The sequence below is a fragment of the Gymnogyps californianus genome, chromosome 4, assembly GCF_018139145.2.
Source record: "Gymnogyps californianus isolate 813 chromosome 4, ASM1813914v2, whole genome shotgun sequence".
Taxonomy (NCBI): domain Eukaryota; kingdom Metazoa; phylum Chordata; class Aves; order Accipitriformes; family Cathartidae; genus Gymnogyps; species Gymnogyps californianus.
Genome location: NC_059474.1, coordinates 47,299,672 through 47,371,760, shown reverse-complemented (window position 1 = coordinate 47,371,760; position 72,089 = coordinate 47,299,672). Strand labels below are relative to the sequence as shown.

The following is a 72,089-nucleotide window of genomic DNA, read 5'->3' as shown; positions in this document are numbered from 1 at the left end:
AAAAAAAAAAAAAAGGAAGGTCCTTGATGTTTGACTCCAGATCTAAAATGCATACAGGCTGAGAAGTATTCTGGGGAAGAAAAATGACATATAAATGTAAAATGTGACTGTTCTTTTTACTAGTGAGATCATCAGGGCTACAGGTAGATCCATTATTAGTGAAAATAAATAATGTAACCCTGTTGCTAACATTTCAGGCCTCCACTTAAAATGTAAGTCTCTAACAGTGAAAAAGAAAAAAAAAAGCTTGTTGTTGGTGCAGGCTGGCATGAAATTGTTCCTTTTCACTTCTAAAAGCATTTGCATCTCAGTGCACACTAACTCTATTTTCTTTTCCAATGCCCTCTAGTGCTAATTGAAGATTTTGTTACTAACTGAATATGCAGGAAATGCCTACCAGGAACCCAGAGCTTTTGAAATGAATGAAGTTTCTTGCTAACTCGTTACTTAGTGCCAGCATTTAGGCTTCATTAGTAAGCACACGTCTTCCTCAAGTTAGCTGAAATTGATACCACTTAGATTTAAAGATGACTCAGAAAGAGTGGGTGTAATTCCCCACGTTCAGATTAAAAATGTATTGATGAAGCAAAATTGTGTGCGGTAGATATAAATCTGTAGAAAAGATTTTGCAAAGACATGAAAATGAATATCAACACCTAAGTTTTTTGCTGGCTTGTTGCTCTTATCTTTTCTGGCAATCTAATTTGCAAAATAGGCTTATTATGCCTAATTTTTTAAAAAATTACATCTAAAGAAATCACCTATAATAGCTGAGTAACATTGCTGTCACACTAGGAAAGAGTGGAATAAAGTATCTAACTTATGCAACGTTTGTAGATTGGCAGTACAGTATTGCTTTAAGTTGCTACTCAAACTAATAACTCCTAAAAAGCAAATGAATTCATTCTCGTATTAGACTAAAACCACATGCATTTCACTATCATCAAGAATAAACTCATCAGATGATACACTTTAAAGCCAAATGTACAACCTAGTTAGAAACCTAGCAAGATGTGGAACTGATTTTCCTTTTTAAGTTAAAAAAATAAGAATTTCTTATTAAAAATGCCTCTTTGGGTTTGCAGTTTCAAAATGTCTCTGAAATACAGACAGTGCCTCAAAAGCAGAAAATGCATGTGTGAGGAAAATTATGCAAAACAAATCTAGGGAAATATATGGATGGAGGATAAGAGAGTCACTGCTGGGGTGGGGAAAAATTCTGGGTGGCTTATTCAATAAGCATGCAGGTGCACTAAGGCATGGAGAGCTTTTTTCAATATTGCTTGTGGAAGTTGTGGCAGCAGACTGAAGAATGAAGTGAGATTAAGTAGCACTTTGCATTTTATGTAATACTTCGAGGTTTTCAAACTACATGGGGATATTGATGAATAAAGCCTCACAACCACATTCTCCTAAGTACTGTTATCCCAGTTTTATTGGGGAGGGAAACAAAAATGTGAAAAATGAAATGCCTTGAGTCACTGAGTCTATGGCAGAGTTGGAAACAATTTAGGTCTTTTACCTCACTGTTATGTGAGCAAATAATAGGAGTGATGTGTTTCCATGTGTTAACAGCTAGAAATTAAGTTGACTTCAGTATTTAAATTAATCTCTAAAAGTTGTTGTTTAAAAAGGCTGAACAGAAATAGATTTCTCTTAGCTCTTGCTATGGTTTCCCTACATTAATGTCTGAAAACTTCTCCGTTGCTAATGCAAATAACACTCCTGCGAAACTGATATTAGTTACTGTTCCCATTCTGTACCTGGGGAAGTAAACCAGGGAGGGTTATGTTCCTATTTAATCACCGCTGGTTTTCAGAAACTGCCCAGTGAAACCTGAAGCCTGCCAGTACTCGGGTTTCTGCTGGTACAGCGGTGTGCTGCTGGATGCGCACACAGCGCTGCTCAAGTTGCAGTAGTACTCAGTCGTTCAGAGTCTCTGCCTGAGCAACGCGCTGTCACGATTCATCAAGATAGTTGTCCTCTGAAAGTGTTAAAGGGCAGGCAGAGCTCTGTATAATCAATATGTTCCTGGATTGTTAAACCATTCTGTTTTGTCATTCCGATTGGTATAGATATGAATTATGCATATGACAAGTTAGATCACTTGAATAGTCTTCACTTCTCCTTAGTCTTCTTTTCACTAACCACCAGACTCTGCTGTGTCCGAATTGTGTTGTCATTTTCGCTCAAGAAAATGCATTCTGGCTGCAGAGTTTCATCCCTCATTACCAAAAGCAAAAGACTACAGCATCAATGGTCTCTGTCTTACTGCTGAAAGTTATATACATTGGTGGGAAATTGGGGTGATAATGTGTGCTGGTTTTGGCCCCTTCTGTCAGTTGGGGTCAGCTGTCCCGGCTGTGTCCCCTCCCAACTTCTTGTGCACCCCCAGCCTACTCGCTGGTGGGGTGGGGTGAGAAGCGGAAAAGGCCTTGACTCTGTGCAAGCACTGCTCAGCAATAACTAAAACATCCCTGTGTTATCAACACTGTTTCCAGCACAAATCCAAAACATAGCCCCATACTAGCTACTATGAGGAAAATTAACTCTATCCCAGCTAAAACCAGCACACAATGTGATAACATAGATTTTAAAAGGCCATTTGAAACTTCTGTGCCCAAGCATTTAAATAAGTCTTCTGATGCCTGGACCAACAGACTGTACCCGTTTCCTCTGAATTTCTTACATTCTGTTACTTCTATGTGACTTCAGCCTGCTGTCATGGAACAGTAAATTGATTTTGCTCTTCTAAAGAAATAGTCTTAAATAGTGGCAGTCATCTTATCAAGCTTTTTACATAAAGGCTTTTCAGACTTTATTAATTTAAATTCACATTAGAGGCCTTCAGGGCATGTTCAGTAGTCATTTTTTTCAATTGCTTTTGCATTGTGTTTATTTCCCCTAAAAAATCCCTCAAGGCAGGGATGTGTTCCTGACACATTTCAGACTTCAACTCTTGGGCTTTTGCCTGTCTTCCTATATATATCCTGTTAGTTTTACTGTTGCCTGTCACCTTGTGCATAAGCCACATTGAACATAGCGAAGCCCCAAGTAAATCCTTGGCTCTGGGCTTTTGAGGGATGATGAGACAGGTTGTGATGTGCAGGAATGAGGAAAGATGCTGGTTTCATCTGGTTTGCTCTTTTGTGGAGAGGCCAGAGCAGCTTTTGGAAGTGCTTCTCTATGTGGAGTGGCATCTCTTCAGTTTAACCTGCTATTTATTTGAACCAAATACTCTTCGTTTAGTTAGGACCAGATTTCTTGTACACAGAGCTGCATCTAAATAATATTGTTAGAGGTGAAAATGAAGAAAGAGACACTGGTGTCATCTGGTGAAAGGTAGTAACCAATCTTATAATGAGAAAAAATGTAATTTGTACTGTATTGAAATTGCTTCAAACATCTGAACAGGCTGTGCTCAGACTTTTTTCCCTGTCACAAATCATCTTTAGGCAAATAATAAGCATGGATGTTCTAGTAGAACACTTGACTATTAAAAACTCTAATTGAAAATGGAGCCATAATGGAAACATTTCTGTTTGAAGTTTTTTTGTTTGAAGTCACCTAATATGGGTGAAGATGACAGGGCATTAAATATATGTTCTTCATTTTCAGACAGCTTGTGAACAGAAGTGATATACCTGGTCTTTTTGGCATGAATCCATTGCATTGGTTAGTAAAATGTTTTAGCGTGGCAGCCTAGTAATTTGATTAAACAGCACTGATTTCACTATACAGCCATAATATAGCCGCTTTTAAAAATTTCCTTGTCATTTTTTTCCCATTTGATATTGATGTTATTGTGAACATATACTATGTCTTCCTGGAAACTCTCATGTAGTGCTGAAAAGTAAAGCACAGACGTAATCTCCATGACTGATACATATTATTTATAAAGTCTGGTTTAGTGTATTCTGAAGTAGAGGATCAAGCTATTTCTCTGCCTCTATATCCATTGTTTATGGGCTACTGACCTTCAAAATACCATGGCTTATAAGACAACACAGTGGTTTATGTAACTTGATAGACAGACAAATAGATGGGTTTCTATTAATAGGCTGATTGCTGTGACTGAAAAATGTAGTTATGCAAATGAACAGTCTTTTCCTCTCTGCTGAATTAATTATTAAGGAAGAAGAACAGAGACTGAGACATGAATTTTCAGCAGAGGTATAACTCAATGTTTCCTGATCCTCAGTGGGACTCTGCCTGTCCTCCTGCAGCTGTGTCCATCCTGGCCGGTGGCCGCGAGCTGCTGAGGCCAGCCAGTGCCCGGCTCTGGAAGTCAGGGAAGTTTCACTCCTGCTCCTTATTTCCAAGACAGAGGCATGGTGTCCTGGAAAGCCTCCTGCAGAATTTTTCTTTGAAACCAAGCACCACAAATTCTATCCACTGCACATTTTGGTCAGCCGAATGGAGGTGAGGACCTGCCTGAAAGCAGCAGGGAAGACTTCAGGCTTTTCATCCTTCCGGATTGACTGAGACAGCATTGGAAGGTGATGAGGAAAAATAATCTGGCAGCCCTGGTTAGTTTGGGGTTAAATGAATCAAAGTCAAGCCCGGCTTGCTGGGCTGCTGCTAGGCAACAAGTAACTTTCTGCATTCAGAAGTTCCCCACTAATTGATTCTTGACACCATTCCCTGTTGGTTTGTATAAATAGAGAGCTGTTGCTGGGGGGAGGAGAGGCAAGCTGGGGTGCGAGGGAGCACCGGGCGCTGGCATGGCCCCGTCAGGTGGGTCGGACGTGCAGAGGGTCACTTCCCGTCAAGGAAGGGGTTCAGTCGCTGTAGGGGATGGCAACCACTTAGGATTCATATTTGATAAAGCAATATCGATATTAAGGAGCAAAGAAATCTACATGAGCCACATGAAATATTGCAGTATGTCGGCCCTTTAATACGTGCCCACTGAACACGTCTTTTGCATCCCCTTGTTCCTTGCTTATATGTAAGTGACCAACAAAAGAATAGGAACCAGCCTTCCTTACATGGCTAATATTTGGCAGGCTGGCATAGCGAGTGTAGCGTCAACAGGATAGCCTCCACGTGGAAGCCTAGAAGCACACAGAGGGGAGAGCTGGAGCAGGGATTTATAGGGGTTGGATATACTGGGAGAGTCAGGCTAATGGAAAGAAAGGGGAAGCTTGCCCGAAGGAGAAAAGCAAGCCCAGCAAGTGTCTGAGTGTCAAAATCCTCTTTTATTGATGGCTCACTTCTGGAGTCTTTATTATATTGGCTCTATGCCTAACCCTGATAGGATTTTACCCTCACCACCAACTGCAAGACTCAGGCATTTTAAAGACTGCTTCATGAATTAAACTATTGTTCCTTATAAATAAACTCTAATCCTTTTTTTTTCTCATACATTATTTATTTCTTAGCTCTTTCTTCTGCTGCAGAGAAATGAAAGGCAGGGAAGGAGGAGTACAGAAAGGAAGAGAATGAAAATGGGATGTTTCAAAGATGATGGGAAGAACATGATTGTTTTTTGACAATGGTAAAAATTCCCTTTCGTGACACGGAGGTAATTGGCGGATGTTACATGTCTATATCCAGCATGCACATGCTAAAACTTGCATGATATTCTTACTTTGCTTCCTTTTTGGCATGATAGAAAAACATGCACTATTATGCTCTTTCTTTATATTTCCATATTTTCTTGCAGACGTTGGGGGGTATTTCTTTCTTCTTCGACATCCTCTCTGAAGTGCTGTGTTGCAATAATGCTGATATTGTGCTGCTCAGGTGATATGTTTCCCTAAGCAGCTGGGAGGGTGGGGGGTGAAAGGAAATAGTTTTTCAGAAATATATCGGTTCTGAAGCATACTGAGTGATAATGGAGAACACTTTGGGTTTTGTCATTCATTTCACTTGGCCAATACCTTCAAACAGGGTTTCATTATTATATTGAGGGAGTTGTATTTAATTGCTAATAACCATATTCATCCCCTTGCTAGATGAGATGGAACTATTGCCAGTGAGAATTATACCATATTTTTGATAGTTTCATTTACAAATCAGTAGCTATTCCATGCATATTTACATGTTGGAAAGACTGCATTAATATAATTTGGCATGATTTTCAAATACGCTGCTACTGCGTTTTTTTATATCTAATTACTTCTCACTACCTTTCTCTTTTCCTTAACAGTGACAAAATCTATTTAAAGAGCAAATAATCATTTTCTTTTTTATTACAATTGCAGATTGTCTGTGTAAGGTACAAGACGGAAGAAACAGGAGACCTGACTAACATACATTCATTTATAAGTAAGTGTATCCTGGTACACTTACCCTTTTTAAAATAGAAAAGCATTCTGCAAGTATTTAGACAAATTTAAATCCTGACCTCTGCTGTTTGCAATTCCTTGAGGAACAGCAAAAGTGAAAGGCACTATTCAAGAGAGCAGTACAGAGCCGAGAGAAAAATCAAACTGACGTATTTGATCCTTTTTCTTTTTAAATTGCATCTAGTTCTCTCTTGATGCAAAATATTTGTGCTGCCATTTCATACAGGCTTCCAAGAAAAGCTGAATAAAGTCTTCCAAAAACACTTCCTTTTTCAGATTTAGACCCATTTTATCTCTAAAGTTATATAACAATATATATTGCATATAATCTAATTTACACTACCTAGTTATTCAGAAATGCCTACCAGTTGGATCAGTACTCTTAAACTAACCTTTTGCACATATCAGCACTGCTAAATTGGCCCTGAGCTCTTCATAATTTCTGAATATTTAGGATTCACTGTATAATACATGCTTATCTGGATAGTAATGCAGCATTACTTTTTGCAGAGACAGAACACATGACAAAAAGGCACGGGAAACCTGAGAAGCCCTTCAGGGAGATACAAAGATTCATCTCTAGTGTAATGACAGGGACTCCTTAGAGAGTTCACACGTGAGACCAATTAGTCACAGTGTGCGCATTCCGATTGCAATATTTTTCTGTCTCATCTCTCTACCACCCTTTGCCACTTTTTGCAGTATCTTTTCAGTGTTTAGAATCAAATTTGCAAACCACAACATGGAGATGAATTAAACATTAGGTAAAATAAGTTAAAGCCTACACAGGAGATGAACATGAATATCCCGATCACACCTAAAGAGCCAAAGCACATCTACACATACTTTAAAAAAGGATTTTAATCTCGGACAATCTTTGGCAAGATTAACTGAAGAGGAGACAGCCACTGTTGCCAGTGATGTCTTGCCTCTGTTTACCTTGCTTTAGGGAAGAAAGTACAAGTTAATTGCTATATCAATTTTCTCTAATCATTCTGTATTGTTAAATATTGTTTCTGTTAAAGGAATAATTATTCATTTTATTGTTATTATTAACACATTGGTGCACTGCAATAAAAAGTTAAATGATGACTTAAATGTGCCAGAGAAGTTTTTAGCTCTCCTTTTATATTGAATCTTAAATAGAAAGTAATTGCAATGATGACTTTGAGTAACCTCAGCTTAATGAAGGAATTGTGATTGTCTGCATTTGGAATTCTTACAAGGCTATCATGTAATAGATAGTAATATCTACTAGGTTCTAACATCACCGTATAAGCATTATTTGTGACTGCTTGCTGGCAAAGCAGTTACTCCATTTGCCAAGGCAAGTTGCAGTGAAAATTCTGGCAGCAAAGTGGAGCCTCCAGAAATATGTATGTGAAATAAATATAATTTCAGTCTTTTAGACATTATCAACAAGAAAAGGTGAATAGAGTCTCAAACTGTTACTTTTATTAATCTCTTTACACTGTCACTTGTTCTTTTGGATTTTGGCACTAGAGTAAAGAAGGTAAGGTGCTAAGGTAAATAACCTCCCTCTGCTTTAGACCAAGATGGTCTAAGCTAATCATTTTTTTTCAGTACTACAACTTCTTATTTCATTGCTGTTGGAGAAGCTTTATTTAATACATAAGACTAAAATCTACATATTTGTGATCCCTCACCAGTTTGCTGAAGAAGAGCAGGGGCTTCACTTTCACATTCAGCTTTACACTGGTGCTATCGGTCTCAGTAACAAGCATTAGTGATAGTGTCCTCAGAGACATCCTCAGGCAGCTTCACCTCAGGTCTCATCATGCTACCCATGAAGGATAGGTTTCCTTGTGCCCTGGCGCTGCCTACAGAAGTGACCAGGAAACAGTCAGGACAGGTATATCTGGCCCAGCCATTCCCAAAAGAGCCCCCACGAGGGTCTGACGTCTGCTGACCGGATAGGGAATATGGACTCAGGGTGAGGGGAGCGCCCAAGATGTGAAGTCAGACCTGTCTTCTTGCTCCTTTTGGCTTGCGCCGAGGGGCCTGGCACTACACTAGGTGCTCCCTGCCTTGCATGGCTGCAGAAATCACTTACATCAACCACGCCAACCCTGCGGGCAGCCAGGCTTGCCCCCATCTCCTTCTGATGCCGATTTCCCTCATGCTGTCAAGCTCACGGTTAACATCATCTGTCTATGAGACCCTTGCCAGAGAGGACATCATCCTGCCCAGAAGCCTCACAGCTACACAGATGAAACTGAGTACGGTAAAGAAGGACTAGATAAATATTTCATGCTTGCTGCAATGTGATTTTTGAGCAAACACAGTTTCATAAAAGCAAGAGAAGGATGAGTCAGCGACTGATTTTATAATCAGTTTTGGAGTTTTTTGAAGAACTGTCTGTTATTGGCATAAGAGTGTGATCATTCCAGAGTCTCATATCCAGTGTAGTAAGGAGATATTTAAGGCAGAATCCCTCGATGTTTTAGAAATCTCAGGGACAGACAGGAGGACTCCCACAACACCATGACAACCACTAAAGATTCATGGAAACTAAGTGCACATGGAGTAAAGAAAAAGAATACAATAACATATTGCCAAACCAATGCCTACAGTTCGCCAGGCCCCAGCAATGGGAATGACACAGAGCACATTGTGCAAGCCTAACCAAACGCCTCATGGACAGCAAGTTGAGATCGCACATCGTGTGCACCCTTTCTCAACTCTGTTACAATTTTCCTTGTCTGCTAAATAAGAAAGTAGAACATAAACCCTTAAAGGAGTAATGCTGGTGGTCACTATAGAAAGTGCACTAAGACAAGCAGAGAGTCTTAGAATAGATGGCGCTGTGCAACAGCAAAGGTACTCAAGGTAGGAAACCAGGCACAAGTAAGTGGAAGGAGGAAAGTAAGCAGATAGAGGAGTTTGCTTCTTGAAAGTTTAAAAATGGAGTTTCATTCTAAACAGGATGTTGATGGGCTAGTTTGGGGTGGGAGAGTTGTTTTTTAAAGTGTGAACTTCTGTATTCGCAACAGAATTTCCAGGTTATTAAGAAGTAATTATTGGTTGTGTTTACTGTCACTGTGTAATTGTAAAAGGTCACCAACCGAAATGTGTGGGAGATGAAATATCTTCGATGACAATATCCCTTGCTAAAGAAAAAATTGCCTTTGCCTTGCCCACTAATCATCTGCCAAAAAGTAGTTTGCATTGGAAATGTTCCATTTTTATGCTAATGCTACTTGACAGTAACTGAGATTTCAGCACTGGGACCTGTATAAGCACCTCAGGAAAAATTCAGAATTGTCTGTCTTAGAGCTGGGAGAATGTACAAAATATTATTTTTAAGGAACAAGATTATGATTTGTCTATTTTTTAAATAGAACTAAAACTACCCACATACTGCATAAAATAATCTAAAGCTACATGTAATGCTGGAGATAAAATTGAACTTTAGGGCCTTAGTCTCTGCTCATTTCCACCATGTCTAATGAAGTCTGTGGAACTACAATAATGTATAAACAGTTTGAAAGAATAATAACTATCATATTAAGTAGTAAATACAATTAATAGTTTAGGAACAAATAACTTGTTTTAATGAAAAATAATTAAATGAAAAATATTTTTATTTCTGTATACCATTAGGATGTAAGAATTATAGTTGACAGATATAAAATATGCAGGGAGAATCACAAAAACAGATCATCTTTTGTCATGTTCACATTTTAGAAAGAAAAACAAAAAGATGTTGATAAGGCAGGTTAAAAAGCAAAGGAAAAATTGTTTACGTTCCGTCAAAATTTTTCCTCTGCTTTTTCACATTTCATATGTTCAAAGTTAGGAATGTTAAAATGGCATAAGAACATAAATCAGTACTGAATCAGATCAAGTGCACATCAAATCCAATATCTTGTCTCTAACAGCGGCCATAGTGATGCCTAAGGACAAATAAAAAAATGGCAAGCATGTACGATATGCTTCATAAGCATGAAAGTTATTTGCTTTCACTGCTTAGGGGTCAGTATATCTCAAAAGCCATATTTTATTCCTCAAATAACATTACCAAAACAATAAGAGTTGTACTCAGAGAAGTAATTCATGTAGGATTAAGAGTTCCCACTAAGTAACAAATACTTCTGTTTATCAAACACCTGTTGTGCTTCATAAAATATGCGTGCCATTGTTTAAGAAAAGAGATACCTTTTATAGCTATACATGAAAATTTAATATAATTCACAGATTATCATTGACATTATCTTTTATTCCCATTGTTGAGGCTGAGAAGTATTGAACTAAAAATTCAAGCAACAGTAAATATCTTTGTAATACTAACGATCTCAACATCACAGATATCTGCTTTCCATGAATCTTGCTTGATTATAATATAAACCGAAAGGATGATAAATGTTTGTATGGAACAGAAGCAAGGGATACTGTGCAAAATGCACTGCTGCTACCAACATAGTCTTTCTCTTATTTTAGGTTGCTCTGCTCAGGGCACATCAGCTTTTCCGGACTTTGTATCCAGAGATTACTCATGCTGTTGGCCTGGTACCCAGAGAGGTATGCATGGAGAGAATGCGTATGGTCTCTCCTACTGCTTACTTCTCTTCTGTCCCCTGCAGGGAAACGGCCTTCCTACTCAGCAGACAGCTATGGATCAAAAAGAGCCTCTCTGTATAGGCAAACTGATCCCTATTTCATATTCACATCATGTCATGTGCTCAGCTGGATCTGTTTTATGGTTTGAAGAGATTTTAATAGGTTCCTCACCTCATTTTTTGACTAGGTTGATCCGACAGCTCAGTCTAATATCTGTTTATAGGTCTTGCCTCCCCTTGCTCAGCAAAGCTCCACCAATCTGCTAAGTCTGTTGTCCTCTAATTTCAGTATTTATCAAGGTTTGAAGCAAATAGATGCCCATCTTGCAGGAGGTTACACCACCAGGTCTACTTGCCCCCACACAAACAACCATTGAGGAAAGTTTGGAGAGGAGGTGTACAAATGGAAGGGATTGTTCTGAATCCCCAGTAAGGACTGTGTGTGCTATGTTCACGTTGAATTAAAAGACCTTTCAGTTGGAAAAAAGCAGCTGAATAGTGGTGCTAAATTACTAATAGATACCCTTTACAGCTAATGGAAGGAGAAAAAATTCTGCATGTTTTAACAAATATTACTCTTCTCAATAAGAAAATAGCATATTTCTTCATTTTCTACAGATCTTTCTTCCAGATATTTCTTCTAACCTTCATCTGTGTTAATTCAGAAAGCAAACAGGTAAAATTAATATTTATCCAATAGTAGCAAGTCTTTAAGTGTATGGAAACAAGCATGAAGAGCAAAAAACCTAGGCAATAAGTGGATTTTGTCTGTTAAATAGACCACTTTGTTATCGCAACATGCCATTTACTAATTTCAGATTTTTTTAAAAAATATGACGGCTCAAATTAGTAGCAATTATTACTATATCTACACATGGGTGTGCAAAATCTATGCCCTGTGGCTCCTGAAAGGGTGACTTCTGTTTCAGCTGTCAAAGCCTAATGCTAGCATCAGTCCTTTATTTTGATATGATAACATTTTTTGAAATTGTTCTGAAAAGACAATGAGTTGTATATTCAGAGTAGTACAATTGCTACTTTGAAAACAGCCAACCCTCTTCTTGAAAAAATTTGCTTCAGGGAGCATTGGCAATGCTTAAGTGAGCAGTAAGTATAATATTATCTGGTTTCCAAACCAAGGCTACATTGTAGAGCTAATTGATGACTGTGAAAACATAAAGAGGTCTGTTATGTATCCACTATAAAAAAAATAATAATTGTAAAACATGTAAAATATGCACAAAGAAATATTCCTTTTTTTAATTATCTGAAAGCATATCCTTGTTGAAATATAGACACATCACAACACAAAGTGTGCATGTAGCAATAGTATTTCCTATAGTGATAATATTTTGTTTTATATAAAGTGGGAAAAAGGATGATTTCACCATTATGCATTACTTTCAAGACAGAAGCTGTTCTTTGGTCATTTTATGAGCATCTGTGCTTTCTGTATCTAAATAGCTATAGGATTTCATAAAGTTTGAGTGCTTTAGTAGTATCCTGGAGTATTTCTGAGATTTGTGAGCATACTGGAATTGACCTGAGTATTAGAATCTGCCAAAGCACAATACACTCTATGCACAACAAATATTTGCTGAGGTAGACTTCTAGCAAAATAGGAAAATTGAGATGTCTTTGTAGTATATCAGCCTGCAGTAACAACATGTTTGAGAGACTCAAATGATGTAGAGGAGATGGCTGGTAGGAATAATAATTTTGGCAAAGCTGATGCAAAGGAAGTGCCAAATAGCACAGATAACCTCCCAGCCCTAAACAAACCTAAAAAAACTAAATCTGAAATGTTTTTTTTTCATGGTCTTATCTTCAGAATTCATTTATTCTGCAGAAGCCTTGCTTGTGCTCATTCTTTCCTGTAATGATGCAGGATAATTGTAAATGATCTTGAGCCAGGGTGTATCTGTCCATTATAAGAGGGATCTAATGTGAGTTGGAGAGTGGAAATAAGTTGCATATTGTCATGGCAGAAAATTTTTCTCTCACATGCCTTCCCAAAATGTAATGATTACTCCATATTAAAAGCTTGTACTCAGCTATTATCACTGAGCAGAGCTCTCCTGAAGTGATTGCCAATAACCTCATTTACCACCTGAGAAACTGTTCCTTTTATGCACCTAAAGATTTCCATGTAGCAGAGGTGGAATTTGGTTTGCACAGCTTTCAGCTGCAAAATAGACAAACATTTGATATTGTCGGGGTAGTTTTCAAAGACACTATGATGCTTGTCCTTGCTCCCATATAAAAAAGTCTACAGCTACTCTAAATGCATACAACTATGAGCTTATTTTTTACTTTAGGGTATCCTGACTTACATAAGCCACAGAAAATCTTTTCTGTTTCTCAAAGGGGAAAATCTGGAAATGAGATCCTTCCATTTCTTTTTCCTATTTTCTTTGTCCCTCTTCTCTAGGGACATTTCAGTCCCACTCTATTTTCTCTTTCATCCCTTCCCACCTTCCTGTCTCCCTGTTATTCATCTTTCTGTCTTTCTCTTTTCCTTCCTAAACTTCTCTTCTCTTCTCTTCTTCTCTTCTCTTCTCTTCTCTTCTCTTCTCTTCTCTTCTCTTCTCTTCTCTTCTCTTCTCTTCTCTTCTCTTCTCTTCTCTTCTCTTCTCTCTTCTCTTCTCTTCTCTTCTCTTCTCTTCTCTTCTCTTCTCTCTCTCCTCTCCTCTCCTCTCCTCTCCTCTCCTCTCCTCTCCTCTCCTCTTCCCTTCCCTTCCCTTCCCTTCCCTTCCCTTCCCTTCCCTTCCCTTCCCTTCCCTCTCCCCCTCCTTCCCTCCATTTCTCCCTTTCTGCATCCATTTCTCCTTTCATTTCTCTCTTCATCTTTCTTCTTTCCTTGCTTTTTTTCTTTCTCTTTACCCTTCTTTCTTTTCTCTTCTTTCCTTTTTCTTCTTTCTTGTTATTCCTTACTTTATTTCGTTTTTTCCACTGCTCTTCATAGGGGAAAATAGAACCTGAGTCTCAGGTGAAGTTAGTGTAATTGAATAATCTTCATTAGTCTCAGCATTATTTTCTTGGCAAAAGAAAGACAGCATCATTGTGGTTGGAGATCCTCTGAGCTCTTTTTCTTCCGCTGTAATTAAGATATCATATCTGGCATTGCCTATGAAGGTCTTTTCAGATATTTGTTAAGGAAAAAACAAAGGGAGGATCTGAATTTAAAAGAAAAATATTTTCTTCTTTACGCCTGTACCTATGATAAGAGACAGAGGACTAAGGTCTGTAGCATTTCATGTATCTTTTCTAGCAGTTTTGCAGCCTTTCTGTATCCCAAAGACAGTCTCAGTCATGCCATATGAAAGTTCTTCCAGCATGCAGATGGGCAAATACTAATTTTCTGGAAATTTTCATAAAACACCAGAGAGGTCAAAGAGAGTCTTTATGTACTGAGCATTTTAAAAATAAGAGGCAACTGCTCAATTAATGCTCTATGGTGTATTCTGAGGTGCCCAAGGGGAAAAATGTGGTCAATGTCTTTCTCTTAGGGAGATAGTAAATAAAATTATTTAGTACTTATTGCATGCATTTTGAATCAAAGCCTATCTGCATATGTAGAAGTCTTGTCTATTCACAGAGAGTAAAATTCAGACCTTAACAAAAACCTGCAGGAACCAGCAGGAGCTGAAATCCTGTCTGCCACATTGCAGCTATCGTCCACATATGAGACTCAGCTATCAGTAAGGTCCCCAAAGTGGGCCTGGGGTTCTGTTCTTGCCCAAGATGGTGTCATGTGTCATCTCTACGAATGTGAAAAATGTATTGCTGCTGCCTCCCACACTCCCCCTGGAAACCCAACAGACAGTGTTTCGACAGCATGTCTTGACATCAAATGTACAATACAGAAAATTATCTTAAAAGGCACATTCAAAAACACATTCAAAATCAAAATTATCAAAATTTCATAGAAGGAAGCATACTTGCTCTTTTCCCAATATTATGTATGTGCTTTTCAAAATAATCTAAAAAAAATTTGCTAAAAATACTTTTGCAAAACTAAATAGTTTTACTTCCCTTTAAAAGTATTTTGATATTCCAAACATAGATCTCCTTACTCAAAAAAAGGACTCCTTTTTTGGTGGAGAACAAGTGATCTTCAACTTCCAAAGAAGAGCCAGGGGCTGGTTCAGCCTTCACCACAGTTTACGACCACTCTGAGTCTGCTCTGGGTCACATGCAAGCTGCCTGTGGGATCACACACTGAATAGCTTTATTACTAGAGTACAGTGTGTTCATGCCACATCTGTCTTCGTAACCCGACCATCTAACCCTGTGCAAAGGGATAAAAACCCCCAAAGGCTTACAAGAAGGTGACTGGGCAGAAAGTAACTGGAGTGAAACTGTAGCTAACAGTGTAAAACAGTCTCTGGATAGGTTTTCTAGGTTAGTTTTTGTGCCGTAGTATAGTGAAGCCAAAGATAAAGCTTATTGTGCCTATACCAAGGATAAATACAGAGATATATATGTATATGTATCACGGATGATCCATTTAGATACACCTTGTGCTATGACCAATTATATGGCGATCCAGCTAATTTAAGGATGACTTAATTTCATTACTTTGATTTTTTTCCATATCTAATGCAATAACAAGAGCCGTATTTTTCTTTTTAAAATATTGCAGCTAGTGAATGCCAAAAAAAATCCAGAGAAAAACCTGCGTTTATGCAACTGATTTCTGTAAATATCCAGCTTGCTGAAAGGGTAGCTGCAACCATTACATGGAAGTGCTTGGATTAATGCATCACTAAGGAACAATTCAGGTGTTAATGAAACACTTTCATCCGCACATCAGAAGAATAAGATGGTCAAGTAATTTCAAATGAGGCAGTGAACCACCTACATTAACTACCACGTCAGCAGTCTACAGGTGAAATACTTACAAAAGCTTTTGAACTATCTACCCTCCCTAGTGCCTTCTATGAGCAGAAAGCAAAGAAAACATCACATTTCGTCCCTTATGACTGCAAAATGCTTTTAAAGTTAGGAATTCACTTAGTGTAGCACATGCATTTAACATTATAAAGTTTTATTTTATCCCTTCAGATGTAGGAAACCTGTATTAAAATCACAATCCTGCAAAAGATATACTGAATTTGATGTGATAAAGTCTGTTTGTAGATGACAGGAGACATTGTATTTGCCTATTTGTTTTGTTTTACAATTTGGAGGTCATTTACAGTCCAAACTAAAATAACAAATCCAGACTTCATCCAATGTTTGTTCAGATACCTTGAAATAGATTTTAAACCCATCGCATTTTTTCCCTCCGTTGGTGAATACAGCATCTTGACTGGACTTCCAGGAAGCCCTCTGGTCCATCCCCCATGCCCCAAAGCAGAAGGAGCTATACCCTCTGTCGTTCCTGACAGATGTTTGTCTCTTACTCTTAAAACCCCCAAGTGACAGCAACTCTACAACATCCCCAGGCACTCTGTTCTCATGTTATTCTACACTTGCCTTTGGAGTTTTTCCTAAATGTCTAATCTAAGTGTCCCTTGCCACAGTTTAAACCCATTATTTCTTCTCCTACCCTCTATGGAGATAGAGAATAGATTAATTACTCTCTTTTTCCTTTCAGTTGTCCTTTAGATATCTAAAGTTAGTCATCGTATTCCTCCTTTGTCTTCATGGTCTCCTCAGGAAAGGCATTGTTATTTAGCATCATTGCAAAATGAGGAGGCAATATTTGCTGGTAATATTTATGTAATTATTGTCAAGGGAATAGTCTTTCTACTGTAGCAGTTTCCAGTGGTATTTGCAATGGGATTATGTTAGGAGAAATGATAATACTGTTCCTTTTTGTAGTTCTGTGGGGATAAAAAGAATAAAATGGTCTAATGGGAACAATTGCAAGAGAGAGAACCCTTCAATGAATTTTTGGGCTGCAGCTGGCTGAGAGTTTCTCTTCCAGTTAAACAGTACTCCTTGTCTTACCCTGATTGCTGCTTGTGCAACAGCATGGGAAGGGGAACTTGAGGGGTCGAAACAAAATGTAAGGGCAGTGTTTTACATGTGAGTGTGTGTGGGCGTGTGCATGTGCAGGGGAGGATGTTATGAAAACGCTTCTGAAGATATTTCCTGCCCCATGCGTATAGTCATGTCAAGTCTCTGTGTCGCTGGGAAAGAGTAGTAACTACAAAGAGAATATTTGTTTCTACTGACTTATTCTTTGGCACCTGAAACAACTTCTTTGCTCTCTCACAGTCACATCTCCACTCATTTTTACTTATTTGGGCACCTTTCAGCTGCCACTTGGGATCTACGGCCTCTCCTCTAGGATAGCAGTGTCAGCAGTAGCCTTGGAAACCTGAGCATATTTGCCCCTCTTCTGTGCTGCCATCAAAGCACCCTTTTTGTCCCACCCTGTTACAGCTTTGACTACAATGCCGAACTCCAAGGTGAAGCCAGAAGTAATTTTTGCATCACAACTTTCTTACTTTTCATCTCACTGTATTGTTTAGGGGAGTCCATTATGATCATATCACATGTGCTTCCATGATGTCGGGTGTGGGATGTCAAAAGACCTCTGTCTGGTGAGGAGAGCGACTGTTATGAGGACATCTGAGCTCATGCTGTCTACAAATCTCAGGAGTCTTTGCTTAACATTTATATTTATGTTTCCAAGATGTTTTGCAAGGACCTCTCAAGATCTCTCCTGATGTTTATGTTTCAGAGCTCATTCTTCACATTTCTTGAAATTTAGAGCTAGCTATATGCTTCTCTGCAAGTTGAGTCAATGAGTCATAACAGCCTTACCTTATCTAATTTATAATTGTTATTACTTAATGATCTTGAAAGTAGTAAAATTAAAATGATAATAAAGTAAACAGCATACAGAGATTAAATTCAGATGCTCAATAAAGTGTTTTAGTAACTTTACATTACAGAATATAATGGTTCGTATAATTCTTTCTGATATACAAGTACCATAGAAGCATTTGGCATTTATAACAATTTTTAGAAGAAATTCTACTTACGGCTAATTTGCAAACTGATGCAGAGCGATGCCAGAGCTTATTCCTTAATTTGAAAGTAGGACATGGACTGCTGGAATTTTAGAGAGCTAATACAGAATTGAAAAACAGAATCATATTCTAGACACCTGTCTCCCCCTCTCCTTTAAGGGGAATACATAAGCCACTATTAAGTCTATGTAGGAATTATGTGCCTCAAAGGAGAACACCAAAAACCTGCACACAGGAGCTACCTGCAAGAAATGAACTTCTGTTATGAAGTCTGACCTGGCTGCAGTTCCCCTTAGCCCTCATTTGCAGCGAGGATCTGTCTGCCCCTTCAAAAGTCAATGGAATTACTGTTGCTCATCTTTTGCATATCTTGGGTTGTACAAGTGCCTGCGAAGCACCCAACCTGGATCTAGTTTCTTCCTCCAACTATGAGATTCAAACATGTGTCTTCCTTTTATTGATTAACTACTTTTGAGAATAAGCTGGAGATCACTGACAAAGAGCTCTGAAAATTATGGAAAAAACAGCCACTGTACTTGTTCAAGGTGAGGGGAGCGTGGTGAGGAAGCCTGTCTTCCCAAATGAAGATATCCTCCAGAAACTGCCACAGGAAGGATGAGCTAAAGTGATAATTTTTTCATTTTGAAAGTATTTTCGCTCTGACACACCTTATGAAGAAAGAGCGACCATACTTCAAATTCTGGTTAAAATTTGTTTATGCCTCTATTGATTTGTCTTGTGCTTTTCCGAGGAAGTTCAGTTATTGCCAAAATATCTGTAGGTGTTCAGAGCTGAAGCATCAGAGGCCATGGAGGGGCTGCATCTATCACAAGACCTAAGTAACGGTTCTGTGAGGTGACTTCTGATAGGAGCAAGCATTAGACAGATTGCACATGAGAATCACAGAGTCCTTGTGCTGAACCACCTCTAAGTCCTGAGACTCAAAGCAGCTGGATTGCCTTACAGCAGTCTGGTGGGTCCGTGGAGTGTGAGATGTCAAGCTACCAGACAAGTTTCTTCTTGTCATGGGGATGACAGGCTCCCCCAGGAACTGGATGTTGGTAAGTGGATTAGGTGGCTTCCCATGCTGAAAAACAGGCCAGACTTAAATAGTTACATTCATTTAGACTCAGTGGAGCTCAGTATTTAGCTTTGACTTTTGCACTTGCCTTCTCATTTATTAATTTCTAATCTTAGTGAGCTTTTTGCATTTGCCCCTTTTTCCTCATGGAAAAACGCTGTTGCAGTATCGAAGGCATCACCATAGTGAAGCAAACATTGAACTATAAAATGATGCATATTTCTTAATTTTCAGTTTGCTGAGTGAGTTGTTTTAAAGCCACTTTCCATCGAGAGCTCTGTATCTATGCCTGTGTCCCAGTGCAATTTGTAACTCAGGAAGCATTTGCATTTACGTGGCTCTTGGAGACCACCTCGTTGTGCTAATGTAAAGATCACACGTAAAATTATTTTCACTCATTTTCCACCTATTGCTCAGAATGCAAATGATTATGGAAACTTGAGATTTCCCATAAAGCCCCCTGATAACTGCTCTTGACTGTGTTGCTTTCTGTAAGGGTATAAAATAGTATCCTAACAAGATTTTATGGCTAATCTTTCACGGTAATTATGAAATTTATTTACCTCATCACAGTATGTTTGAAATTGTATTTAAAGATTCATGCGGTGTTTATTCGGTTCCAGTAACAATCTAGCTTTCCACACAACAGTAAGTCACATTCATAAAAATAAGACTCATTTTAAACTATTGCCAGTGCATCAAATAAAATTTACGAACTTGGAAATGTGTTTAAACTCTGAATATTTCTTATTTCTCTTAACCAAACAAAATGAAAACCACTTTCACTAATGTATATAGCCTTCTGTTTAAAAAAGATCTCAAAGAAGATAAAGGCCTTCCTTGAGCCTCATCTATTTTGTTAAGGACCAAAAGAAATAATAGTTTATCACCAGATTTTTATTTGATTGCCTTTGTAAGAAGCAAATATTCAAAATGGGAAAGTCAAAGTTTTGGTGCTCATACTTGCCTATTAGACTGGTCTAGTCTAGACCTAGAGCTTGTGTCATCATTAGCAGCCTGCGTATTTTTCTGCCAGAAGAGGTGTCATATTTTATGGTGGCAGCCTAACAGAAGCAAGTAGTCCATTAGTCCACACTAAAGCTGAAGGTCATTGCTATCAGACTTTGAGATTCATTTGAGATCGGTTGAAGTTCAAGCATATATCTGAAACACAGTACTAAAAGCAAACTGTTGCACTGGTCTATAAAGTCCCATGAATTGGAACTTGACCTTTTCTGGTCTTCTGCTACAATTTTTTGGGTGCTGAAGTCAGAATCTAAAGAGTGAGTGTAGCCTGCAGAAGACAGCTGCTTTCTGTGCAAAGGAATGAAATGAGGAAGGAATAACTGCAGATAAATAAAATGCTTTATTTTTCTTGACTATAACTATCTAAATTATCAAACAGAAAAAAAGGAAAGGAGCATAACACTATATTTTTTAGCTATGCTGTTAGCTGACTTTAAAAATCTCAGTTCCCACTTTCCTTGAAATAAAGCACTTTATAGAATCTGTGGGTCAAATATCTGAGGGCATATCCAGCACTTTTCTGTACTAATGTGCATATTTGGTACTTATGTATATTGCCTGTTAACCAGTCAGAAAAACCTTTTTTTTTGCTGTGATGAGCCTCACCATTGTTGCACAATGAGAATCATATTTGATTTCAGCATCTTTTTGAAGCTACATGCAGCATCTGTTCCTCCTGTTCTCTTTCTCTGTCTCAAAATTCCTATGGAATCTGCTGTAATTGTTCATCTGACTTCCCAAAGCTACATTTAATGTAAAACAGCTCCATTAAATATCACTCATCTATTGGAAATGAATCTATTATACAATCCATGTGCAATGCATGGTTGATTCTAAATTAATAACTCTTTCCATGCACAACAATAAACTTTACTGTAATTAGTTTCTTTATATAATACAGAGAATTTACCATCATATCATACCCATGCAACTGTTCAGGTTAGCAGTAAAAAAAAAAATCCAAACCTGAATTCACGTAGATAACTGCTTGCTGCCAAGGGCAGATGCCTGGAAATGAGAAGAGTCAGACTTTATTTCAATTCAGCCTCTGAATTTTTTATGGTCTTAGGCAAGTCATTAATATCTATGCCATAATTTTACAATATGTAAACGAGGGATAATGATGGCTGATGACCTCTCTGAAAGTGTTTTGAGTTTTTATTTTACTGGAAATGTTATCGCTGCTGTTCTTCAAGGAATAAACCTATCCCGTGGAACTGTAAAGGAGCTTCAAAGAGCATGGAATGTGAATGAGAAGATTTTGAGAGTCCCAGACAGAAGGTAAGTTAAACCTTCCAAGCTTTGAATCCTGTCTGGGGCTTGCATATCAGCCATGAGAAGTGAAGCCACGAAATGCCTTCTCTATGCCTACCAAAGGCATAGGTAAACGGGATACAGATCTTTCCTCACAAAGATCTGCAAATGAAGAGAATGTTACACCATTTCGGCTGTTTGAGCATTGCTAGAGAATTTTTGGGTTGCTTGGCTGCTGAGTTTCATTGACCACAAGAGAGCTACAACTTACTGTAATTTACAGGTACCATCCCCTGTGTAATTGGAATTTATACAGAAAAAATACAAATATCCAGATCCCTCCTCCCACCCCTTCAAAAAAAAAAAAAAAGAAAAGAAAAAAAAAAAGAAAAAAGAAAACTACATGAAAAATAAAATAATAAATCTTCAAATATCATTATATGAAACTTTAAATAAAGTTGGAAGAAACTCAGCAGCATACCTTAGCACTGGGACCTGCAGTAGCATATCTTTAGGACACAAAGAATCTTAGCAAAATGAGATACTACTAACCCAGGTGGGTTTTTAACTTCCTTTCATTTACTTTGCTACTTATGTCTACAAAAGGTGAAAGGAAATAAAGAACTATGTCTGAAAATGATATTTCTTCTTACTCATCACTAGGCTTCTACATAGTCCACGTCTACACAATCATAGAGAAAACAATGGAGTGGAATGGCATGACATAAGAAGTGATGGAGGCTCTTTATAGCACATGTGTAAGAGCGAATAGTCAAACTGTGAATAGACTGCAAATATAAAGACCACCCAAAAGTCCTTATTTACCTAAAAAAGGAAATTTTTTAAAGTATATATCTGATACTGCACCTGTCAGGGGAATGCTGGTTACCTAAAAGAGCTTCGTTTTGTTCCTTCACTGTAATTTTTAAGCTGCCACCTAACAATGTGTTTATCCAGAGCAGAAAACATTTGATGACGACATCTAGTAAAGAATATTGGCAGTGCATATTGTGGAAGGTATACAGATATTTTAGGTAAGTAAAAGGATAGACTTTCCAAGAAGCATACAAGACAATTAACAAAAAAAGAAAAAATAACCAGTTCTGTAGACATGAGTATACTTGATTTTTATTTTCTGTACAGAAATTATGCAGATACATAGTGTGCCAGCCAGGCATCATGGGGCAATTAATTCCAAATGTAAGTAATTCAAATAAAGCAGGGGATTTTTTTTACTATTTTTTTAAATTTCGAACTTCCCTGAGAAAATTGCAGATTTTCATATCCTACCAGCTAAGTATAATAATTAGTCAATAGTATATGGGAAATCATTAAGTCTTTTAGTCTTTCCACTCTATGTTTAGCTTCTCCCACCATTTTGAGAAATATCTGCATTACTGGTATTAAAAGCATACTCTTATTAAATTGTCTGCTTATTCTGTTTCCACAGTCTTAATATTATGAAAAGCAAGGAAATAGTAGAAAATATCTTTAGCCTGAAGGCTAGAGCACTGATAAAACCGGCTTGAATCAAAGCCCTTGAGACTCTTCTCATTTATTTCAGCAGACTCTGTTTGAAGCACTGTATCCAGAAGGATCTGTGTATCTCTGAGTGACAATCCTTGTCACAACAAGGTTACAGCAGATAACTGACTGCAATTCTCATTTGCAATGAATAAGAGAGGCAGGATTAGTCATTCTGACTCTCGCCATCCATCTTTACAGGGGAAGATACTAATAGCAAGAAGGGTTATCATGAACGTACAAAAAACGCATACATTATTGCAGCTGCACAAATGAATATCAGTATTAAATTCCCTTGCATTTCCACCATAAGCTAATCAGTCTCAATAAAATTATCTTCATGGGGCTACATTGTATGAAAGGACATTTTTCCAACAGTTAATTGAAATTTAATTCTTAATTGTGATGAGAATATTTTGTAACTCATTTCATGGAAAACAAGCTGTTTTGTGAGTGGTGAAACTAATGGAGCTGCATTTCCAGCAGATTTGTGACTTGCCACTTTCCTCCCATTTAAAAAAAAAAAATCTCAGGTCACCTTCTGATGCCTTTTGTCACCTTTTCTAAATTTCTTCCCAGGATCCTCTGATTCCTTTCCTGTTCCTTATTTATCTTTCCCTGGGCTGTGCTGAGATGAGGTTAGAATTATCCACAGTGGGTAGGCATGAGGCTTTTAATCAGCTGGCTGATATCTGAATGAAGAGGACTTTTCTTTTCTTTCCTGTCTCTCGGTAGATCAGGAACAGAATCCTGCTGAGACCTCCACCCCTTTGTCAGATTTAGCTGAAATTGGCTAATATATTAAAAAATTATTAGAGGACAGACATATGATCACAGAAGGTGAAACAGAAATCTCACTATTTCCCTTTCCACCCCAAACCCAGAGCATGAATGTCGTAACCACAAAACGCATCTCCGTATTGGCTCACGATAACTTAGATCAGTGAAACAAACACTATGCTAGCCGAATAGGTTGCAAAGCTGTTGCAAAGCTAATGCCCTTCAGCAGAGCAATATTTTAGCTGACATGTACTATAGTTGCACACACCGCTGTATCTCCAAAGCTAACCTTGATAAATTGGATTTGTACTGGAAGATGGGGAGTATTTTGTCTTTGAAACTGGACTGTATAAAGAACAGTGTGGAGGTATTATGGTGGGCAGGCACCGCTAGCATTACCATCAAATACAAGACTCCACCTACCATCCAAGCACATGACTGAGGGCTGATCCCCCTCGAGCAGGGTCTTCCTCACAGTTTGTTGTATGGGTATATTAACTTGTGTCTGTTACGAAGAATTTGCTAGTACAAAGGAAGTGCTAGAAATTTCCAGTTTCCTCCTATTTTCTTTAGTAAAAGAAATACCAAAAATGTCAGTCTCTCTTTTCTGTCCACTGTGCTTTGGTGGTCGTGGGCAAGATGCAGACACTACAAGCAAGCTGCATTTTTCTTGCAGCATAGATAAAAAAATCCAGGCAGTGAAATGTTAACCATCTTCTCCAAAAATGGTAAGAAAGGGATAATTTAGTTTTCTGCTGGTATACTTTCATATGTTTTGGCAATCCTCCTTCCTTAAAAGGCTAACCTTGGAATTTCGGGCAGTAATCAAGATGACTTTTCAGTAAAGGGCATGTAAAGCATTCACATCTGAACTTCAGCCACATAAATTCATTGCTTTACCTTTTTGAAGCTCACCTATGAATCTCCCAAGCAGGAAAGGTAAAACACCCGTCATAATTATCCCAGATCATTTTCAGTCAAAGCTAAAATGCTATAGCTTCCGTCAAACAAGTGAAGTATAATGACTCAGACTTACACTGGCTTTATCTCACAGCAATAAATAATAAAAAACCCCAGTGTAATACAGAGGTGGCTTATTTCTGAGGATCTTGATCTACTGCTTGGGAAGTGACACATCATGTCCCTTCCCTGCCACAGACATACTGTAGGACCTTATGTGGGTAATAAACCAATCTGAACTTTTCCCAGAGATCAGTAGCATTTCTTTTTTTTAAATGAGTGTTGCAAGGGTAAGTCTATTAAAGATGACTTGTGCGCCTGTAGACCAGCAGCGGGGACCAGGTGCAGCCATGTGCAGAGACAGAATAATCAAAAAACCATGAAGTTTTTACCTTGGGACTTACCTGTCAACAGTAACTGCCACTTGGATACCATCAGTTCTGGTGGAAAGTGACTGACAGCTGAAGAAGGTGACATATTCAGGTGGGCAACTAGAAAAAGCTATCTACCTGTGAGGTAAAAGTTTCTGGCTTAATGCTTTTTACTGCACACTCTGAAAAATATTTTGGGCAAATCCTCACTTTATTTCCTGGAGGTGGGAGGGAAACTCAGCACCAGCCTGCAGGAAGGAAGACCAAGCTGCCCAACAGCACTGGCAGGGCCCAGAGGGCACCAAGAGGGCCCTAATTGCCCTGAGCAGCCTCACCTGGGACCCCCACCCATGCACCCTCTGCCCATAGGCCTGGGGCACCATTTAAGCTCAGGACTGCTACCCCTTCCCTTCCTGAGCTGCGGTGTAGGTATACTTGTCTCTAGCTCTGCCTCCTTCCTGGCTGGACCTTGGACCCACCATGTACCCTTGTCTTCTGTGCTGCTCCTGGCTGGACCTGGACTGTCCCATCACTGTGCCTGGGGCTGTCAATGGACCTGTCTTTCAGCACCCAACTCAGATGCTGCACACCCTGGTGAGTGAAAGCCCAGCCTGTGCTGAGGTTGCCCTCAGCTCCCAGCTCATCCGCTCCCAGCCCCACGGAGCAGCTCTGCTCCCTGGCACAGAAGCCCTCCTGCACATGCTCAGGAGGTGTTTTAGAGGAGGTAGGGAGTATACTGTGAGTTTCTTTACAGAAGATTTTAGCCTCACTGCTTTGAAGCAGTCCTAGCACAAAGTCTTCTCAGTTTGACTTTTTCTGCATGTTTTTCTTGATTTAAAAAAAAATTCAAATTCTTTAATGTCAAGGCACTAATTTCCAAGTAGGTTATTTTGGGTTTTTCTGAGAAGCTTATATGGTGACTGTATACGGTGCTAAAGTAGCAACTATAAAAATGCATGTGGAATTCTTCACTTCCAAAGATAAAGAACTTCACAGGTTCTGGTAATCTGATGTAAACGAGTCTCCTACCCCTTTCAAACTGCCAGGGTAGTTCTACAACATAACTGCTTAAAATAAGTGTAATGGCAACTTTACCAGCTGCAGCTAGTCTTTCTCTCCACCTATTTTGCAGCTGTTACTAACTCCTTCTATCAGTATTGCTTTGATCAGTAATGCATCAAAGCAAAGTTTTCAGGGAATGGCTTGCAGAGTAAACCCAATAACACTTATTTTCTTCCTATCTATCAGACATTAGGAAACTTTCTCATTGTCCTAGTAAGAGTGATACATTCTAAAAAGGTATAAATATCTTTATGCATCTTTGTATTGAGCAGCTGCCAGGAAAAATGGTTAACTAATTATTTTCTACAGCATTAATGCTCCTTCAGCAAATGAGTCTTCTTCTGCAGAACTGATTTATTGAAATATCTGCAAATCAACAAGCTTTTGTGTCTCATGGCATGTGAAAACATTAAAGGATGTAAGTTCAGAGCAGATGGCAACTACACTGATCTCAGTTTAAGTTGACTCAGTCAAACAAGTGGTGTTCCCCAGGGCTCAGTATTGGGGCCAGTTCTGTTTAATATTTTTATCAATGATCTGGATGAGGGGGTCAAGTGCACCCTCAGTAAGTTTGCGGATGACACCAAGCTGGGTGGGAGAGTTGATCTGCTTGAGGGTAGGAAGGTTCTAGAGGAATCTGGATGGGCTGGATTGATAGGCTGAGGCTGACTGTATGAGGTTCTACAAGGTCAAGTGCTGGGTCCTGCACTTGGGTCACAACAACCCCATGCAATGCTACAGGCTTGGGGAAGAGTGGCTGGAAAGCTGCCCAGCGGAAAAGGACCTGGGGGTGTTGGTTGACAGCTGGCTGAATATGAGCCAGCAGTGTGCCCAGGTGGCCATGAAGGCCAATGACATCCTGGCTTGTATCAGAAATAGTGTGGCCAGCAGGACTAGGGAAGTGATCGTCCCCCTGTACTCGGCACTGGTGAGGCCGCACCTGGAATACTGTGTTCAGTTTTGGGCCCCTCACTACAAGACAGACATTGAGGTGCTTGACCGTGTCCAAAGAAGGGCAACAAAGCTGGTGAACTGTCAGAGAACAAGTCTTATGAGAAACAGCTGAGGGAACTGGGGTTGTTTAGCCTGGAGAAAAGGAGGCTCAGGGGAGACCCTATGGCTCTCTACAACTACCTATCTTGGGTAGCGAGGTGGGTGTTGGTCTCTTTTCCCAAGTAACAAGTGATAGAATAAGAGGAAACAGCCTCAAGTTGTGCCAGGGGAGGTTTAGATTGGATATTAGGAAAAATTTCTTCACTGAAAGGTTTATCAAGCATTGGAACAGGCTGCCCAGGGAAGTGGTTGAGTCACCATCCCTGGAGGTATTTAAAAGACATATTGTAGACATGCTGCTTAGGGACATGATTTAGTGGTGGACTTGGCAGTGTTAGGTTAACAGTTGAACTCAATGATCTTAAAGGTCTTTTCCAACCTAAATGATTCTATGATTCTAAACTTGCAACCCAGGACAGAATGCATGCAGGACTCCTCCAAATGCCAAAGAAAAGGACCCTGTTAAGTGTTCGGTCAATTAATAGGACTGATAATCTAAGACCTGTTGTAGGGATCTATGGCATTACTAATTTTCTGAATGCCTTAATGAGCAATGTCAGAGGAGATTCTAGTTTTCAGTTAGAGGAATCAGACTCATGGGTATGAAAGCCTTATGTCCCTGCTGCCCTAGCCCACGCACACCTAGTGAGCGTAGCCTGCCCATGCTTCCTGAAGTATGGAACATTAGGAGGAAGCCCAGGAAGACAGAAAGGTAAGTCCCACATAGCTGCTGGCTCATATCATCCCCGGTAGTTAGAAGATCCTTATGGCTGTGTCTAAGACAATTCAAAGAATCCCTCTGTGCATGTGCTCTGGACAGCGGGGGCAGCCAGGGAAGCAGAAAATGTTCTCCAGTCCTGTCAGTGAACAATCACCAACCTCACATACTTGCAGATCAGGCCATGAAACCCTTCTCAAGACTTGACTTGATTTATTTTTCCCCTCTGAGGCTTCAGATTATGAAATCTTGAAATTTAAGCCTTTTAAAACATTAATTTGAACAAAACCATGAAGCTTTAGATAGGGGTGGGTGGATTTTTCTCCCCGTGCAGTTCAGCACAAATAAGATGCAGAACTCTCTTCCAAGCTTCCTGTGAGAAAGTCACCTTTGGGCTGAGATCAAGCAGAGAATAACTTTGGAGACAGCAAAGGACAAACTGAAACCACAGGTTATACCAGGAAATGGTTTTAGTTAGCACATTTTATTACATGGCATGTGCTGTTGCAAGCACTGATGTATAAAGTGTCAGTTTTGAGACATCTGGGAGGTGCAGATGAAGAGGAACATTTCATAAAGACCATAAATCATATTTTTCATCATATTTTGCTCACATGTTATATTCTCTACAATTATTCATATTATTGTAAGGTAAAGTTATAAAATTTCAATTTTATGCCAAAATAGCCATCCGTAGCCATTCACTGGTGAATTCGTATTAGTGATGATAATAGGATTGAAAGAGTAATTGTGTGCAGGATTTTTGATATTTAAAAGGATGGATATGCACAATTTAGCTCCCTACACTGCACAAGAGGCATTCTGCTTCAAATGAATCATGAAAATAGTAATAAGCTTTGTGTGTTGTGCACTGCTTTGTACTGAAAAATATTGCAGCATATTTTTTTAAAGAAATGATGGACATAGTCTACTGTATGTGCCCAAGGGACAGAGGTCTTCAAATTCATTCATCAGACTTCTATGCAGAATGGTAATTCTTCAAAAATGTTAAGAAAGTTACATAGGTCACAACTTCAAATTAGCCTGATCTTCAAGAAAGGGTACTGCTTCTTTAGGGGGTGAAAAATACCATCTTAACCAAAACCAGACAAATTCACCACTGCTTCTGAGCTACTGTGAGTGTAGCAGAAAATGTAGGAGATAATGTGAATCCTGTTACAGAACTGGTTAAACCTCCCCAATTCTCTGACTCAACCAGGCAGCAATTCAGAAGTGTAGTGAAGATCTGTACATTGTGCACTCTTTTCTGCTGAAGTGGTAATCGTATTCCAGCTGGGTACAGATGAAGTGCAAAGTCATGTTTCAAGTCCCAAAGGAAAAAAGTAATTTAAAATACCTCCTTAGTTTCCTTTTAACATTTGCTATTGGCATAGCTTTCTGCTGGTCTTGTATCTCTCATTCTTAGTTGGTCTATACATTATATATGTAGCCTGGGTGTTTACCAGGAGGCTTTGGATTCCAGAAGGCAATAGGTGCCTAAATGTGGGGTGAGTGCTTCAGGAAATACCTACAATTTGAATGGTGCAGTGTCTTGAGGACTCTGCCAAGCTACAGATCTGTCCAGACAAGACTTCAGGGTAGTTCCCATCTCTACCATGCCATATGAAAGCTACCCTAAAGGAAACTCATGCTCCAAAGAATTCAGCTCAAAACCACTGCATGAATTATTTCAATTTCATCATCAGCTGCTAAGAAAGAGCTCACCAGAGTGTCTGTAAAAAATTCTCATAGATTTGGGTTTAGGATCAATTTTGATTTTTAGAATAGGTTGGCATATTTTTTCCAAATAGTGTTCAACTCTGATACATGCTATGCTTTTCATTAACTTGGATCAATGAAATATGTTTTGGGCAACAGCAGACTGGAAGGTGGCCAATCTTTACAAAAGAAAACATTTATCTTTCTACATTTTAGCCAATGGATGCTGATGAAGCATTTTTACTGTGTGTGAACAGCTCGCCTACTACTTTTCCTCTTGGTTCTCGGAAATGTCTAATAATGAAGCCTACATGAGGTCAGTCTTAGAATTATAGCTGTCACCACAGTCTTCCCCCTTCCCTGGATACTTTAGATCATAGTCTGCAAAGCCAAAGGTATCTCCAAGGCTAAAAACTACTGATTGTATTAACCAAAAGCACTTAGTACCTACCAAATATCAAGGTCTTTGAAGTAAAAAAGTTCAGCTCTGGCTAAAGGCAACAAAATAACTGAATCCTAGAAGAACACAGAATTAGATGAATTCCTTGGCAGTCAGATATGCTGGCTGACCAGACTTCTGTGGTTGAACACTAACAAAAATATGGCAGCTGATACCTCCAGTTAAAAGAAAAAAACCATATCTCTTAGCATATGACAGTTTTTATATAGAAAAAGTCCTAGGAATTTTTGACTCAGAAATAATATGTTATGTTTCAGATTAAAAGAATAGTTTGTCAATTATTCTTACTATTAGCTACCTTGTGCTAGTACTGAGATAAACATATAGCAAAAAACTAAAAAACATCTGCCCTAGAGATTAGTCCTGACTGACAACAGAAACATGTGGATAGACACAGGTGATTGGGAGGAGGAGTTTTCTACAGTGCAATCAGGTCATTTTTTAGTAGACATAATATTCTTATTCATTAGATATTTAGATTAGATACAAGAAAGTATCATCTCCTCTGTAGTGACTTTTACCTAATTGTCTTTAACTCAGACCAGACAGTCTGAAAGTTGTTTACTGTAACTTTTAACCTCTGCTTTTGGCTAATCAGCTCTAAACAAAATCACTTAGAGCTGAGTGGATGATTTATGTACACCTTTATATTATTCTAGTGCAAACCTGCCAGGAAAGTCCTGCTGAAAATTTCTAGTGGCTGTCTGGCCACTGGAGACTGGAAACAAAGAATTCTATTCAATTTCTTGAAGTGAACACTGCTGAATGACAAATGTAACAGGCAGGACAATGCTTCTATACAGCAGGTAAAGAAATGACTAGACTGCTAGCAGAACCGTGAAAATCATATTTGAAGTAGAAGGAAGTTCTAAATCAACACAAGTATTGCATGCTAATGGCATGTGAGAGAAGGACCGTGCATAGCAGTAACAAGTTTTTATCAGACAAACTCTCATGCACACAAATCCTTCTCCAGATCTGAGACAGCAGCAACAGACTTGGGAGCTAAATGCAAGTCAATGACTTTCAGATTGGGGAGGTACATATTGGTCGGCTCGCCCCTGAGGGCAGTGAGCTTGGGTGATGGGGGATAAAACAGTATGAAAAGATGAAAGAATGCACTTGCACTTAGGCACTTAAGTGCATGAGAGGAAGTAAGATGGTTGTTGAGAGTTTGGCAATGTATCACCAGTGTTTTGGTGTGCTTTAGATGGCTGATGCTCTTATGTGTTGGGTATGAGCATAAGATGTAAACCTTCTCTAGCTGCAAATCTTCTATTGCGTGTGGATTTAGACCAGTTTCAGCAAAACACTGCTAGACTAATCCCCTACAATTTCCATAAGAATATAGGCCAGAATGTTTAGGTATTGAGAGAAAATGAAAGGTATGTGCTTAGAATAGGCACTGTAATAAATCTTTTAGAACATCCTGTGGCCATTTACATTAATTATCCAGTATGTAGGAATAACTTGAGTATTGCAGGATTAAAGGGGAAGGGGACACTGGAAGTAAAATACAATAACATTTAATGGCTTAATCTTGTATTGTCTGAAGCTAATGACAAAGCTTTTAGTTCATGTGCAGGATTAGTTTGTAAAAAAGCATAATTAAGAGAAACGTTCTTCAGATATTTTAGTTAATGTCAGCTCTCATAAGGTAAACATGTAACAGTCAACAGACATAATTTTGCCATTTTAAAGGGATATGGGATTCCTTTAAGGATTATCATTGTAAGGTTACGTCTTAGTCTTTTTAGACATTGCAGATGCTAAAAGCCTTTTAAAATTATAGTCTTAACTACTTCAGGCCAGTCACATCATTTAACATGATGCTTCTTTCTCATTTGACTCATCTTTTTTGCATTTTTTCTAAGGAAGCATATTTTGCTTTGAATATAAATCCTTTAATATATGTAGAAATTATAGACAGGGAAGACTTTTTTGTTTTAACTCAACGCAGTTTAGCAGTGTTCAGTTGAAAAGCGGACTTCAGGGACTACCAGGAAGCTCCAAACTCTTTACTGAAATATGATCATATTGGATTTACATTTTTCTCGGTGCATGTAGATTGATATGAGAAATATTACCACCATAAAAGAGAGATCAATTGATGTATACACGTTTTATTACTAACAGGAAAATATTGATGTTGTAAATTATTTATACTTTGGATAATAAAATAGATTTCATGGAGAAGCCGAGGTAAGTTGAGACTTGGGATTTGTGTTAATGCTAAATTCTGGGAGTGAATTGTGTAAATATGTATATAAACAATGACGAAAGAGGGGGAAAAAAGAGCAGAATAGATATGCTTAAGATGCTGTGGAGCAAAAGCACAAATATAGTGGTAATTTCCATATACCGTTTCTTATGAACAAACTATCACTTTTCTCTGCTAGTGTCTTTGAAAAAATCATGCTTTCATTCTTTCTTGTTCACTTCACTGATTTTTAGATAATTCTTATTTATATAAGCTAAAAGAAACTTGTTTTAAATAATGCAAGTAATAAACATTATTCAGGGTTTACCTAAAAAAAAAAACCACATTGATATGATAAACTGTTGCTTCTAATGTAGGGGAAAAAAAACTAATGAGAAGTATGGCTAATCATTCTTCATTACTGTACCACCACATCTGCACTGCATACTTTGTAAAAATGTTTTCAAATATAATACGCTCAGCAATGTTTGAACTGTTTTTTTCCACTGCACGTTCCTTGGCTAATACTACTAGATGAGGCATTTCATATTCTGTTTCACTTTGTTGCTATGCAAAAAGGCTTTCCCTTAGGAAAAGAAGACTTCCTAAAGTACAGCACTTGAGAAGCATATTTAAAAAAACCTGCTTGCTTTTGCAAAAGTTCTAAAAAAGGCAGTTAATTTCTTATTCCTTTGAAAACAAAGCCCTATTCTTCACAAGAAAACAAATAAACTAATCTGTTTGTCAAAATGTTTGACTATATTTATTATCTCTTTAGTATTGTCCTGAGGAAGCACATGACTGAGGCATCCCTGAAAGAGGAGTCAGTGTTGCAGAGTAGCTTCAGCTGCAGTATTTTCTTTGTTTTTAAGCCAACAGTTTTCGGGAATCGTTGTTCCAATCTCTAGGGAAAAATCAGCACAGACACATTTATGTGTAATACACAGTATATACAAAAAACATGTAACGCCAAAGACTGAGACCATTGACAAAATGTTAAAATTTTATCCTTCAGATTACAGGCATAAATTTGACAGAAATTCAATTTAATAAACAAGTCACTTGTGGTGTTAGGGGCTTGCAAAGTGTCACGCTTTCCCAGTTTCTACAGAACAGATGTGCATAACATTAAGCATTTATATTTGACAACATTTAAAGCTAAAGGAGTAAATGTGCATGAAAAATGAACCACCTTTCTCCATCTCCTCCCACTTAGACACAGATCTTCCAGTTTGGAAGATGATACACAGTAGAGATGTGAAAGGTGATGCCTGCAATGCGGCTACTTGCGCAGCTGGATTCTGCAGAGAGCTCTGAAGCTCTGCAGCTGCCAATCCTCTGTCTTAACAACTAATTTTCTCTGAAAATATAATTTTTTTTTTGATGGGGAAGTAAGTGGAGCCTTAAGGAAAGCAAGGGGTAAGGAGACAACAAAAGGCTAGAAATCTTTGCTCTATAAGCACTGTCCAGCTTGGTTCAATCCTTTAACAGAAGGGCTCTTGAGAACTGTGGCTCATCTGCAGCTGAGCAGACCTGTCGGCTCCACTGAAGTATCTGTGTTTTGACAAGAATTCACATCTAAGGCAAGTTACCTGAAGAAAGGAATCAGAAGTTTAAAGTTGAGGCATGGTTAAGACATCCTCACTTTGACCAAAACACAGTTGTTTAACCTGTAAGTGCACAGGTGCAAATACATAAATAAGAAGAATAAGCATGAAGCATATGGTGTGCGACTCAGGATGTGGTGGGAAGGTATACTGCTCCTAGCATCCAAAAGACTGCACTTAATTTTTAATCTGTCTGAGCCACAGTGAAGAGGCCGTGTGTGGCAAAGAGGATGTGTGATAAAGGGTTTTTTCCTAAGTTGGACTGCTCAGCGGGTGCTGTGGTGAGAGATCAAAGGGCTTTTCTCTCATTTTGCTTCAACACAGGAAAAATCCATACAAAATACATCAAAAAAAGTGTGGCTGGTAGCATATGAAAAACAATCTCAAAGCGAACTGCCCAACAGGGGCAACTGTATTCTTCACCAATACCCAGAGAGGTTTCAGCTATCACAACCCATAGAAAGGTATGTCTACCTTCCGGAATTAGAGATTTTTTTTTAAAAGAATTTTTAGATGAACTCAGACTAGCCATTTTAAGTAGCCAGTTTAGTGTGGTTAAGTGTGTTCAGTTGTTGTGAACTCTGCAGAATACCTGATATGAAATAATCTATTTTTTCAGGTTTTTGAAGTGCCAGTTAACTGTAAGTCAAGGTATGCCCCTCTAGCTAGTCCTAGTAAAGGAAGACCTTTTTTATTTATTAGCTTATCTTGTATACATTTAAACTCTCTGTAGATTGCAAAATACATATTAATAATTTAATTAGTGAAGAAAAAAATTAACAGAAATCAAGCAAATCAGAATTCTAGTCTTTTAATATCTTAATATTAAGGAAGTAAACCATAACCAGCAAACACTAAATCAGTATTGAGGGAAGCCCAAAGACACTACAGTTCTGAATTGGCTTTAGCCTTTTGTCATAAAAAAGTAATAAAAAGTACTCTTGGAAAAATAAAAAGTTAGGCAGCAGATAGATATGTCTTAAAGTTCAGTGATTGCCTGCAAATTTTGCACAAACGTGCACTGACATCTCATAAAAGTTTCAGAAAATTTCTTTTGGGCTATATAATATCTGATGAAATACTAGGGCTTGTCGCTTTATTGAAGATAACAAGTCAGGTTATCTTTAGGACAGTCTATCTAAGACACACTGTCTAAATGGAATCCTTTTCCAAGTGGAAATTCAGTGTAACATCTCTTGTTTGATTACAACTGAACATGTTTCAGGAGTGTAGGCAAAGTTGGATTTCAGTGGACAGATTTACTTGCTTAGGAAGAAGATTGTGTTAAGATTAAGTTTGACTAGCAATCATTCTTTCCAGTCAAGAAAAATCTTCAAGGCAATAGTTACAATTTTTTATAGATGCAGGCCTAACTTTTAGTTTTCTCTACAATCTCAAGTCCACAGTATTCTGAAAAGCTTCAGTAGAATTACTTCACATTTATGTCTGCTTCAGCTGAAGAATATTTGGCTGATATTCAGTACATAATGAATACAGCACATGACCTGATGCATTTGAAGCAATCAGGAATGCTTACATTGAATTGGTATTATACCAATGTAAAGAATGGACATTTGCTGGTCCAAGTGCACTGAATGTGTGTTAATGACCAACATGAACCCCCAGCTCCAGCCATTGATTACATTATGGAGGACATTCTTCTTGCATTCACTGATGCATTGAAACAAGCCTTTTGCTATGTAGATCAAAGGAATTTTTGTGGTTAAATTATTTCCATTAAACATTTTTACTGACATTTAGTCTGTTTTTCTGTTCATAGATTAGTTTGAAGCAGTTTACTTTTGGTGTATATAAATCACTTTAAATGATTCAAGCAATGGTTTATGAAAATACATTTTGGTCTATGCTCTCTGCTATCCCAGTTTGCTTCAGCTGTCTCTTATTTGGTGCATTGGCTATACACAATTTAGTATACAACTGGTATAACTGGTAGTTTCATTTCTATGCCATTCTCTGATTCCAAACCTGTAAGAGCTTTTGAGCTGAGCAGGCAGGTTTTTGGGTGCAAATTCTGTTCCTCAGTTCCTGCTACAAAGCAAGTTGCATGTAAGCATCTGTTGGAGAAAATATGTTTGTTTATACTGCGGCAACACAATTGGTTTTTCCTTAACATCTGTTTGTTTCTCTTCAGGTTTTATTTATCTTTGTAGTTCTCTCGTACCTGTCCTCCACTCTACCCACAGCATGTTTCTCAGACCTGCACATTTTGTGTTCAGATGATGGTTTGATGAATGTCTGGACTCAGATGTTTTACATTCAATCACAAGAGACAGCCAGTGTTAGGCTTTCTTGAAAAAGTAAATGAAAGAGTGAAAAGTAAAAGAACTTGGAGCAAATTTGGAAGAAGGGGGATTTACTCTGGGTGTGTGAGATTGCTTAATGTATTATTTAGCAGATTTTGCTATCTTCCTTTGTAGAGATTATTTTAAATTAATTTCTGCTAGTAGAAAATAAATTGCAGTGCTGGAAAAGATGCCATGCACATTTTAATTAAAACATTGGACATGGCTGAATAACTTAAGAGGTTTTGAAACTGAAGAAACTTAACCCTCTCTCTCATACATGTAGAAGAAGAGAGATGAAAGAGATCCAAGTATTACTCCATGTGAAAGCCCAAGTGCCTACTTAAACTCTGAATAGTAACAAATAGGCATACATATATAATACCTATATATTTTCCAAGTAGTGAGTCCTGCTTTTACAGATTGATCTCTCAATTATAATCCCGCTTATTTTTTCCTAAGTGCTATAGATAATCTCCTGACATAATAAGCAACCTTTCCTTTGAGAACAGCAAGATGACACTGCAGCCATTTTATCATTGCCCTATTAATTCAATTTTGTATGGTAAATCAATAAAAAATATTTTCCAGTAAAATGTCCTCAGGGTTTCTCCCTGCTCTATGGGAACTAGACATGCTCTGCCTAAATCAAAATACCTAAGTGATCCCCAGTGTAGATCCTGGGAGATGCAGAAAGCCAAGGCTGTCCTTGCAGAGGGTCTGCTCCTTTGTACCAAACACCTTCTGCTGGTGAGAGTTTGGGCATTGATCAGTTGCTTGGGGTTTTATTCTGTCACTGTTTAATCATAATAACCCCCTTGATGAGGCCTTACAGTATGTTAGTTTTCAAAGAGTAGGTCTGTAGATACTGAAGAATTCCTGGATGTGCATGACTGCATATATTGTGGTTCAAGTCATAGGAGTGCATTCATTATCCAGCAGCACAGAGAGTTCTTGTCAACAGTCCTAGAGTGAAACAGCATCAGACTCTGTGGCTGTACTGGCCCTTTCTATGGAGGTGACATGAAGCCCACTTAGTAATACTCATTCTCTGCTACTTAGAAAAAAGGGGATCATCATAATGAGGATTCAGGTCAGCCAGGGTTGCTCGCAGACATGCACTGAACAGGAGTTTCATTGCCTGCTTTCAAATACAATTATGAGTCACTTCAGTATTACTGACACTTGATACTGGAAATGGCAAAACAGAATTCTGAATAAAAGAAATAAACCTTACTAATTTTTTTCAGTAGAAAGGCAGCTATGAAATGTTGAGAAAAAAATTAAGTGTACTAACCATTTCATCCTGTAATGGACTTGCACACAAAAGTTACTCAGGATACCTGGTATGGAGTGGGAACCCAGTGCTAGGAAGGTAGGCTTCCCACAGAAAAAAAAGGAGTAGGTTATCTAGTAGGGCACAGGGGCGCGTTGGCACTGAGATGCTGCAGGCAGTAAGTACATTCAGGCTTCAAGGTATAGGTATATTCCTGGGTCTGCGACCACTCTGATCATGAGCTTACCAAGGCTGTTTTTCTCCCTGTAGAAATGATGGCCCTTACTTCTGCATTTACATCACAACTTAGAAAGAAAAGTGCTGAGCCCTGGAATGCTAGGTTTAGTTTCATTACGTGGGTGTCCAGTTTTACCTCCACTCCCCATCCTTTTCTCCAAACTTTATCGGCTTCCTGTCTGCCTTCCTTTCAGGAGAGTGTGTTAGCCATTAGCAAGTGCTCTAGTGCGGCTCTATTCTTGCTCTTCATCTGCCCAGTGAATTACATATATTCTTTCTACACAACAGTACACCTTTAATGGGAGAGTGCAGAAGACATCTAGGTGACTCAATTCCTAAGTGGATCTGGCTCTTAATGTTAATTGTTGCTGATGCTTCTGATAACTGCAGCCCAGAGACTAGGATCACCTGCTTTTGATTTCAGGGATAATTCACTGTGCTATTAAATAAACATTTGATTACAGGCATGGTCAATGTAAAATAATCTACTGACACAAAGTTTCTTAAAGTATTTGAATTATGAATTTATACAGATTAGAATTTGAAATATCTTCCTTTTCCCACTTAGATGACTGACCTTTCTTAACTGTTTTCCTCATTTCATTCTAAAATGGGCAAGCTGTTCTTCTGTCCAAATTATAAAAACTGTACTTTTGAGCACTACAGGCAGATTTCAGCATATGCATACTCCCAGATATTTTTAACAACATGACTCTACTTAAATACGTAGTCTTGTCCTTGAGGAATACTGAAGGCAAAAGCATTCTGCAAGAGTAATCCCCTATTTCTTAACAATAGATGATTTATACTTTATTTTTTTAAATAACAGGCATTCAAAAATTTAAATATCTAGCAGTGTGTTTAAAATACAATTTTCTTTTTTTTTTCTTTTTAATCAAAGTTTTCATTCTGCTTTAGTGATTAGAGAGGTACCATGACAACAGAAATTACCTTCATTTGTTGAACCATAAAGGGCCTGGGTGATTATTCAGGGCAACTTAGGGTGACTCAGTGTACAACTCCCAGTGAAAAATGTATTGTATTGTTTTAAGGCCAAGTGACTGGAGTAATAAAAGCTATATAAAAAAGACAATATGACCACACCCATGGTTATAGAAAATAAAACTCATTGCTTACAGTTGTAATCTCCCATGCTTCAAGGAATAAATCCTCGTCCAACTTCCACTGGAATTCACAAGTCTTATACCAGCTTTAAGAATGATTGAGCTGTGTTTACCCAGTTTTGGAAACTAACCTCCTTCCTAGGATCACTGGGCTCCATTCCTCTCCTTTGCATCCCATTCTAGCATTGACAAAAGCGGACATAGAGGTATAACTGACCTAATAGGCAGTGGATGAATAACTTCAGTGTTTTCCTACAAAGAAATTCACAGCTCCCTCAGGGAGGTACAAATCCATTTAATTCCATAGAACTCAGACAATTTAAGACTCGGCTCTAGTTTCACTAAAACCAAATTTTTCCTCTAGCTTAAATGCAAGTTGATCCAGAGCTTGAAGTATGAACTGAATGTCCTTCTATGCATGTGATTGCTTCCAACTGTTCTTATAACTAACTTCTGTCACAGACAAACCAATTAGAAGTAAAGCTAGTTTAACAGGGTGATTTCCATTTTCCAAGCAAAGGATTTGTGCATCTTGTTCAGCATTTTGGTTTTATAGCCAGTTTTAACACTGATCTTACTCATTTATGCCATTAATCTGTCTAGGGACAGGTATAGAAAAAGTAAAGGAAGATCAGGTCATGTTGTAATTGGAAGCCCCAGTTAACAGGCTTGGAGGCAGATACAAACTCATGTCCTCTGTCTGTGAATCTAGGGTGGACAACTGTTATGGCCATTTTCCACAACTGCTTCAACTTCTGTTAACAACTCAGCCCTGAACTATCCTCAAATATGACTGTAAAAGTCTTATTGGCATAAATGGGAGCGTCATTTATTTGAATGAATCATCATTCAAAATGAGATACACTGTCTGGAGATGCTGATATCCATTATCTAGAATTAGATGCACCTGTGGCTTCAAGACATTCCTAAGTTTAAGTTCTGTATTTTTAGACAGGCCCAAATAATATCTTTCTGCTTTGTTTTAACCAACAAGCCTTGTGTTCTCAAGTGTAGTTATATTATATTTGGCTGATGCAACAGTGTAATATGGTTCCTCTGGAAGACTCAATGACAGCAAGTAGGGCATACGGTTACCAGGGAAATGGAGCATTCACTAATCAGATGCTTGGATGGCCTGTATAACAGAAAGTTCACTGAGCATATGAATTGTATCTGTAAAAATCACTGATTAATACTGTAACATTATTAATAAAAATTCCAAATCTATTCAGATCAATAATAAATTCTACATCATATTTAAGTTGTCAGTGTTTCCAATACTATTGCAGAATTCAGTAGTGTGTACCTCACAGTTAGCAGATCTTGATACAATATTGGAAATCAATGACTGCTTCAATGAAGTTCTGTCCGTGTATACTAGAGAAAAAACTTTCAAGCATTCAAAGGATTAAAATGTAAATGATAAATTTTCAAATGTAATTATGCACACTGGTTTTTTGAGTTGGAAGTGTTCAGATATACCATAGACCTAAAAAACTTACGGCAGAGTTCAACAACTCCTGTTAGCTTTATTTTGTATGAACTCTTTTTTTTTTCCCTTGCAAAAGTCACCTAGCAAAAAGCTCTAATTTACAGAAAACTTGATTAGTTTATATCTGCATATATCTGCATATTTTGCCATTAGAAAAAGTAGATTTTTCATTCTAAGGAAGTTCTGATGCTTTTCAAGCTATGCATCTCCAAATTTTTTCATGGTAAAAATCTTCATTATGTGCTTGTATGTCTAACTCTATGTGCTACCTGTTTGCAAATAATTTATAACACTATTGTTACACCTGTCTCTGAGCTGAAGAAGAAAAGACAGCTTATGCACAATATGCTATTCACAGACCAAAAAAAAGATCCAGGGCAAGTTATTATTCTTTTACAGAAAGTGTTCTGGGAGCTTTACTGTTCAGGCAGGTCCAGGTCACTGGCATGTTAAGCCTCCAGAAAGTCATTAGACTGCATGATCTACTCTCTGTGTCTAAATTCTCCTGCTGTGCTACCTTGGTGTTGTAGGAGCTCAAAGTAATGCTTTCAAAAGCATTTGATGAATGTACAAAAATATTGGTGAATATTTTTCTGAAGAGACCTTTAAAACACTGAAGGGGAAGTTTCCTATTAAACACATTGGCAAAGGGGTGAAATATTCAGGTATATTGATAAGAAGTAAAGTCAGTGTGCAAACAGATATAATTTTTTAAAATGTCTATTTCCTTTTCACAAGTAATCTTTAATCTTTCCCCATAAAAATTATAGTCTTTAATGGCTAAAGTAATTGAGGCAGGTTATGCGTTACAAAGAACCTGTTAGGAAATCTTAACTGCTATATAGGTCTTTCAATCAAGTTCAGGGTTTATAAAGCAGCCTACCAAGTTAAATCTAAAATTGCCATAAACAATTTATGTTAATAACTCATGTAAGTTTTCTGTTAAAGCTTTCATTTAAATAGAGATTGAACTAAGAACTGAAGCACAGCATATTCATGCAGAAAAACTGTGTACTGAGTAGTTATGCAAAACAAATGAATACCAATTTCCTCTTTAATGTTTTGTTACCTATAGCTATAGCCATCAAAGAAAGCCTGGTGAGCAATAAAGGGCATAATATTACATAGCTGAATAGCATCATCAGCCTTGAAGAACGGTGAAGAACTTCATTTACCATATATCTTTATATCTGACTTCAGCTCCAATATATAATAATCCACTGGCTGAGGTTAGAAACTGAGATGGCAGCAAGTACACAGCAAAACAGTAGACTGACAACCATGAGCTTCTAGGTTTTTTCCACAACAAAATCCTCAATATCAAAATTCTCTAAGGTCAATTTTGTTTCCAAATACATTATACCCCGGGAAAGATTTTTTTTTTAATTCGTCATTGAGTCTGAGGGGGAGATAGGTTGCACTTGCTGCACAAATGCCATATTAAATGGTTGACTCCACAAAAAAAGAGGAAGGCGTACCCTGGTATGTAACAGTGGCTGCGTACCCTGGAGTCACTAGTAGCCCTGCAGGTGGGGTCACAGGATGGGTCTGAGTAGTTGTCAGCTTGATCCTTAGACCTGATTTTTCTTCTTATAGCCTTCATATGGAAAAAGCTAAATTGTATGCCAGAGAGCAGTGTTTCTAAGAGAGCAGAGCTTTCTTTGCTCCATTCCTGAAAAGCATGCATCCCCATATGGCTGAATTCAGATCATTCTGTCACTTCTAAAGGCAGCGGGGACCACCACAAAGTGGACACGCTTTTGGGTACTAAACAGCCCTGTATCCTCAGTTGAAGCCAAAAACCTATCTATGTTGATCCCAGAAAGAGAAGTTTAGCAAACCTAATGCATCAGGCTAAAGAAGAGAGCCAAACTCATGTCACACCAATAATCCTTTTCAGGTGCTGCTGGTGAAACTGTCAGGCACACTAATTTTGCTGATATTTTCTCAGCATCTCAGCTGAGGCTGCTTTTTTCAGCCAACACCATTTATTACCCTGTTAAAACTTGAACGCTGTAATCAAGCAAAAGGAACCTCTCCTTTACTGTCAGAGGTGAAGCTTGTTTCCTCATCATGTCATTAATTATCAGCACAGGTTTCAGAGAGCATCTTGCAGGATAAGGTCCTTTATCATTAATTTCAAAGCCATGCATTAAAAAGTCAAGAATTCTACATCCTATGTGGATGTTCTGAGTGCATTTTCAGGAGCATACTTAAGTTATCACAAAGGGCTAAAACTATTTTCCCAAGCTACAAGAACTTTTTCTTTCCCTAGTTGTGCCAGGTTTAAATTCCCAGGGGTAAAGAAGTCCTGGTGATGAAGGTAGCGTGCTAATGGGCTTTTTCTTCTAGATACCATGGACAATAGCCTGTAGTATATTAATTAGTTTAGAGCTGCTGTTTGGCAGAAAAGCTGCTGTAAGTTGTTGAAAAAGCAGGAGGAAGAAAAGGAGCGATAACTTCTGGTCAGTAATTCCCCGTTAACAATCACATTCTTTGGAGTAACAGGGTGGGTGCTGCAAGCATCTCTTTGTATCTCTTCACTTCCATGCCTTTAGAAAGTGAAGTGTAGATGTTAATCTAAAACCATCAGTGACGTATGATGGGTCATATGTACCAGGCAGAACTTGTATATTGGTAATTCTTCTGTCAGTGGTGTTGTTCTTGCTTGCTGGCCAAAGTGGATGCTTGACACTGACTTTTATTAAAGCACTGTCTAAAAATTTGAAGTATATTCCTGCACCAAGCACCTATTTTGTAAAGTTGTATAGTTTTAATAGGGAAGCTTTTCAAGTGCAGTGTGGCCAGCTGTTAAACTAAAAAAAATGTGGGAGCATAGGACAGCCCTGTGAAGATTCTGGCCCGGATCCCACTTTTTTTAAAAAAATTGTGACTTTATTTTCCAGCTAGCACAGGTCAAAGTCCATTGCTTTGTTGCTGCATTCACTGGTGTTTCCATCTTTTATCATTACCATAGCCAAATACCTCCCTCCTATCCCATTACTCTTCTCTTCTGTGATTAGTCAATGACACGCTGGGGAGCTACACCACAAGCAAGAGGAAAGATGTCTGTGAGACTCTCTCTCTTTCCCTTCCACTCACACATCTGCAAATATGTGCTACTCACTGCCAAGGCACACTTTGCTAAATTTTTATTTTTAGATAATCAGATATTAATCAAGTTTTTCAGCTGTTGAAAGAGTGTAAGTGGACACTTTCATTCTATGACCCTGAGTCTGCAAACATACCCACGTCTCATGCAGCACAAACAAAAGTGCAGTAGGAAAACACATATATGAAGTTTTTTTAGACCTGACTACCTATTTTCCAATAATAGTTTCTCCTGGCTGATTGGATTGCATCTCATTACTCTTGTGACAGTGTTTCATTACAATTTGGTATGAGAAATGGAAGAGTTATGTGATTTCCATATGTTTGTACATTTGTACTTTTCTGCTATTTGTATGCTAGAATACGTTAATACACTGGTGTTGGTAGTCAAAATTATCAGAAGACTGTATTGAACCATGAGATTCTCTCATAGAGTTATTATGGTACTACCTTAAAGCAGATGGAATTTATGGCAAGAATATGGAGATTAGAGGGTTGATATAAGCTAACCCATTTCATATATGAAGGTTAACTAGCAGAGAAAGAAACTGAAAATATATGCAACATTGATATCAAAACACTAAAAAATAGATATACTAATTTCTCCTTTTAAACAATAGATTTTCTGATGCGATAACATGTAGAATTTATGCCAATAACCTCGGACAGTGGTGGCTCTAATGTTTATCAGCTGACGGAGCTCTCAACAGAAAATTCGGTAGTAGACTTTTTTGTGTATTTGTCAGTGTGCATGTATGCACAGATAATGTAATGGAGATCTAAGGGAATGATATCTGACAAAACAAAACCAGTATAATTTATTTATTAGTAAGGTAATATTAACAAGACAGAAAATTTAGTTGTGATATGCTGGAAAACAGGAAAAAAAAAAAAAGAAAAATGTCGTTAATCTGTAAAGCACTTTGTAATTTTTTTTCCCAGTAAACTTCTTTTCATGCTTGGCCTGAGTTGCCATGTGCCAGCCTTTATGAGCTTAGGGATGGTCAGCGAAATCCCCAAAGAAGGTGCACAGGAATGTCTGATGACTGCAATGTTTTAGCACTCAGGTGGGCTGGAGGGAAGATGATTTGGGGTTTTTTTCTGTAAGAAATTGTTAGGTGTTGCAAATCGTTACACACTGTAACAAATTTGTACAAAGTTTGTCTTTACTTCTGTTGTGTTACACCATTCATGAACGTCAGGACAGACAGTCAAAGATTTTAGTGATGTTTGTAATGTCCCAAAGGGGATGGAGCTCACTGTTCCCAATGTAAGAGCTGCCTCTGACTTCAGGAATCTACCTGTTCATTTCAATATAAATATACATAAATCCACTTTGAGAATTTCAAGAGCATCTTCCTGTTTCTCTGTCTTTTCCTACAATATAAGCAGCATTGATGTCAAAGGCTAGCGAGAGAAGAGAAGCACACACTTCCATTAGATGGTTGCACTACCACTATGAGAAAAAAATGGCTATATAATGGCAATTGAATATTTACTATCCTGATAATTACCAGCTCCAGAATAACATCTGACTAAGCCTTTACAGCAAATGAGAGTGAACCCATTCTCATCAGTATTGAAACATACACTCTTTTTTTTTTTCCTCCTCACCTTCAGTAGTCACGCAGGATTTAAAAGGGTTAAAACCTAACAGCGTTCCCTCCAGGCAACAGTGAAACCATTTAGCTAAGGAAAATTACAACTAATAATGCTTTGAGCTCTCCAAATTGCCTGCAAATGCATTTTGCTGCAGAGCCTGTCAAAATCTGAAGAATTTCAATAACCAAAGGCTAGGCAGGCAGGAGGAGGGTGGTCTGGTTGGGGGAGGCTTGCCCAGGTAGCCCAGCAGAACATGAGGTATTATACTCTGCTCTGCTGATCCTATTCCTGGAAGAGGGTTAGGTATTACTCATGGTAGGCCTCAGACTAGTGGAAGCTATATTTTTGAAAGCGCAGATTAATAATCAGAGGACTTTTTTTTTGGTCTGTCAGCTTGATGTGAGGTTTTTTGATGTTTATCATGTCTGTTTGAAGCTCCTCTCTCAGGCATTTTGAATGCTAAAATAAGCTGTGAGGAGGTGGGCTAGTGGTGAAAGAACAAATAGTAAGCAGATGCGCATGAGAGGCAAATGGAGATCCCTGTCACTTATCACACAAAGCTCAAGAAAATAAGGTGCAAAAATGGTTTTGAAAAGTACACTATTTTGAAACATTCTCCTACTTCTGGTGGATTTTTCCAATAGCAAGAATATTGTTTAAAAAATGAATTCTTACAGAACTGTAGATATTTTAGGTGGCTCCACTGTAAGTATATTTTTTCAAGCTTTCCCTTAAACATGTTTATTCATATGTAATAAATATAAGAATTTCTTAGAAAGTGAATATAAATTATGGGATATTTTTAACAATATTCTAGTGTTTTCCAGAAATTACAAGTATGGAATCAGAAGTCAAAACCCCTATGTTCTCTACAACCCCTTGGCATAAAGTTTACATTGGACAGCATTGTTTATTGTCTCTGCCACATTTTAGTCACTCACAACATTAGAAAAAATTTATGACTGGCTCATTCAAGCTTTTAGGCTGTTCTTTTCAGTTCTTTAGAGAAAAGATGCTACTGAATACAAGTAAATTAAATAAACAGTGCATCCTTTTAGACAACTTTGCCTTTTGTTGAACCCAGAAAATGAATTACTAGAAATATGCTATGCTATTGCCTACCTATATAATGCAACTGCATCACAGATCTAGTCTCTATTACTGGCATAAGCATTCAGTTCTTAGGCATTCAAACTTTAACGTCGAAAAAGCTTGCACAAAATTACGTTTACGTAGAAGGGTGAAGTGGCGTAAATGTTTTGTCTGTTAGTACTGCACTGCTTGAGGTGAGTGGTTAGATTGCTACAGTTTATGCCTAACATATATTTAGCCTAATTAGCAAATGAGGTCAGCAATTAGATAGCTGAAGGGGATCAGTGCATGAGCCCAGCTATGCCATAAAGGTTATAAGGAAAAAAGCACAAGTTAAAATCTTTGCATTAGCCTCAAATTGCAGTAATGCAATGCCAGAAAGAAAGGACCACCACAAAACTTGCTCACAGAGGACAGAAAAGCCGTCTGATCAATGGCTTTGATCATTGCAGTGGCTGATCAGTAGGGTAAAGATGTGGGAAATTACATATTCATTGCACGTATCCCACACACCATCTGCTAAACTGACCTCCACTCTAGCAGGTGGGATTGGCAGGGAAATGGGGGTGGTCTGGTCTCTCTTGAAATTGAAGGAGTCACCCCAGGCTGCCTACTTGGCGGTGGCAGAACCTGCACTAACAAATAGCACAGACTTGATCACCACAACTGTTTGGGGTTTTTTAATCCTCATTTTGCATGACAGCGTACAACTTCTCTGGCTCCTCCATCGCCTGCAAACTAAGCAGGATAGATGGTCTAAAACTCCTTGAACCACCACCCATGAGCCCTCATCTTCAAGTAGTCCTGGAAATGTTGTATAATGCAGTTCCTTGACAAGAATCACAAAGGGAGGAACATAATATAAAGGGATAAAAGAGAAGCTCTCTTTAATGAGCACACATGGCTCTCTGTCATAACAAATTACCCTGTGATGCTCATGATTAATTGTGCTGCCACTTGTTGTATGGCAGCACAGTAATGCAAGCCAAATAAGCACCATGCAAGATTGTCTGCAAAATTAGCAAGCTTTTTAAATTTAATATTTATCACTGTCTGCCAGCTGTGACAATCCTTCGACATATATGTGATCTTGCCTGTGGTGTCCTGAATTAAAATGGATCATATAGAGCCCTGGTTTAGTGCAGGGCCAATGAACCTATGCAAGCTGATGAGCCAGAAGGTGCTACAAATTAAAATTATTTGTGCCAATCTCTCTTGGGCTAGTTGTGATATTATTATGTTCCACTCTGCCTCTTTTTAAGATATTCTCTCACCATGCTTTTCCAAGTATTCCATCTTCTTTTATTCTTTACATAAATTTTCTGGTAATTGAGATATTTTTTCTTTCTTGTACCTGGTACTTACCTTATGCACCTATTTCCAGATTACTAATGTAGTGCTATTAAAACTGAGTTACAATAGCACCACAGAAATCCCAGTCCGAACAGGATACAAATTATTTGTTCAAGTCAAAATACCAGTTATGGGTGAAGATTGCAGATTAGCCTCAGGCGTTCTGCTTCCTGGGCTTGCGGCATCATCACTCTGCCTCAGATAATAAGCTATTGAGATATATATCAAAAAAAAGCATATAATCTGAACAAAAAAGTTTCTAAAATACCACATCATGACGCTTATTAATAGTTCATCTTCTGGTGCTTTTGATTATGTTGCTTTTCATTATTTTTCAGGGGGAAGGGAAATTCCTCAACCTTTTCAGAAATTGAAATGTGGAGGTAAATTTAAAAAGTCCATCATTGCAAATTATGCTTCTGGAATGTTATTAGGAATCCAGACAGCCTTTGAAGATTTGGGCTTTGATGTTTACTGAGCTTTGCTCTCCCTGTGGTCCTACCACAGAAAGGACAATTCAGCCAAACTGAGTGCTTTTGAGAAATCCTCTTTCTAACATTAATGGAGGCTATAACCTCAGGTTCCAGAGTAGACACAAATATTTTTGATCTCCAACCCCAGATTAAATGCACCACCAATAGAAGCTAGCATCACTAAACATTTTTTCCACTCTCTGGAAGAGCAAGTCAATAACGGAGTGATGTGGGTTTCTCTCAGCACTATATGCACCACACAGCTACACTGCAAGCCGCTCCATCTGCTTTTACACAACTGTGTACGCAGACCTAGGAGGGTAAGGTTTTTAATTGTCTACTCAGCAGAAGAGTATAGTGTTTCCATTGGAACAATTACTCAGTAAACTGCAAACAATCAGGACAAGGTGGTTTGCAGAGTTATATAGTATAGCTAACTAGGACTGTGTTACATGGACCATTCAACTTGTAATTCTTCTGCCAGTAAAAATGATATAAAGGACTGTGTTTTTCTGCTCAAGTAAGTTATCCCAAAAATATATAGAGAGAGGTTTAGAAGAATTATTCTGGCTCAGAAGTTCCTCTGACAAAGAAAGACACAGGTTTTCAGAAGAAACACTGAAGCTCTGCTTCTGGAAGAAAATACATTATTTAGCTTATTAATGGAGGACATAAAAGCACCAACTGAAACCAGAAAAGAGAAAATTCAGGATAAACAGCTGTAAAAATAGTGACTTCAGTCCTTTCTGGAATTTTTTTCAATTAACTAGAGGAACCACTAGTAAAGGTACAGTAGGAAAATGTTCAGCACTGACAGATGGAGACATGAAAGGATTCGTCAGAATTATCTGAGACATCACTTAGCTTCTTTAATACCTGAAAGAAAATTTCTGCTTTCTGGAAAATTTAATTTTACTCCTTTTTATTTGATGGTTTTTTTTTCATAATGAACTCCTGAATTATTTGGTGCGTAGATGTCTGATTTACATATGGATCATGATATTTATAAGCTGTGGAAATGCACCAGGGTTGACTCCAGTCCATATTGTTTTTTCCGCAGCTCTGACCTGTCAGAGAAGAACTATGAACTCTGGATACATGATAAATTGGGTGAGTTAGAAAAGAATCCACTGATGCCAGTACTCCATTAACAAGGGAAACAATGAAATGTGTGTTTAATAAATCCAAGCCCGTTTTTGGGCTTAAGCACTTTGCTGAGTGTAACCCCCTCTATGTTACTCCCAAGACAAGAAAGTCACAGCTCCATGTTATGAATATAGCAGCCCACCTTTTATTTAAAGAAAATGGAAAAGCAAGAGGTAATTCTGTCCTTCTAATGCACAATGGAGAAGCAAACAACATTTTTATAAAACAATTCAGTAGCTAGGGCACAGCTCTAAATCCAGAACCAGGGCATCCAGATTCAGTTGCCTTAAGAGGGTTTAAGTGCACATCTGTCTTCTTGGAAAGCAGTCTTACCCCTTGACCCAAGGCTGCTCTGAGGCTTGAGGGATGCTGCTTTCCTCACCTGTTGAAACTCTAACACTGCAAAAAATTCAGGTTGCTTTGGGCAGGAAAAATGCATCACGCTGTTGGCTAGCTATTCATTTGAAAGAAGAGGAGAGATGGGCTCCAGTAGCTAGGCTTGATCATTCATTTCACCCAGTTGCTCTTCATTCTTAAATACTAAAACAGTGTTTCAGAGCGAAGTCTGTAAGCGGGACCCAGAAGAAACCTGCAGGCTGCCGTCCCACTGGGTGTCTCTCACCACATGAACCCTGGTTTCTTTCCTGCACTGTGGGGAGGACGAGGGAAAGATTTGCAACAACATCAAAACTGAAATGCCTTTGGGTGTCCAGGGAAGGAGGCTTCAAGAGCACATCAGGAACAGAGGTATCTATGGAGCCTGTGTGTTGCAGGGGTGGTTGGTAGTTGACTGGGAGGATTTTGAATGTGTGACCAAATCTTGTATAGGGTTCATAAGCCCTGTCTTGGATCTGTATGAGTTTCCTACCACTTAATTGTAACCTAGTTGTGCTTTTAAAACGCCTTTTAGAGAAGCAAAGAGACCTTGCAAATAGACATGACATAATTTAGAGGGCATTTTTTAATCAAATAATTTTTAAAATAATCTATTGAGCAATATCTTTCTTGGGCCTTACTAGAATAGTATTGAAGTACTTGCCCAAAATTATTAACATTCATTTACCCTTAAACATCTTTATTCCAAGATCGGCTAGATCCCAAGCTACAAATGACCACACTTCACCGAAATATTTTATATTCTCCCACACAACTCCTACACACATTTTCATAAAATTGGCCTGCATTACTTTTGAGCTATCTTCAAGGATCAAATCCTGTCACTCTTGCTCAGGTTAGTGATGCCTCACTCTGCAAAATGTCACATTAATTTCGAGTGCTTCCTCTTCTTAGACCTCTCCTGAGCTACAAAATCAGAGCGTCTTCCAGCAACATACTTGACGCCGACAGCAATTACATCTGAGAAGTTCTGCCAATAATCCTTCGCTCCTCAAAGTGCACTGACTTCGCTGCGAGGCGGGATGTACTGTCAGGCTGTGCACAGCCCAGAGCAGGAGACAGCTCTTCTGGCAGTCCTCCAGTGCCTCGCTTCCCCAGGTTGAGTTAGTATTTTCTTACCTTGCATGTGAAAACTACTTTCTTCATGCGACGTGCTATGTTCAGAGACTGCAGCAATGAACAGCAAGGAAACCTGTTATGGAAACAAATGCGTACGTGAGTGTTACAGCAGCTGCTGCCAGGCCTTCTATCTGTGTCCAGGTTTTGCTGCTACTTCAGGGAAGCAATGCAGAAGGTCCCCTTATGCAATGCAGAGCCGTAGGTTATGTAAAGCAGATGCAGTAAAACCTGACACCAAGCAAAGCGTAACTTTGACCCTGTCCCAAATTGATTATTAAACACCACAGTAATTTTCCTTATAGCACTGAAGTCTGAATCAATCCTAATACTGACATCAGTTACCCTAGTGTGACTCTATTGATTTAACACAATTTTACATCAATGGGGGCAGAAAAGGGTAATGAAATTAGCTGTAGGTGACTTAGTACAGTATAAAACACACTTAAACACTAAATATAAATGACTAATTTCATATTTGTTAAGCAACCTTCACTCCTTTATAAAATAAAAGGAATTTTGGTGGTATTTAATATGTCTTAAAAGCAGGTTATTCTTTACTCAGATGCCCAGCTATGGCTTTAGTTTGCAGTGATTATGGCTAATACATCTAAATCCTGTTAGAGAAATAGGGTGTTTGGAGTTCATAAGTATGAGAAACGAAATGCTATCTAATGCTACAATACAAATATACTGCATTTGGAACAGCCCCTAAGATACTGTTTTATTTTATTGTGCAGTTTTCTGCTTCATACCTAATCTGAAGCAACAAAAATATAACGATGAGCCCTGATATCTTTCTGCCTCTAATTATCCTCTGCCAAATTCCTTGTGATTATATTGATTAAAGTTTTCTTTCAGTTTCGCCTGTAGCTGAAACACATTTCTCATTTCTAGAGGTTGATTTTATTCTGTCATTTCATTGTGTTGTAAGCGTATATTTAATGTTTCTTTATAAGGATGAAAGTGAATTCTATTACAATGCAATCATTGACAGAGCTATTGAAAACCGCGTTTTCTCTCAGCATTTTCCTGACATTGCTGAATTTTGGTTCTCTGAACACAAGAGATAGAGCTTTATTTGTGAATTAATTTTTCACACTTTTTTCAATGAACAAGAGTGCACAGGCACATATATATACAAAGTCTATGATTTTAAAAAGTCATGCCCCAAAACTTAAAATAGTTTTTGATGGACAACAGACAGAAGCTATAGGCAGTCATGAGCTACCTTCTGATAAAAATTGAGTTAAAAATCAAATCCTTATTTAGTGAGACGTTAAAGTACTGGCAGAGAGGGCAGAGGAAAAACAGAAAGGTCTTTCCCTAGGTGAAAAGTAGCAATACCTTGACAGCCTTCACCGTGGAAGCACAAAAGGATGCTAGCAGTGTCATTCCTGGCCCTCCTACTCCAGAGATCTTGAGAGTGTGTTTCCAGCTATGGCTGTAATGTTACTAAATCCTCTGTAAGTATGGACTAAGGGGAGGACAGCAAACCAAGGGCAAAAACTGGGGAGAAAACACTGCTTCCCCCTGAAAGCCCGCCCTCTGTCCTTCACTGAACAGTTGAGCATGCTCTTTCTGTTTCAGGCTGACAAACTCCTATACACAACTAAATATGAAGCCCAACTATGCTGCAGACAGCACGTGTGTCTTAGTGGTGGCAGGGTTCTCTAGTGCAGTTGCCCCCGGCAGAACCACCGCAGCCCCTTCGCCCACTCCCGGCATCTGCAGAAGCCGTCCTTCCAGAGCGCAGCCAAGCCCGATGGCAAGCCCTCTGGTTTGCTGAGTCGTCTTGAGTCTCTATGCTTTACCTTTCATAATTTTTGGCTTAAAATATTAAATAAGAAGCGTGTTAATAAACATCGGGGAAATAGGCAATTCTGGGAAATTGAAGGGTTGTTATTTCCATCTGACTGAGAAATATGCTGCAGTCCGGTCCTTCCGGCCGCTGATCAAGACACCGTAGTTCACAGTTTGTCATCTCCAAGGCGTATTGCTGCAGACACCCCCTTCCCACCAGCGAGGGGAACAGAAGGGATCCCATCAATTCTGCATGCGCACCCTGATGACCCATCAACTGCTAAATCCCTTTTAAGGCCTCCTTACTGAATCCATGGATTCTTCAACAGGCTATGCCTAAAATATCTCCACTTGCTTTTCCAGCAGTTTTCTGCTATCAGCCAATATGACCATTAAGAAAGGTGAAAATTTATTCTTTCAAACAATTTCTCCTTTAATTCATAAGTATTCTTCAAAATGAAAAATGCAGTAAAATAGAGTATATTAATAATAGCATTTTAGGTGCAGCTGTTCAGTCCTTCATTTCATAAACTTGCACTTACAGGAAGTTACAGTCCTTGTGTCCATTTCACCACATTAAAGTTCAGTTCTTAAATTCACTATGTCAACACATCTCTTGTTCATTTTCCAGCTTTCTAACATTTTTAAATTCCAAACCTGCATTGTTAGGTGCCTATTTACATTTTAATTCTGAGACCTACAAAAAAAAGTCTTTTTGTTTACAAGTCAACAATTCTGATTTTACATTTCCAGCCATCGTATTTTCTCTTAAAATTAGAGAAATGCCATCGGTTAACCAATATACATACATATTTCATATGCAGAATATCTCCATCTCTAATATCATCTATGTTTTTCATTACTGAAAAGCAAAGGATCTATATTTATTTCATAAATATAAGTAAGCCTTTCTGTGTTTTATCTAACATTGTTTAATTATACATAATGAAGAACTGTATATGCCTTAAATATTTTTCTAACTCATGATGTAATTGAGTTTACTTTTAATAAATAAATCCATTCCCAAGGCTATTTTAGTTTAACATCAGATTTCTGTTTCTCCTAGGAAAGAAGGAGGGGGGGAGAAATGGTTTTCCCTCACTTCATTATTTCCATGTATTTTGTCTCTGAAAAAAAACTTTGATGAAGCAGTTACAAGGAAAGGAAAGCTTGGAAACTCTGAGGCACAGAGCAAAGGGAAGAAAGGTCCAGGGCCTTTCTGCAAACACCTGAGCTCTCCTCCTGAGAAGTCAGGGCTTAAGGGCTTCTGGAAGACTGCCAGTGTCCCCACCCAAAAGGATGTTGCTGTTGTCAATAGCAAGTGATGAGGAAACGATCTAGTATAAGGACCTTTACTTTCTCCTGTCAGTCCTTTCACGTGAATTTCCTCAAAAAAGACCACATAATTCCCTTCATACTGAATTCAGAGCTGAAGTCCTCTATTATTCAACTCCATGCTTCCTTCCTCATTCTCTGTGGCAGAAAAGAAATGAAAGCAAGAAAGGGCATGGGATGAAATAATCAAGTGGAAAGGCCATAGGTAGGTTTTAGACTGAAAAAAACCCCAAACACTGAACACTGACAATCCTTAACAATGTGTCAAGCAATTTGATCATGAACTTAGCTGCCAAAATGTCATCGCCACTTAATACCTTAGCTACTTCATCATACTTTGCCATTTGAATTACTGTTCTTGCCTTCCCAGTCCTTCGCTTGCCCAGACCTCTGATACATATTGCACTACATATTTTAACTTTCCTAATCAAAATAACTTCACAACTCTCCAAACCCTCCTACACTACTGAGCCCATTTCCATCCCCTGATTTTTTTCTGCCTCACTTTTCTGATGCAAGTCATATAAATTAGTTATTAAACTTTGAAGATATATTTCTGATGGGTGGATTTTTAAAGGTTCTAGCTATTCCTTTTATTTTCCAAGACTGCCTTCTCTGGTCTTCTTACATGGTACTATCTTGGCAGTGGGAATGCTGTACGTAATTGTGCTTTTTGTGCACTTTCAATACACCTTTAGTGTTAAAGAATGGTTAAAAAAAGTAAAATAGTGAACTCGCCGACTCCAGCAGTCACAAACACTTGTGCCTCCAGTCAAAGAAAGAAGGATCTTTATACTGCAAAATTCTGGATTACCAAGTTCAGGGAGAAAATCATTGTCTTAAATATTACTTGGTAAGCAAAGAAAGAAGAACGTTCAGGTGTGCTGCTACACTTTGGTTGAACAATGTATACAAACACGCATATTCCAACAGTCCTCCATAATACTGAAGCCAGTACTTATACCTATAGTTAATGCAAGGGGAATAAGCCATATTAGCACCTAATTCTGTTTCTAGTAGGAATTAGCAGCTGTTCACAGTTATTGTCAAATGATATCAGTAAAAATCACATTCTTGATCGAAATAATTATATCAGTATGTAAATCAGCCTCTAAAATTTGTATAGGTAAGTACTAATACCAATTTGAAAAAGTAAAAATACCTTTAAAAGCCTCAGATTCTTATTTTTTTGTTTTTTTAAATCAAGCAGTCATGCTATACGGACAAGTAAAATTGTATCTATGCAGTCTGAACATTGGTTTGGCTTCATAAATCAGCTTGAACTATTTAAGAGATGAAAGGTAACTCCTTGCCACCCTCACTGTGGAGGCATTGTTAGTTGTATCACTGCAGATGGCAAAAGGAAATGTCTCTCATTGAATCCGTTCTCTCACCTTTGAGATTTACATGGGGCACCTTTATAATGTAACAGATTAACAGATTAAACTGTGAAATTATAGCTCTTGTTAAAGAACTGCAACAATGCTTGGAAATGTAATCTCTATGTTTTGTCCAGTTAAGGGCTGGGTTTCGCGTTTTTTTTAAGTTTACTTTAACTTCACTGGTGCTTAGTGTGAAAAGATGTAAGAAAGACATGCAATTCGGTTTTGTTTTAATGTATTATCTTGCCTTTAAAAGAGTCACTGAGACTTTGCTCCTCAGCTATTATTTTAGATAGATATTATACAGGCTTTTTTTCTAAGCGATTAGTGCTCTGCAGAGGTTCATGCCCAAAGGGTGTTCTCTGTTTTAATATCGTTAAATTACATTTAGAAGACGACACAAGTATCGATCTTAATAAGAAGACAACATTCTGCATTGGTCAGGTCAGCTGCGATAGATATTACATTTTTGGCAAGGCTTGGTAATTTTTATGGTTTTTATTGATCTCCCTTCCAGTCTAAGTTGCTGTTCAATAGCTGAATTACTAACCTAGTTATTTCATTATAACAAGTGACAAATAATACCAGTTTTAGACCTACAGTGCCCTATTTCAGATTCTGGGATCCTAACACAGATTCAGTCAATACTGATTCAAGCTAAAGGCTATTCCTTCTTTGTGAGGAACATACCAGCCTCTTCAGATGTAGAGTCACAGGACGGACATATCCACTGCTCATGTTTGCCAACAAAGGTCAAAATGCAAGTATTAGCATTCAAGAACATTACAGTAGTTTGGAAGCTGCCTGGGGGATATGTCTAGCAACTTGAGACTGAAAATCTTGCCTCCATCTGTCTCCTGTCAAAGAACAGTAAAATATGCCTATGCTCCTTATGCTATCACTCAGAAATGTCAAGAGAGTAACCTTTCAGCATGAATCAGGAAGAATCACCGATGAAAACAAGCAACGTGATCTTCTGGTTTTCTCCTGTGAACAACGGTCTGCACCTTTAAGAATAATATGCAAATTTCATAAATCTAGTCACCTAACAGAATAACTAGAAACTGCTTAAATGTCAGGTGGAGATGTCCTATTGACAATGTCCTTCTCAGTCAAGACCCAGCTATACCATTGTTTGAAAGTAGACCCTAGAGCGTTAATAAGTCTTAGACCTGAAAACATTCTCAATGTACCTAATTCTTCTGATGCAGTCCTGTTTTCTCAGCCAACATATACAGGACTAGACGTGGTTTTGTATGCTGAAAAGGTCTAGATTCCCATAAGTGTTGCAACAATTTGTGTCATTTTCCTCATTTCTTCCTGCCTAAGTAACATCAGGAGAGGAAAGAAAGGATCAGAATGGATGAAGGCACTTCTTAAGCAATAAAATGAGTCCAACAGTAACAAAAGGTCACTTGGGCACATCCACTCATTTTTAGCGTTATGGCAGTGATACTGCATTGACCAGCAATGACCTCTCTGCTGCCTCTACTGATGATCTAATGTCACCAGCTTGTAATTACATGCACCAAAGACAACATCCTGCCATCCGAAGTCTTCTCAACTCTGTCAGATAAGTGAGAAAAAACAGTAAAGATCAGCCCTTTATCAGAGTTTTATGCAGTCATAAAAACCTACTAGGATACAGATACTTGCAGACAAAACTACTCATTTTTTCCTTTCAAATGCTGAAAAACTTAGCAGAACTGGCTAGCTCTTCTGTAATATCTGCGCTCAGCAAAACAATTTCTTAAGCAGTCAAGTAGACCTACAGCTGAAAAGTATCACATTTTTCTGACCAAGTCAACAACCAGTGACAGAAATCTACTTGTCATTCTTTTCTCCAGCTCTTACCTCTCTGCCATCTCTAGTGCCCTAAACCATGCACTGTTTTACTTATTTTTTAAGTTACCTGCAGTATAGCTATTTTTCAAACAGAGATAGGTTCAGAATGATTTTTTCTGACCTACAAAGATCACAGGAGACAATAAACATTCTGTCCTTGAATGTGATCTTTTCAACAGTACAATATACCATTTGCATCACTTAAAAAGTAAATATAGTTGCCACATACCCACATATGAAAATCTGAGTGAAATACCCAGATGGAACCACATATGCTGACATTTTCCTGCGTCATCATCAAGTCAATCTTAGCTAAGCACGCAAAATGAAGAATCTCATTCTCAGCAAGGATTATGTTGCATTTATTGGCTACAAACATGAAACAAACAATTGATTACCTGTCAAGAACTTGATCTCCTGCAATCTCTTTTTTAAAGTAAAATCAGTGCAAATGAGACTAAACACCTCGGTCAGAATATGCGGCTATTATTCTGCACTGTTTTGTTTGACTGCCTATCCCTTCGTGAGACCTTCAATTAATCTGCTGTAGGTCCTATCTCCTCAATACACATGCAACAGCATTATTCAACCCTTTTGACACCCTAATCAGTCTGAAGCTGGTTTTGTGGAATAGACATTTTCTCTCCACTGCAGTCCATACACAAACAATACTTTTTCTTAGCCTTCTTTTAGGGTAGGTCCACAGCATAGCTCCCAATGGAGCATAGAGTTACCCAAGTAAACGTTAAACTTCCAAGAATCACATAAAGCGATCTTGAGCTGCATTTTGCTTGTCTGTGTTTTGCCTGCTGCCTGGATCAAAGCTAGCAAGAATCTAGCATCATCTCCACATTGTGGTCTGCCATATGGAGATACTGTAAGAGAGGGAGAGTCAATACAACGAGCAAATTGAATTACTTTAGGATTTGACAAAGCCGTTTTAGACTACAGCTGCCATTATTCCTATCTACACTGTATTGGAGCAGCAACCTTGTAACTGGCCAACCCATCATCATCCATCCTTTCCGCAGCCACCAAAATCTGTGTATTGGCAATATACACAGCTTTTGGCAATATACACCTGTTTGCCAGTTCTCCCGTGCCTGCCCTTCTTTGAGATCCTGTATTTCTAAACATTAAAGAGACCCTTGATTGAGAAAACTATTTACAGTCAGCATTCTACCCCATGCCTACAGACTGTCTCAGCATTTCAACATGTCCTCTTCCATTCAGGTTCTACAGAGATTTTTATCATTGTAACAACAAACTACAAATAGAACTTCCCAGAAGTTAGATGGTCACTGTATTTTAACAAGAAAAGAATTGCATTTTTAAACCTATGCAGAGACAGAAGAAAACAACAAATTCATTAAAGGAATAATGTATCTGGTGATGAAGTTAAAAGTCTGAAAAGCATGACTTATCTCCATCTCCTTCAAGGAAAACTAGGCTGCCAGCTGAATTGATACCAACACTCAGATGAATTAGCCACTCAAAAATATATCCAAACTAATATAAATCAAATGATCTTATGGCCATGACATTTCTTGCTCTAGAAAAACCTACAAAAGTGAATAGAAGAGTTGATTATAAGGCTGTAGACACATCATCAGGAAACCTGCCTTGCAATCTATTTGCAAAATTCAGAATCAATTACAGTAACAGAACGGAAAGTCTATGTGCTGATAATATTAAATTGAATTAATTAAAGGCACAGCTACCTGAACCTACTAGATAACACAAAATAAGGGTAAGACTTGGTAGCAGAAAAATACCATCTTACTATGGATTGTGGGAAAAAATTTGGCTCCAGGGAGCTTTTGCCTTTATTCTTTCTGTGACAAAATTTATGGGCAATTGCACAATTCCAAAGAAAGAAAATTATCATTGCAGAATTTAGAGGCAAGGAAAGGAATTATTCTTTCTGTTCTAATGCATACAGAACCAAAGATCACTTGAATGTATTGGTAAATTCTGAACATCCAGCAAATCTAATTACTTGGTTCTCCCATACATGTTGGCTATTAACCACATTGAGAACCAAAAACCATCAATAGGGATCACTGCAGCTTCACAGTATTTTTTTATTTTGGTCATATTTTTCAGTGGTAGCAGAATAAGGGTAATAGTAAATAGATGTATGGTACAGGAGATTGCTTGTTAGCTTTCTGCCACCAAAATGACTCCCCTTGCATTAATCCAGCTCTGGTTGATGTTCAGAGATCAATGTTTAATTTAGGGTAAGAAAGTTCACAGGATAATAATTCCTCTCCATTTGCATTTTGTCTTTCACTGTTACACTAAAATAAAAATCACAATGCTCCAGCGATTCTCTTTTTTACCATATAACCAGGACAACATCATTACCCAACTGACTGAGTTACCCAATGACCTCTGAGCATATTGCTAACACTTGTAGCTGTTCGTGATGGCAAAGTATTTCATCTACTTACTCACCACTAATTATTATTTAACAGTAATACCTATCAACAGAAACTCTTGTACCTGTGCTCTTTCCAACTGTATGATTAGCAGCCTAATTATTAGTGACATTTTAGTATTTTATTCCCTGAAATCTATATTTACCATTCTATTTTCCTATAATTTGAAAATTCTTTCATCCTTTTAATTCCATAACAAAAAGAATTGCATGTGGCTCTTCCAAATGTACATTATTGTAAACTAGAACTAGTGTAGTAAAACTGAATTAGGACATATGTCTACTTGACAGAGAGTTAAATATACCTAAAATTGTTCAGGATCTGTGGCTCTCTGAAAGGGCTACTTTCTCAGGTTCATACCAGGCTGATGTAGTGATTGTGAATTGTTACCTTCTTTACACTACTACTGTACTTAATGGACGAGAGGTCAGAATATTGTACTAAGATGTGAAATTCAACATTCTTTGTGTTTTACGAACTGCTTATCAATATAATGTGATGTGATGGTAGGGGTTTTAATGGAATAAATACTGCTCTACTTTCATGGGGGTTTGTTCTCCCACTAATTAGCCTGTTGTATATGCAGTTTTGGTCATTCATTAAATAACAGAGTATTTTTAAAAATAATTTACTACATCTAAGTGAAAATGTGTTAAAATCACAGTCAAACTAATGGTAGAAATGTACTCCTAAAATATATATATGGCAACATCTTAATTTTAATTGCTTGCTAGTTTTATAACTAGACAGTAAGAGCTCAGTAGTAGATACTTTTGTGGTGCTGAATAAAAAATGGTACAGCCTAGATAACTGTTCATAGAAACTAACAGGAGAAAATGGTGAGTCTTTAACAGAGCAGTTGAAATTAAAGGTGTTTGAAAAAGACGTGACTATGAGACCAAAAAAACACATTATTGGATGCCTGGCTGACTGAAGTAATTTCGGGAATTTTTTCCCAATTCAGTATGTTTCTGCTACTCTTGCTACATGACAATATGACTGAAATCCCAGAGCAAACATCCTAATCTTTCAAAAAGGAACAGTATCCAATTCTTTGGAGTTTATCAAATCCTACTGCTTATTTATTCTAATGTGCATATGTTATGTTTGTGATCATCCACTGAGTACAAAATAAGCATGACATTGCAATTAAGAATTTAACCACCTACTTCATCCACAGATGCTGAAAGGCAGGCATCTTATTCTCAAACTGAATCTCACTTGAAAAGAAGGAATGGAAGAACATCCAAGCCCAGTGATTAATGTCAGTTGCATTCTTTGGGAGTACAAGGTTTTTAGGGGAAATGAACTAAAAAGAAGGAAAGGAATAAAGAGGAATAAAGAGACAGAACAGGAGCAAAGATTAAAAGGACAGGAGTGAAACAAAGTTGAAGTTGACAGAAACTACAGCAGAGAATTTAGTTGGTACAAAAAGCACAGCACCACGGGCAAGAGCAATACATCCGAGGGTAAATTTCCCATGTGAAAATCTAGATGAATAATTTACCTGTTTCTTTCTGACTGGCTCCGCAGTGCAGTCTTCCAGTGAGACTATAGGAGAGATGGATGGATATACTAACTGGATCCCATTGTTCTCCTACTAGAGGGTCTCAATCTGATTTTTAAATTCACAGATCAAATTGCCAATTTATGAGGAAATGAAAAGTGTCTGCTCTCAGTTGTGTGGCACAAACGTCTGATTGAGGTGCGCCCTTAAGCGTTTGTGTATTTTGCAGGACTCCATACTTGAGTGCTTGTTTTTACTTCATTTGAAAATGAAAGTACTGTATTGAAGGGAAGCAAATTACTCCTCACCATACAGAATGTGATGAAAGAGTATATTAAATGAAACGAAAATACCATATGATAACACAACATAAGCCTACCCGAGGAACCAGCTGAAAATGGAGAAAGAGACTGAAAGCTCTATCTCAGGTCAGCATTCTTTATAATGCAGACATTATCATAGTGCCTCCTGGACACATTGCTGCAAAGTAGTTACTAAGGCATAATAAGACCAAAGTTGCACAACAAAAAAGCATCAAGAAGAAGATCAAAATCCAGTTTTATAGAAGTCTGAATTTCTGGGGCATCCATCAGACTGCAGAGCTTCCCAGAATGAGTTACACTGTGCTCCTTCTTCCCTCAAAAACAGTTACTTAAAAATTTGGCAAATAAATTCATACAAGGGGAAATACATCAAGGGAAAGTAGCCTAGGATTTAGAGGTGTTGGTGGACTTCTCTTCCACCTTTGGCTACAGATTTCCTGTATAAATCACATCACTTCTCTATGAATCTGATACCTTAATTGATAAGATCATTCATCCTATTTCCCTGTCAACATCTGAGGCCTCCTAAGGGATCTGGTACTGCTATAGTCACCACCTTGGGCAAGTAATAATTATCAGTGCCAGTCAGAGTAGATCTCAGGATCTCTTATTTCTCAGCCTCCACCACATTCCTGAGCCAAAAAACATGTTGGTAGACACCTAGAAGAACAGGATGATCTTTTTATAGCTCTGTTCTAATGATGCCTTTTTAAACAAGACTGCTTTCCTAAATCAACCATAAAGCCATTGTGCCAGGCTGGAAGATAATCGGAGTGCTTGATGGTTCTACGTGAAGTACAGTAGACAACCAGCACATGCACAGAGTGCACAGTTCACAAGCAAAACACTTAATAAACTCAGGAGAAATTTGCTGTGCATGCAGGTACTCCAAGGCCCATTGGCAGCCGGAGGAATTCAAGCTCTTAGTCAAATCATAAGCCATTTTTATCAGAATACACTTTGCATTTTTCCTCAGCAAAGATTTCAGTCATGCAAAAAATGGGCATTCCTAAATGAGCTTGAACCTAACCTGTTAGAAAAGTTACCTTCCTTTTTCAGCAGGAAACATTTTCCCTTCCTTTTCAGCAAAAGGGAGGGGAAGGGATTTAGCCAGTATTTTGTGTTATACTGCCGCGGGCAGGACTATTATTATATCACGTGCCAGACAGGACATGGAGTCTCATCTGCATAACTGAAAGAGACAGCCAGTATGTATTTACATTTATGCTTTAAAAGGAAACATCTTTAAATACACACTTTATTTCTCTGCAAAGAAATAGAGCACTGTGAGCATTACAAAACAAGTATAAACAGCCACATAAAATGAAAAATTTCAGACTATACTAAAAATGACTACGTACAACAGAATTGTCTAGCTGTCTTTTCCAGTGATCTAAATAACAAACAGGGACAGTGAAGACCTCTGTTGCTGCCTCTTTGAAAAGATGCTGTTTCGTGTCAGTCTTGTTATTAACCTTCATGAATTTCCCTGGGACTAAATCTGAAATTTCATCTCAAAGAATTCCATACAAAGTTTTGAATGTTTGAAAACAGGAGTGTATCATGGAAATTCCTTTTCAGCCTCACAGAATTTCCCACTACAGGCTTGCCATTCCAAACATATGGAAATTAAGGGTGGACACATCCAGCAACATATGCTATTACAAACAAAATATGGCATAAGGTGTATTTTTATTCTTAAAAGTAGTATTGATTTCACAGTAACATACACCCACAAAGTGAACCTGACCCTCTCCATTTTTCTCAGCTTTTCAACTGTAAAAAATGTCTTTCAGGATTCAACTTAGAATAAGAAAAAAATAATAATGGCCCCATCCTGATTAGATATTTTTTGAAAGCACATATTATATTATTGATTTTAAAGTTACCAACTATAAAGAATGCACTTCAGTGCTTACTAGGAGTTAATCATGCTCACTGCTAAAAGCAGCTAGTAAACAAATCTCAAAACACATTGGTTATATATTCTTAATTTCAAGTCTGAAATCACGTTTCAGAATTTACATCAGCCTCTCTCCTTGATTTGTGGGGAAGCTCTGATTACTGGCTACCTTGCTGTCATTCCTCAGAAAACACTCTAGGGAGGATACACCACAGCTTCAGGAATAACATCAAATCGTCAGGTACCAGTAGTAAAATACCTTTAATCTGTAATTTATTTTGTCTCTCTTCTTTCCCAGCCTAGGATTGATGATCCAGGGCAGATGCATGCAACGTGGATCTGCAAAAAGTGGTCTGCCTGTGTAGCTGGGAAAAATATTTTACTTTCAGAAGAAGTTGTTACTGTAGGACAGAGAAAATAGCTATCCAGAAATTATGCACCAAAAGTGCCTGTCGTATGTCCTTAATCTTGCTATCTCCCACCCACTTCTTATTTCTTCTTTTATCCAATTCAGGGATGTATGAAGAGTCCTGTAAAGCACACTTGGTGTCTAGACCACTGTTGAAAGATTTCTTTCTGTCACCTGCGCAAAAAAGAGTCTGTGACATGGTCTATCATGGTGACAGCTGAACATATATTAACTCTTTGAAAAACTTAAAACTTTAATGTTGTTGAAGTATTAGTCTATCAAAGTAGTGCTTTCAAGGTCCATTTTGCACTTTTAAGGCTCAGTCACAGAACTCTCTTCAGTTTTCACATGTGAGAACGGCATAGTTTCTAATCACACAAAAACTTTGACCTGACAGCTTTTTTGATAAAACTCAAGAAGCATAACTATTTCTGACTCTTTGAATGTAGGAATAGCTAAGTAAGAACATTGCAGAGACTGCAGAAAATGCTGAAGGGTTGATTGTATTCTACCCAATACTGCTCTTACACATAGTGCTTCCCCTCCGTGTTGTGGTGCAGCACATCATTGTCATCTGTTGTTCCCTCTTCTTCCTCACAGGTAGAGTAGTACGCGTGGCAGAGGTTTGCCTTCACCAAATACATTAAAAAAAAGATGTTTTCAAAATACAGGTAAAACTTCTTAACAGAAATATTCAGTGCCATCATGCCTACTTGGCTGCATATTAATTCATGATGAAAAGAACATAAACATTTATTGTAAAAATTCTGAAAAATTTGCAAAAAATAAAGAGCAAAAGAAACTAGAGACATATTCAAGGGTATTTAAAGCTCCAAAAATAAAAATGGCTTGGATTTCAGAAACTGGAAAGCTAGACATGAATCCTATAAACATAATTTCAAATGTGCGTAGGCATTATATTTCCTTTAAAAAAAAAAAAATCCATGTGGCTCCACCGCAATTTTTAAGTGTCTTACCAGATTTTGTCCTCCATCTGCTGAGACTAAGGATGGACAAACCAAACAGAGATAAAACACCATACGATTCCATCTCCATTAAAATGCATTCATGTACATTTAGGTGTATGGATGTGAACAGTACCCCAGAAGGAAACAGGACCACAAAAGCAAACACATGGAAAAGAATTGCAGAATAATGATATTTTATTACATGAAAAGAGTTTAACTAAATGCAAGTTTTTTCACCTAAAGTGTTCATTTTATAATGGCTTCATTTTCCAAAATGTTCTTGTAGCTTGTTTCTGGTTGCTTTCCCTATGAATCTAGTATAATCACTGCATTAACTGAACACATAAAAATGATGTTATTATTACTATTGAGTTCTAAATAATTTTATTTAACAGATATGATCTAACAGAAATGGGTTCATTTTTGTGTATCATGTGTTTGCTATTAGTAGAGAAATTTTAGGTAGCTGAAGCATATAGGAAGGAAGAAAAATAAATATACAGATCAATTACAATTTTTAGCCAGTATCCAAATAAACTGCTCCTCGTGGGTACTGTAAACAGACTACATTGCAGTCACTAACACCTTCTCTTCAGGAATCATTTCAGTGACATAAACGATACCTACTTGTACATGCCCAGAGTCTACTTAACATAGTTAGCCCCAATGATACTGTAGGACACCAGTCTCCATCTCTGTCAGCTGGTGTCCTAGCTTGATCTTATCCCTATGAACCTGCCTGTTGATGAGCAGGCTGTGTCTGACCCTGGTTACCCTCACTGGACCTGATCCTGACCAGTGGTTTGACTTCCCAGCTTGACCTCAGACCTGCCTTTTCACCGCAGACTTGCCTGATGCCCTGGGCTGGGGCTGCCCCCTGTGCTGCTTGCCTCCACAGGGAGACCTTGCTGCACCCTGCTGCACTGAGACACCTCCATGGCCTTCGGATATCTCCTCCTCCTCACATGAAAAGGCTTGGACTGCCCAACTTGATTGACATATATGACAATTGTGCATTGGCCCCGTAGTCAGTGTAATGCGCATCTTCTCAGTCTCCATCCCGGTAGGGTTGGTTTCTTCCCAGCCTGACTGACAGTCAGGGAGATCAGATGGGCCATGTAGCCAAAGATAGAGTCTAGGGCTGACAGCTCTGAAATGGCTCTGTTTGACGATGCAGCAACTTGGACATGTTTGTCAGTAACTCTGAATGCAAGCAGAAAGGGCAGAAATTCCTCAAAGCAATATTAGAAGAAATTTTAAAGAAATGTCCTGTTCTGAAAAGATGCTTTGGTAAAAATTGTATCTCCTTTAAAAAAAACCCCAACCTGTCTCTATGCATATTCTGAATATGCTGAGTCTGGAAATAAAAATAGCTGTTCCATGCTTTGTGTTCCCATTTGCCCTGCAACAGCATCACAGATAGAAGAATGAACTAGATTTTATTCCTTCTTGTGCATCTTCAAGAGCTTTTTTTTGCTACACCTAATCACTGACATCTGCTGTCAGAGCATGGCTGGGTAACAAAGAGTTTGTGGCACAGCTGACACCAATGCTCTAATTTGGCTTCTAGTAATGGTGAGGATGAACAAGAAGGAAAGGAGTCAGCTTGACTCCTAGAGCTCACACTGGGTCACTAAGGTTAAATGTTGTAGGAGGAAAATTATGTACAGCAGCTTTGATCCAATTAAGAGCTTAACCTCACGGTTAACATTAAACATATGTGGAACTTCTCTGCCTTGTAACTTTGCATGTTTGATATATCAATCTGAGAGGGAAAAAAAACACAGAGAGGTTATCCACTTTCTGTGTAATGGCATTTAAAAAATAAATGCACTCATAGAAAATACAAAGAAGTTAAACTGCTGATGAATCCAGTTGCCTATTTGTTTGATATTATCTTATGGACCATACACTAGCTTTGAAAAATTGGCTGCAGTTCCATTTCTTCTATCTAAAAGGGTCATCAAACAAGTTCAGCCCTCCAGATAGGTCTGCTTTGGGATTACTTTTTTTAATTTAGCACAGAAACTAGTACGTGGTTTCCCAATGGTTACCCTAACCACTAGTTTCCATTTTTGGTTTTCAAACCACTGATCTTACTTTAGGAATCTAAAAATGATAAGGTTGGGAAAAAAAGCATTTTCTCAATTATATTGTAAATTTTTACCTGCAAGTGATGCCAATTTACCATCAATCAAGTGCTGGCTTGCATTTAAAACACCTTTTCCTTCCACTGCTGGAATTTTTTCACAGCCATTGCATAAGAAATGCAAGTATTTCTCAGGCCCAACCAGGAGGGAAAGGTGAGCACTGCCAAGATGCTGACTATGGTTACAGTACCTTGCTGACAACTGTTTTCCCTATGCATTAAGCAGGATATACCAAACAAACAGCCAAATGACATTAGCAAGAATATTTTAGATTTAATGAAGTAATCAAAACATATCCCGGACTTTAAGAAATAATGCTGATACTGATATAATGCAGTAGAAATAAATCAGTGCTGAAAGCTGCAAAGGATGCTCATAGCTATAGGCACTGTATTCCAGCTAGGCATTTTTTATTTCCTTTGTAATTAGCTAAGACGACCACAGACTAACCATCTATTTGAGTGTTTATTTTCCTTCCCAATATGATTGGCATGGGATGGGAGCGATGAGTGGGATGGAATCATGGGACTCAGGAAAATGGTCCAGCATCACTTTATCTGAAGTTTAGTTAGTTAATAGTCTGTGTGATATCCTAATACCATGAAATAATTGCTTGTAAACCACAGAAATCTACTTCTTGTGCTACGTCTAGTAATCCCCACTGCCTGGGTCTGGAGCTCCACAGTACTGCAGAAGTGCTGAGAGCTTCGTGTTGGAGGTGTAGGGTAATCAGAACTCTCTTAAATTTGGCTGCCCTGGTTTCAAAGCAGCCCTGTAGTAGCTGCGACAAAACTGCAGTAATTTAGAGCATTCCCTTCAACAGCCTGAAATCTGGGATGTCATTTTTTGCAGCCTTTAGACAATCTCTTCTGTTTTGTAGCATGACCCGGCTGCTCCTTGTACAATTTTATTTCAATGAAAGTATAATATTTTAAAGTCGCTGTTTATTTAAATAGTTTTTAGAAAAAGTCAAAAGATTTCGCCAGTGAGAAGAAAATTCTGCAAAAAAACCCCATTACAACTAGAAAGTGCCTAAGAAGCCACTGCAAGGAAATCTATGTGATTCAACAAATATTTAAAATAGTCAAATTAACATTAGAGAAATCCTATTGGGAGGCATTCTTATAGTCTTGTTCTATGAATTATAGTGCGATACTATCATTAATTGTAAGGAACATTAACCATGAGGAACATAATCATTAGTGGAAGAACACGTGAATGCCGTTTTTTTCAGTTATTCAAATCAGAAACTGACTACTCCCAAAGTTCCTGAGTAATTTACTCTAGTACTAAGGACATTTGTATAATATTCAAACTGAAAAACAACCTCATTGTCTTTCAAGATTTAATCTCCCCTCTTACAAATACCAACTCTGTTTCTAACGTGGGCACATTGTTTCAGCTCAGCAGCAATGCCAGGATAAATGTACTGAAATACAACTTTTCTGATTGAGAGAGAAATAAGAAGTTGTTTGGACGTAATGTATGTTTTTGTCAAATAAAAGTGCCGGAGAGAAACTGTATGAGAAATGCTGATTAATTCTTTAAAACCTCAGCTGAAATGACAGTTTAAATCATTATAGTTGTCAAATTAGACTAAAAAAGAAGATCTTAATACTACTTCTTAGTTTGTTCTAAGGACCAAGGTATGTAAGAGAAGCTGAATAAGTTGATTTCACTAGGGCATTGTATTTGAAAGCAATCACATAGTTATAACCCATAATTTTCCAAGCAACAGAGCTTGGAAAACAGTTCTTTTACAACCAGGAAGATACGTTTATGTAAGTAAAATTGCTACTATCTCATTCTGAGGTTTCTTTCATATCCAGGTGACATATATAAGTTTTAAGAAATGCATTTCTAATGCATAGAAGAAAAAAGTTACTACACATTTGTTAAAAGAATCAATATCATTGGTGGGACTAAAAAACTATGTAATAACAGTCTAAAGAGTTTGATCAGCTTCACTCACTCTCCTGCCTTCACTTCAGTCTTCTGCTTACATCCAGATCCAAAATAACTGAGGATTGGTAGGAGCTGGTTGGAAGGCATGGACATTTATTGGGGCAGATGAGGAAAATTGCAGTAAATAAAACACTTCAAAAGATTTGTTATGCTGCTACTTCAAGCAAATTTGAGAATATATTTCTACTATAGCCTCAATTCCTTTTGCAATCAATGTAGTACTAAGGCTATTATTAGAACCAATGGATTATTACCCATACTAGAATTTTACGAGAACTTGCCTTACTTTAAGCAGACAACTAAGTGTTTTTCCCAAAAAGATATTGTTCTCAATCAGGAGGATTTAGGAGTACACATTCAGAGTCAGTTTCTTTGCTTCTTTAAGGTTTTCCTCCACCTTCTGCTTTGTTTTCAGTTCCATCTGTGGTTCTAGAACAGCATATTTCAAAAAGATACAGAATCAACTTTAAATGGGTCCACTGGTTTTAACAGGATCTTTTGCTCTAGCTCAGTTCATGATTCTTCATGCTTAACATCTTGCTAGGAACACAACAAAATTCCTTAACCATAAATGACATCACAAGTAAATGAGTATATTTTAATGCAAATTTAGTTTATGTATGTATGGAAATGAACATCTACAGCCATAGTTTGTTACAACAGTAACATTTATATGATTTCTGCTAATTTTGATTATAGTAACCTTTAAAAGTTTAGGCAAATATATATATTTTTACAGCTTAATTAAATGTAGTTCAGCAACTGTAGGGTATGCTCTTAATAAATGAAATCTTAGGTTCACATCTTAAGCTTTGATTTGAACTTTGTGATGAGTTTAGGCTTCCCAAAAATGGGAATTTTTGCTAGTTTCCCATAGAAGGAAGAACTGGCCATCTGTGAGAAGAGCCTTCTACTGGATTAATCTACATGAATCTGCTCTTAGGATGAAGAATCCCTGGTAGCAACATTTTCATAGAGCCATTTGGCATACCACCACTGCAAGCAGAGGTGCGTTTCTGATAGGCATGAATAAAATTTTAAATTCAATGAAAAGAGAAATATATATCTATATCAATGGGTTGAGCTGCAATAGGACAGGTCAACTAACGTCTTTTGCAGCATCAGGCTGAATAAATCAATACATACACCTTTCTTAAGTGTTTTGGTTTTCATGTTTGTCTCTTTTTCTTTTTCTAGTTACAGTATAACAGTAATGAGAGACTGCTGCATATATTAGAATGGTAAATGGCCTCGGTATGTTCATTTAAATGCCCTGTTGCGTAAGTCTGTTACATAAAGACTTTTCCCCTGTTTTCTGAAGATCAAAAAGAAATTAATGTTGTACCACATCAAAAGAGATTGGTGAAGGAATGAAGTGAACTTGGAGTTTTCCCCTAATTGCAAAGTACACAAGCTGCAATCTTATTAAATAATTAATCTCTAAGACAGTGATAATCACAATGTGAAATGACCTAATACCTATTATTCACAATCCCAATTATATCTTGGTAAGCATTGTTTGCTTATTGAAAACTTGCTTATTTATTTATTGAAGAAAATCTTAAATCTAATCTGTGTTTGTTTTTCTGTAATACTGTATTTTTCCTATCTGTTTCAGCTCTCAGAGGCTTTCTAGATCTTAGTCCATGTACTTTTGAATCATGTGCAAATTCATTATTCCCATATAGGAAACAGTACTGAAGTGCCCCAGACCATTTTGGAACATTTCATCGCTGGAGCAGAAAGTCAAGGCTAACTTTAGCCAAAAAAACCGCCAACAATGGAAATGACAGTAAAACCTGTATTTTTAAGAAAGACCGACAGGATCGAATAGCTTCTGTCCTTCCATTAGTATCCCTTCATTGCAGCGTTTGGACAGAAGAGTTGTAGGCCAGAGCCACTCAGTATGGTCTTGAAGACAGGATGGCTGCTATCCTTAATGAGGATACGAAAATCCATGCATGTCTCTTCTTGAAAGAATTATCTGAGGAAAACGATGCTTCTTCAAATGCAGGTATTTTCTCATCCTTTCAAATGCTTTGTTGAATGGGGAAAAAAATGATGCATGTAGGAGCTTTCATCAGAAAGCTGCCCACATGCTGTTGTGGTGATAAGATGCAGCTGCCAGAGACTGTTTTTACTACTGAAAGAAGTTTTTGGAACTTATATGTATATATGTAGCTTTTAAGTATACCCAACATTTGCTTAGGACTGTAAAACATCCCTAAACTCTTACAGTAAGTCATAGGTTGTAAAACGTGATTCCAAAGTAATAAAAGGACAGAAATATATAAACGTAAATTTAATTAAAATAAGCTTGCCTATCCTCAAATTTATGGGGGTAGAGGGAGAAGGTGTTTTTTTGTATTGCAATATAAATCTGAAAAGATTATTGTCATAGATGCATTCAGTAGCAACACAATATAGAGGCAAAGCTTTCACAGTCTACTTGTATGCATGTTTATTAAATGTATAGCAAATTCTGGAAAGAATAATCATCCATGATCTCTTCACTGTGTAGTGTTAACAGAAGCAAACCAGGCTGGCAACCAAATCTTTTCCATCCCTTTTATGAGCACATTTTTAAACAGACTGCAGTGACAGGAGGTGCTCTGCAGCCCTCTCCTTCCTCACTGAATTCATGCTAGGCGCCCACCAACATCCTTTGCATTTAAATAACACAACGGCGGGTCTCGCTCACTCCCGACTGAACACTCAACCTAATTTCCTTTCCCTTTTCAGCAGTCGCTGCACTGGCAGCATAAAAGAAAATCAGAAATTTGAAAGACCGTTTTGTTTCTTCATCCAGATCGTTGCTGTTTATTCAGCACAGTCAATGTTCTGCAGTTCATGCGGATGGATAAACAGGAATGGCCCACAGCAACACATAAGAGCTACAAATAGGATCAAGATATATTTTATGATTGCTGGGCTTATACCATTGTCACGGTACAGATTTGAGAGGCTGTTCTATCTGCTTAGCATTGTGTGTTCTGGACATTGATTTTTACATCGAAGCATTCGGAAATGCAATTTAACCAACCTTTGAGCATTTATCATTGACAACCGTTTGTGTGAGAGGTGACTTATTGATCTGTTAATTGAACAATCATTGCCTCATCTTTATCATGTGTCCTGCTATTACTGTTTTTACTGTGACCCAAAATCCTGTTTTGAAGATCTCAGAATCTGCAAAGATCACAAAAAACCCCCACAAACAAAACAGCAGTAAAAAAAAGCTGCAGAAATGCATGAATACTCTTCAACAGCAGCTTTATACATTACACAAACTGACCTAGAAACACAGCAAAAGCCATTTCTTTAAGTATGAAATCCCTGCTGTGCAAAGGGTCAGCAAAAGGGCATAAACGATGATGAGACCTGCCTTTTCTACCTGGCCTTTTCTACAGCAGTGAGTTTCACTTCAGGGCCAGTGCAATGACACCATATACACCTGCAGAAGAGTACTCTGACACCAAGACTTAAAAATGATAACCAGCTCTAGCTTTACGCTGATAATGCCAACCTATATGTTTTGTTATTTCCCTTATAGTTCTGAAAGGCTTTTGTATCTGGACTGTTTGTTTGGCTTGTGGGCAAGGTAATATTTGACCTTTTAATTTCACTCCTCTTCCTGCCTCTTGCTCTCCCTGCCTCTCC

At 38.0% G+C, this 72,089-nt stretch overlaps 1 long non-coding RNA gene across 1 annotated transcript; it reads left to right on the top strand.

The window, feature by feature from the left end:
- The first annotated feature begins 25,298 nt into the window (after positions 1-25,298).
- On the top strand, positions 25,299-53,213 carry LOC127015953 (uncharacterized). The gene is made up of 4 exons (XR_007766403.1): positions 25,299-25,452; positions 48,801-48,850; positions 49,436-49,633; positions 50,177-53,213. It is a non-coding gene; the product is annotated as an uncharacterized LOC127015953 (long non-coding RNA).
- The last annotated feature ends 18,876 nt before the right edge of the window (positions 53,214-72,089 follow it).